This window comes from Mobula hypostoma, chromosome X1 (assembly GCF_963921235.1).
Source record: "Mobula hypostoma chromosome X1, sMobHyp1.1, whole genome shotgun sequence".
Classification (NCBI taxonomy): Eukaryota; Metazoa; Chordata; class Chondrichthyes; order Myliobatiformes; family Myliobatidae; genus Mobula; species Mobula hypostoma.
Genome location: NC_086128.1, coordinates 48,903,839 through 48,975,927, shown reverse-complemented (window position 1 = coordinate 48,975,927; position 72,089 = coordinate 48,903,839). Strand labels below are relative to the sequence as shown.

The 72,089-nt window shown below is 41.7% G+C and overlaps 1 protein-coding gene across 1 annotated transcript; it reads right to left on the bottom strand.

Moving 5' to 3' along the window:
* Positions 1–14,651: 14,651 nt before the first annotated feature.
* hrob (homologous recombination factor with OB-fold) lies at positions 14,652–41,346 on the bottom strand. The gene is made up of 8 exons (XM_063036956.1): positions 41,285–41,346; positions 39,117–39,200; positions 36,693–36,802; positions 34,684–34,792; positions 26,419–26,504; positions 25,955–26,077; positions 18,221–18,401; positions 14,652–15,039 (listed from the first exon to the last, which is right to left on the bottom strand). The coding sequence occupies exons 2-8, from the start codon at positions 39,124–39,126 to the stop codon at positions 14,984–14,986; spliced, it is 675 nt and encodes a 224-aa protein (XP_062893026.1). The 5' UTR covers positions 39,127–39,200; positions 41,285–41,346; the 3' UTR covers positions 14,652–14,983.
* Positions 41,347–72,089: the final 30,743 nt, after the last annotated feature.

The following is a 72,089-nucleotide window of genomic DNA, read 5'->3' as shown; positions in this document are numbered from 1 at the left end:
ATGTACAGATGTACCTAATAAAGTGGCCATCGAGTGCACATTGTTAAATGGCAAGCAATATTCACATCGCTTAAGTGCCAGGCAATAGCTAACTAACCAATAACATTTAATATTCAATGTCAGACTGGCAGCAAGTTTTTTTTGCTGTTTGCGTGATTTGTTCTTTTTTGCACGTTGGGTGTTTGATGTTTTCATTGAACAGGTTCCATGATGTTTCTTTGTTTCAGGGCTGTCAGTGGGAAGAAGAATTTCAGGGTTGTATACTTTTGATAATAAATGTATTAAAAGATTCAAAGTACATCACCAATACAGGCCCTTTTGCCCAACTCACCTACACTAACTAAGGTGCCTTCATGATCTAGTCCCATTTGGTTCATATCCTGCTGAACCACTCCATGAAATGGTCCAAATGTTATGTATTTTTTTAAACTTTGTAATTGTACCTGTGTCCACCTTTTTGCATAGCAGCTTGTTCCACATTCCCACCCTGTTTGAAAATCTGCCCCTCAAGCCCCTTCAAATCATTTCCCTCTCAATTTAAACTAATTTCCTCCTGCTTTAGACTCTGCTACCATGGGGAATTGTGACCATCCACCTTATCAATGCTGCTCATGATTTTATAACCCTCTAGAAAGGTCTCTGCTCAGCCTTCTTTGCTCTAGGGGCAAACAGTCCCAGCCTATCAAATTTCTCCTTTTCACTCAAATCCTCTCATCCTAGCTACATCCCTGTTAATCTTTTCTGCACATACTCTAACGTACTCACATCTTTGCAAGGATATGGACATCATTTGAATATGAACCAGAACTTCACACAGTATTGCAAGTGCTGTTTCACCAGCATCTGTACAGCTGTAACACGAAGTCCCGTCCCAACTCTTGTACTCAGTGTCATTATTTGTCACCTCATCTACTCATCTTTTTGAGGTGGTGGATGGAGATACATCTACCAAAAGAGATGGAAGGTGCTCCTTCTCTCTGCTAGCCTGCAGGTCACCCTTGGGCAAGGTGTAGCACCTGCTTAGTCCCCTGCTCATGGTCACATGAAGCCTGGGAGCAGGTATTGGTTGGTTGTACGAGCACCTGGTGATATGCTTATTTGCCCACTGATGGCAGGTAATCTCTGAAGAGTATTGATACTGGCTAGGGTCACCCATCTTGTAAAGACACTACCCAGAAGGTGGCAATAGCAAACCACTTCCGCAGAAAAATTTGCCAAGAACAATCATGGCCACCCATAACATATAACATGGCACATAAAGAACAAACAGACCCATATTACCACTTAGAAGGAACTATGTGCTTGTACTCCTAGGTCTCTTTGTTCCATATATTCAAGGTCCTCTCATTCACTGTGCATATCTTTCCCTGATTTAACTTCCTACTTGGCCATGACAGTAACATCACCAAGTAAACCACCATCAATACACATGGGGTTGGGGATAGAGGGGACTGGTCACTATTGGCAAATACAGCTGCATTAGCACCTGAAAACTATGGCTGCAAAAATCAGAGGCTGGCTTTTTTTTTGTAGCAAGTGACTCACCCCTTGACACTCTAGATCCTTACTACCATATACCAAGCAGAAATCGGCTGCACAAAGGAATATTTTCCACTTGCCTGGATGAATGCTCAACAAGCTTGAGACAATTGAGGACAAATTAACCCATATGATTGGCACCTCAACAACCACCCTAAATATCGATTCCCTTCACAATGGTGTGTGTGATGTACAAATGTACTGCAGTTATTTGCAAGCACTTCTTTGATTCCACTTCTCAAACCTTTGATGTCTATCACCAAGATGTAGGTACATTGTAACGTTACCACCCTGACATGGAAATATTTCATCAAATCTTTATCATTGTTATTCTAAATCCTGGTTCGCCTTGTCCAGCAGCATTGTGGGAGTACATGCATCAGCAGTGCAAGAAGATGGCTCACAACAACCTCACCACATAAGAGTCATAGATTTGTAGAGCACAAAAACAGGTTCTTCAGCTCACCATATCCATGTTGAATTTTCTGCCTATCCATACTAATCCTATTTTCTTGCATTAGGTCTGTACCCTTCTATGCCTTGCCCATTCAAGTGATAGTCTAAATGCTTCATAAACATTGTGATTGTATCTGATTCCACACACCTCCTCTGGCAGTGAGTTCCAGATATCAATCACTATCTGTGTAAAAAAAAGCTCCAAAACTCCTTCCTCTCACCTTAAACATATGCCCTCTTGCTTTTGATATCACTACCATGAATAAAAGATTCTGACCACTTAACCTATTTATGCCTCTCCTATTTATATACCTCTATCAGATCATTCCTCAGCCTTAGGCTCCAAGGAAAATAAATCCAGTCTATCCAACCTCTTTCCATAGCTAGTGTCTCCAATCCAATCTCCACTGCACTTATTTCAGTGCCACCACATCCTTCCTATAGTGTGGTGACCAGAACAGCACACAATACTCTAGCGGCAGTCTAACCACTGTTTTGTAAAGTTGCAACATAACTTTACTCTATGACCCCAAGGCGGCAAACATCTCTGATGCCTTCATCAAAATATCTACCTGTGCTGCCACTATCAGAGTAGCAAGGCTTTGAACCACAAGGTCCCTCCATTCATCAACATTCCTTAGCACCTTTCCATTTACTGTACATACCTACTCCTATTTTACTTGTTTAAATCATTACTTTGCATTTATAAGTACAACAAATGGCCTTGCCAAACTGGATTTAAAAAAATGATTAGAATGAATATCACATAGCATTGCCTTAACACTGGTATCGACATCTGTTTTCTCTAATTCATTGTAGTTGCAGTCTGTACTATCTATATGATATTACTACGACTTAAAACAAGGAATTTTGTTTCTAATTTCAAAATGAAGGAGGAATAACCAAGTCAGGGACTGAGTAAGTGAACCTGCACTGCAATCATTCATCATTGCCATTACTTTCTCTTGGACACCTTCATCAGATGGATACTTAAAAGAAAGCACTACCACCAGGTAAAATATAGATGGCAAGTAATGCTGGTGCTGGAATTACCACATTACTCAAGAATAGTGTCTTAAAGTGAAACAACAAAACTGCAGATGCTGGAAACAGAAAATGCTGGAACACTCAGCAGGTCATGCAGCATCTGCCAAAAGATAAACCAATAACCTTTTCAAGTGCAGGTCACATTGCTCGAACTAGGAAAGAGAGACAGACCAATTAATTTTCAATAAGAGAAAAGGTGAAGGAGCAATGGGTGGAACAAAAGGAATATCTCTGAGATGCAAGTGTAATATAACATATAGACGGTGCAGCACAACACAAGGCCTTTGGCTCACAAAGTTATGACCCTTTTAACGTACTTCAAGATCAATCCAATGCTTCCTTGCAGCATAGTTCTCCATTTTTCTTTCATCCAGGTGCCTCTCTAACAATCCCTTAAAAGTGTGAATGTGTCTGCTTCTATCACCACCCATGGCAGTGCCTACCAAGCACCCACTACTGTCAGAAAAACCTACCTGACACCACTCCTTCATAGCAATCACCTTAAAATTATGCCATTTCGGCCCTGGCTGTCCACTCTATCAGTGCCTCTTATCATCTTGTACACCTCTATCAAATCACCTATTATCCTCCTTCATTACTAAGAGAAATGCCCTAAAAAAGTGAAGCAAAGTATTCGTTAAGGACCTCCCCACTTCCTCCGACTTCCTCTTTTACCCCTGATGGAGCCAACTCATTCTAGTCATCCTCCTGTTCTTATGAGTTAATAGGACAGTTACAATCACACAAGTTTTTTGTCGGTCTAGTATGTTCTAAGTAGCAATGTTGTGAGGACAATGCCCACCAGACCTGCCTATATCAACAGAATAAAAAAAAATCTAAGCCAATGATGACAGGCAGAAATGTCCCTTTTTAAATAGGCAGAAAGAAAAAGTAAGTTACCCAAAAGTGGAGAATTCAACATTAGCCAGAAGGCTGCAACATGCACAGATGGAATATTGTTGTTCCTCAAGCTGGGATCAGGGTAGGGGGTCACAGGTACAAAGTTTAGAGTGGGACTGTGATCTTGAATTATGTGGCGGAGTTCAAGATCACACCTGCCAATACTGGTGCTTCCAACACTTGCAAAAAAAACTTGATTCTATAAAAAATTTCAGATTCTTAAAGACACTTCAAAACTCCTAAAACCAGTTTAAGTATTTTGAAAGTATCATCATATTGGTAAATTGAGAAATATGGTAGCCAATTTATGAACAAACAAACATTGAAACTGGTTATCAACTGGTTAAACAATACTGTTTTAGGACATAAATTACCCCAAACATCCGGAAAGCTCGAAGAATCATTTACATTCAGCTGTGGGGGTCGACACTCACTCAGTTTAATGTATCACCCCAATCCACAATATAGCTTAGATTAAGTGTTCATATCTCAGGGAGGAGCCTTGAAAGTACAACAGAAGGAAGCACTACCACTCAGCCACTTTAAGAAGTGTGGATGAAAAACAAAAATAGCATTTTGGACATGATAAGTAAACAAACTGATTTAAAACCCAATTAGATCACCTTTGAAGAGAGATACTGGAATTTATACCTACCCATCCTGCAGTCTTTGCAAACAATACATACATGTAGCAAGCTTTGGAAGTTGGAACATGGTACTTGAAGAGACATGACATCAGGGCTATCAGCTTCAAACAGGATGGTAGGATTAGAATGTGTACTTTGTTTTGGCTGACAAATATAATGGGCCAAAAATGGCCTCATTCTCTATTGGAAGTTTTCTCTGACAGTGATACTTCATATCATACTGTGTTCATAGAGGATTCCTCGGTGTACATTAAATGTAACGGTTTGACTTCAATATTTATTCTTAAGTTTTGTAGAAATTCCCCCCCCAGCTAGAATCTTATTTATGGTTCTTCACTTTTAACAGAATAGAACTGAAAGTTACATGTGAAAATAATGGAGTTGTTGGCTTGGAATAATGGAAGACATTTACTTAAGCTGTCAGTCCTCATTTGGAGAATCAGTATCAGATAACAATATTTATAGCTATTAAGGGAATCAAGAGACACAAAGTTAATGCAGAAACATGGCACTATGATAAAAGATTAGCATGACCTTAAGACCATAGGTCATATGGAGCAGAATTAGGCCATTTGGTCCATCAAATCTGCTCCACCATTCCATCATAGCTGACGTACATATTACCTCTTTCAATCCCATTCTCCTGCCTTCTCCCTGTAATCTTTGACACCCTGACTAATCAAGAACCTATCCATCTCTGCTTCAAATGACTTGGCCTCCACAGCCATCTGTAGCAATGAATTCCACAAATTCATCACCCTCTGGCTAATGAAATTCTTCATCTGTTCTGGACATCCCTCTATTCTGAAGCCTTGCCCTCTGGTCCTAGACAACCACTATGGGAATCATCTCCACATCCACTCCATAAGACATAGGAGCAGAATTAGGCCATTCAGCCCATCACGTCTGCTCTACTATACCATCATGGTTGATCCTGGATCCCACTCAACCTCATACACCTGTCTTCTCACCATAACTTTTGATGGCCTGACCAATCAGGAAACTATCAATGGCTGCTTTAAACATACCAACGGTCTTAGCATCCACAGCTGTCTGAGGCAGAGCATTCCAGAGATTTACTAACCTCTGGCTAAAAAAAAAATTGGTTCTTACCTCTTTTCTAAAGGGTTGCTCCTCAATTTTGAGGCTGTGTCCTCTAGTTATAGACAATAGGTGCAGGAGTAGGCCATTCAGCCCTTCGAGCCAGCACCACCATTCACTGTGATCATGGCTGATCATCCACAATCAGTACCCCATTCCTGCCTTCTCCCCATATCCCTTGACTCTGCTATCTTTAGTCATAGTCATAGTCATACTTTATTGATCCTGGGGGAAATTGGTTTTTGTTATAGTTGCACCATAAATAATTAAATAGTAATAAAACCATAAATAGTTAAATAGTAATATGTAAATTATGCCAGGAAATAAATCCAGGACCAGTCTATTGGCTCAGGGTGTCTGACCCTCCAAGGGAGGAGTTGTAAAGTTTGATAGCCACAGGCAGGAATGACTTCCTATGACGCTCTGTGTTGCATCTCGGTGGAATGAGTCTCTGGCTGAATGCACTCCTGTATCCAACCAGTACATTATGTAGTGGATGGGAGACATTGTCCACGATGGCTTGCAACTTGGACAGCATCCTCTTTTCAGACACCACCGTGAGAGAGTCCAGTTCCATCCTCACAACATCACTGGCCTTACAAATGAGTTTGTTGATTCTGTTGGTGTCTGCTACCCTCAGCCTGCTGCCCCAGCACACAACAGCAAACATGATCTCACTGGCCACCACAGACTTGTAGACCATCCTCAGCATTATCCGGCAGATGTTAAAGGACCTCAGTCTCCTCAGGAAATAGAGACAGCTCTGACCCTTCTTGTAGACAGCCTCAGTGTTCTTTGACCAGTCCAGTTTATTGTCAATTCGTATCCCCAGGTATTTGTAATCCTCCACCATGTCCACACTGACCCCCTGGATGGAAACAGGGGTCACCGGTACCTTAGCTCTCCTCAGGTCTACCACCAGCTCCTTGGTCTTTTTCACATTAAGCTGCAGATAATTCTGCTCACACCATGTGACCAAGTTTCCTATCGTAGCCCTGTACTCAGCCTCATCTCCCTTGCTGATGCATCCAACTATGGCAGAGTCATCCGAAAACTTCTGAAGATGACAAGACTCTGTGCAGTAGTTGAAGTCCGAGGTGTAAATGGTGAAGAGAAAGGGAGACAAGACAGTCCCCTGTGGAGCCCCAGTGCTGCTGATCACTCTGTTGGACACACAATGTTGCAAGCACATGTACTGTGGTCTGCCAGTCTATCTAATCCTTTCTTGAAAGCATCCAGCGAATTGGCCTCCACTGCCCTCTGAGGCAGAGCATTCCACAGATTCACAACAAAAAGTTTTTCCTCAACTCTGTTCTAAATGGCCTACCCCTTATTCTTAAACTGTGGCCTCTGGTTCTGGACTCCCCCAACATCGGGAACATGTTTCCTGCCTCTAGCGTGTCCAATCCCTTAATAATCTTATATGTTTCAATAAGATCCCCTCTCAGCCTTCTAAATTCCAGAGTATACAAGCCCAGTCACTCCAATCTTTCAACATATGACAGTCCCGCCATCGCGGGAATTGACCTCGTGAACCTATGCTGCACTCCCTCAATAGCAAGAATGTCCTTCCTCAAATTTGGAGTCCAAAACTGCTCACAATACTCCAGGTGTGGTCTCACCAGGGCCCTGTACAACTGCAGAAGGACCTCTTTGCTCCTATACTCAACTCCCCTCATTATGAAGGCCAACATGCCATTAGCTTTCTTCACTGCCTGCTGTACCTGCATGCTTACTTTCAGTGACTGATGAACAAGGACACCTAGATCTCGTTGCACTTCCCCTTTTCCTAACTTGACACCATTTAGATAGTAATCTGCCTTCCTGTTCCTGCCACCAAAGTGGATAACCTCATATTTATCCACATTAAACTGCATCTGCCATGCATCTGCCCACTCACCCAACCTGTCCAAGTCACCCTGCATTCTGATAACATCCTCTTCACATTTCACACTGCCACCAAACTTTGTGTCTGGACACCGCCCCCCCGCCCCCCAAATAGGAAACATCCTCACCACATCCACCCTATCTAGTCCTTTCAACATTCAGTAGGTTTCAATGAGATCCCCCCCCCCACCAGGGTCTTCTAAAGTCCAGTGAGTACAGGCCCAAAGCTGCCAAATGCTTCTCATATGTTAACCCATTCATTGCTGGAATCATCCTCGTGAACCTCCTCTGGGCTCTCTCCAATGACAACACATTATTTCTGAGATATGGGGCCCAGAACTGTTGACAATACTCCAAGTGCGGCCTGACTAGTGTCTTATAAAGCCTCAACATTACCTCCTTGTTTTTATATTCTATTCCCCTTGAAATGAATGCCTGCATTGCATTTGTCTTCTTTACCACAGACTCAACCTGTAAATTCACCTTCTGGGAGTCTTGCACAAGGACTCCCAAGTCTCTCTGTGCCTCTAATGTTTGAATTTTCTCCCCATTTCGATAATAGTCTACACTATTGTTCCTTTTACCAAAATGCATTATTAAATACCTCTCACTGTATTCTATTTGCAACTTTTTTACCCATTTTCCAATTTGTAGAAGTCTTTCTGCAATCACATTGCTTCCTCAGCACTACCTACCCCTCCACCTGTTTTAGTATCATCTGTAAACTTTGCCACAAAAACATCAATTCCATTATCCAAATCATTGACAATATGAAAAGTACTGTAGTGATCCCAATACTGACCCATGAGGAACACCACTAATCACTGACAGCCAACTAGAAAAGGCACCTTTTATTCCCACTCGCTGCCGCCTGCCTGTCAGCCATTCCTCGATCCATGCCAGTATCTTCCCTGTAATGCACGGGATTTTATCTTGTTCAGCAGCCTCATGTGTGGCACCTAATCAAATGCCTTCTGAAAATCCAAGTAAGTGACATCTACTGCCTCTCCCTTGTCCACCCTGCTTGTTACTTCCTAGAAGAACTCTACAGATTTGTCAGGCAAGATTTCCCTTGAAAGAAACCATGCTGACTTTGACTTAGTTTATCATTAGTCTCCAAGTACCCCAAAATCTTATCCTTAATAATAGACTCCAACAGTTTCCCCAACCACTGAGGTTAAGCTAACTGGCCGATAATTTCCTCTCTTTTGCCTTCCTTCTTTCTTAAAGAGTGGAGTGACATTTGCAATCTTCCAGTCATCTGGGACCATTCCAAATCAAGTGATTCTTGAAAGATCATAACCAAAGCATCAGTTATCTCTTCAGCAACCTCTTTCAGAACTCCGGGATATAGTCCATCTAGTTCAAGTGACTTATCCATCTTAAGACCTTTCAGTTTGCCTAGCATCTTCTCCTTTGTAATAGCAAGGGCAGTCACTCCTGCTCCCTGACACGAACAGACCTCTGGCACACAGCTAGTGTCTTCCACAGTGAAGACAGATGCCCATTAAGCTCATCCACCATTTCTTAGTCCCCCATTACTACCTCATCAGCATCATTGTACAGTGATCCAATATCAGCTCTCACCTCCCTTTTACTCTTTATATAACTGAGGTCTTTTAGTATCTTGCTTTATATTATCAGCTTATATTTAATCTTTTCCTTTCTTATAGTCTTTTTCATTGTCTTTTGTTGGATTTTAAAAACATTCCAATCATGCAAATTCCCACTCATTTGCTACATTATATGGCCCTTTCTTGGCTTTTATGCAATCCTTAATTTTCCTTGTCAACCACTGTTGTCTACCCCTGCCATTTGAGAACAACTTCTGTGGGACATATCTATCCTGTGTCTTGTGAAATCTTCCCAGAAACTTCAGCCACCTTTGCTCTGCTGTCATCCTCACCAGTATTCCCCTCCAATTCACCTGGGCAAGCTCCTCTCTCATGCCTCTGTAATTCCCTTTATTCCATTGTGATGCTGATACATCTGACTTGTGCTTCTCACGCTTAAACTGCAGTATGAATTCAATTATATTATGATCACTGCTTCCTAAGGGTTCCTTTACCCTAAGCTTCATAATAAAATCAGAATTACTACACAACACCCAATCTAAGATCGCCTTTCCCTGAGCAGGTTCAAAAGCCATCTTGCAGGCATTCAACAAACTTCCTCTCTTGTGACCCGGCACCAACCTGATTTTTCCCAATCCCTTTGCATATTGAGATCCCCCATTCCAATTGTGACATTACCTTTATTACATGCCTTTTCCAGCTCCACATGCAATCTCAACCCCACATCTTTGCTACTATTTGGAGGCCTATAAATGGATTTTTCACCCTTGCAATTTCTTAACTCCACCCACAAAGATTAGACATTTTCCGACCCTATGTCACCTTTTTATAAAGATGTAATTCCAATATCTTACCGGGCAGTGTGATTAATGTGGTTTATGTGGCTTTTGGCAAAAAGAGCCACCGCACCACCTCTGACTTCGTGCCTGTCCTTTTGATACAATGTATATCCTTCGATCTTAAGCTCCCAACTATGATGTCCTTTCAGCCACGACTTAGTGATGCCCACAACGTCATACCGACCATCTGTGGTACAACTTAACTCTTTGCTGTCTGTATTTGTACCCAATAATTGGTTTGCCCTGACATTCATATTTAACTTGCCCACAAGGATGTTGGTCCCCTTTAGATTTAAGTGCAACCTGTCGCTTTTATACAGGTCACACCCACCGCAGAAGAGGTCCCAATGATCCAGAAATCTGAATGCCTGTCCCCTGCTCCAATTCTCCACCTACATATTTATCTGCCACCTTATTTTATTCCTATCCTCACTATCATGTGGCACAGGCAGCAATGCCGAGATTACTACCCTTGAGGTCCTGCTTCTCGGCTTTCTTCCTAATTCCCCGTATTCTGTTTTCAGGACATTCTCCTTTTTTCTACCTATGTTGTAGAAATGTATTATGACTTCTGGCTGCTCACCCTCCCTTTTCAGGATATTGTGCAAGTGTTCAGAAACATCACCACCTGGGAGGCAAACTACCATCCATGTTTCTTTTTCATGGCCACAGAATCACCAATCTGCCCCCCCCCCCCCACTATAGTCCCCTATTACCGCTGCCATCCTCTTCAGTTCCCTACCCTTCTGAGCCATGGGGCCAGACTCAGTGCCCAAGGCATGGCAGCTGTTGCTTCCCCCACATTGGTCGTTCCCCCCCCCAACAGTACTCAAAATGGAGTACTTATTGTCGAGGGGGATGGCCACAGGGTCGCTCTTCACCATCTGACGTTCCCCCTTCCCTCTCCTGACAGTCATCCATTTATCTGTCTCCTGTCACCTTGGGGTGACTACGTCCCTGCAGCTGCTATCACCTCCTCACTTTCCATAACAAGCTGAAGGTTATCGAGCTGCAGCTCCAGTTTCCTAACATGGTCTGTAAAGAGCTGCATTTCGATGGACCTAGTGCAGACGAGGCCATTGGGGAGGCTGGAAGTGTCCTGGAATTCCCACATTTCACACCCAGAACAGAACACTGGCACTGCAGACATACCCCTTATTCTTTCAAGAGTTAATTAAGAAAAAGAAATAAACTTCCCTACTTACGTTACCTCCACCCATTCTTGCCGAAGCCTTACCACTCTAACTCAGACCACTCCACACGACGGTACCCCTCTTATGGAGACTGGGTTTTTCAAACTCTGCTCCGGACCTGCCTGGGAGCTCTCCTACTGTGTCTGTGCCACTATCCACTCTATCTAGGTCTTTCAATATTCAATAGGTTTCAATGTGATCCCCCCTCATTCTTCTAAACTTCAGCAAGTACAGGAACAGAGCCAAACACTCTTTATATGTTAACTCTTTGATTCCAAGAATCATTCTCATGAACCTCCTTTGAACACTCCAATACCAACACAACTTTTCTTAGATAAGGTACACAAAACTGCTGACAATACCCCCAGGTGCCCTTTGACCAATGCCTTATAAAGCCTTAGCATTACACTCTTGCTTTTATATTCTAGTGCTCTCAAAATGAATGCTAACATTGCATTTACCTTCCTTTCCACTGACTCACCTGCAAGATACTCTACACACTGCAAGAATATATACACTATATTCCACCTGCCACTTCTTTGCCCATCTATTTAAGTCCTTCTGCAGACTCCCTGCTTCCTCAACACTACTTGCCCCTTCACCCATCTTCCGCAAACTTGGCCAGAAAGCCATTAATTCTGTCATTCAAATCATTAAGATATGAGAAAAGAAGCGGTGCCAATACCTACCCCAGCAAACACCACTAGTTACTGGCAGTCAATCAGAAAAGGGTCCTATGATTCCCACTCTTTGCTTTTGCCAGTCAGCCAACCTTCTCTCCGTGCTAGTATCGTTCCTGTAATACAATGGGCTCTTATCTTGTTAAGCAGCCTCGTGTGCAACACCTTGTTAAAGGCCTTCTGAAAATCCAAGTAAACAACATACACCGACTCTCCTTTGTCTATCTTGCCTGTTATTTCCTCAAAGAACTCCAACAGATTTGGCAGGCGAGTTTTCCCTTTAAGGAAACTTTCCTAACTTTGGCCTATTTTATCATGTGCCTCCAAGTACCCTAAAACCTCATCCTGAATAATGGACTCCAAGATCTTGCCAACTACTGAACTCAGGCTAACTGGTCTATAATTTCCCTTCTTCTGTTTCCCCCCCTTCTTAAAGAGTGGAGTGACATTTGCAATTTTCTAGTCCTCAGGAACAATTTCTTCAGCTACCTCTTTCAGAACTCTTGAGTGTAGCCCATCTGGTCCGGGAGACTTACCTACCTTCAGAACTTCTCCTTAGGAATAGCAACTGCACTTGCTGCTGCCTCTTAACACTACTGAGTTTCTGACTACTGCTTGTGTCTTTCACAGTGAAGACTGACACAAAATACTTATTCAGTTTATCCGCCAGGTCTTTGTCCTCCATTACTACCTCTCCAGCGTCATTTTCCAGTGGTCCGATTTTCACTCTTGCCTCTCTTTTACTGTTTATATATCTGAAAAGCTTTTGGTAAGTTAGCTTACTTTCATATTTTTTCTTTTCTCTCCTTATAGCTTTTTAGTTGCCTATTGTTGGTTTTAAAATGCTTCCCAACCCCCTAAGTTCAGACTAGTTTTTGCTACATTGTATGCCTTCTCTTTTCCTTTTCTGTGTCTTTGACTGCCCTTGTCAGCCATGGTTGCATCTAGAATACTTCATCTTTGGGATGTATCCATCTGCACTTTCCAAATTGCTGCTCTGCCTTCATCCCATCTAGTGTCATCTTCAATCTTATTGAACCCTAGAGCGTTATGAGGAACCAAATGACCTACTCTTGCTTCCATTTTATTTAATGTTCAATTGGGTCTATGCACTGGTAAATTTTGCAATCCCAAGGACTCTGCACAATTCGAAGAAAAGGTCAATTACACTCAGCTCCCTAATTAATCTGAAGGTGACAATGGTGAAAATTTCCATCGTCATGGTGTAGCTCCTGAGAGTGTGGTGATATGTTGTTGCCCTTAGATAATTGACCTCTGCCATTTTCCAATCACTGGGATGAGTTACTGCAGCTGATATTCATAAAACCAAGTAAAAGAATCTGGAAATAGAAGAGACAGATCACTCCCAAAGCAACCCGTCTGCATTGATGCTCAATTAATATACTAATTTAGTAAAGCAAAATCACACTCTTTAAAGTTGATTCAAATCTGGAATTGTTTCATAGGTATTTGACAATTAGTAGAGAAGGAAATAAATACAGTAAATCATTGTTGAAAGAGCGATCCCACAATACAAATGAGGAATCAGCAATCAGAATTTCAGAAAAATATTATACAACGTTTTTGTTATGGGTAATAGTCCAAACTTTTAACAATGGCCTTGCTAACCATTTCCTGAAACATCCAAAGAAACTTGTAGCTTTAGTTTTCCTTCTCCCAATTATGTGGTTGAGAAAGGCAAAACACTTCTGCAGCCCAGAAACAAGCAGTATCGTTAAGCTATAGTGAATTGGGATTAAAGGAAGGTGAAATAAACTACAGCAGAAATATGAAAGCTATTTTGAAAATAATGTGGCAAGCATTCTGCACCAGTTTATCCGGGAGAGACAAGAGCCCAGTCCATAAGGTACTGTACAGAAAAAAAAATGTACGTTTGGATGGTGTTAAAGGTTGAAAACTACTTAAATGGTAGAGATTTTATGTACACTATAGAGGCCTTTATGTACACTTTATGGATACCAGTCTTTCCTTTTTTTGGCATCCACAAACTGCACATTCTCAAATGTTAAATTTACGAGCTAAAGTTTTAGAACTGTTTCCTATTTCAATTTAGTGCCTGGCTATGTTTGACACAACAAAAACAAACAGTGACACACATAAAATACTTAGTTTCTCCAGCATTAGGTCTGCTGCTCTGAATTTTCTGCATCGTAAGAACCTCTTGTGTTTAAAAAACAAGAATGACCCTGGGTTCAGCATTGATGTTGAAAGGCAAAAATGCTGGAAGCTGGAATAATGCACACTTTGACCACTAGCCAGTGCTGTTGCCTTTAAAATTGGTTTGTAAAGCATTATAAATACTTCTGCACTTGTGCAAAGCTCCTTAACACAAATTACCCAATGTGTTTTCATGATCTGGAAACAATTTGAATATCACAAGTAGATTGCAGAAACTAACGTAAATTAAAGTTTAAAGTTCTGATTATCGCTAGATGATCTTATATGCACAGAGCAACCTATGCACAGAGGAATGAAAATGTCTTCAATAGAAATTTGCAAAGAATGCTTCAATTAGAAAAGCTTCTGTCTGCCAAAGCAAAAGGGTCTCAAGGTGAATGAAAGCAAAATGAAATGAGTATATTGGAATATTCCTCATGGACACTGAACATTCTAGAAATGGGAGACTGCAGGGAGAGGTACTTAACTGTTTTGCAAGATCAATTTTCTTCTGTGATTCAGAACTTTCTCTTGATACAAGCTTATGAAGTCTCCATTCTTCGACAAGTTAACAATAATACAAAGTTCATATTTCAGTAATTTCCAAAAATCAGCAATATACAGCAAGATTTAATGAAAAACATCAAAACATTAACAATTACCAGTAAATTAACATTTCAGTTCATTTAAAATAGACCAAGAATATTTTTACAGTAACGTACAAAGACTGCTTTGGTACATCTGAAAATGGCTCTGTAGAGGCAGGTTCGCATTTAGGAGGGGGAATGCCTTAATAACCATAATTTCAAGTCCTGTCAGAAGCAAATCCTGATGATTTTATGATCATCCAAAACTCAGTCGATATTTTAACTCACAATTAACAGTTTAGTAAGAGATAAGTAAGCATCTTTCCAGGATTAAATCCGACACTTAACAGGAAGTTCAAAGGGCAGTGAAGTATTCCTCTGGCAGTTCAGCCATCAGGAAGTCAAGATCATCTGCAAAGAAAAAGCAAAAATTAAGTTGTAGGTAACTGGGCAAGTATGGTAATTTAGAGTTTAAATCTCCCACTCACAGGAAATATTGAAATTTATTATCCTTTAATTTCTGCAGTTGATTTACAAAGAACATTAGATTAATCAAAGGCATTTTTGACAAAGCAAACAACTATTTGGCACATTAATGCAAGTATTTAATGTCGCATGGCTTTTGTAAATTTCTCAATTAGTAACCTCTAAATTTAATTTTGTCTGAGTAATATTTATTCTTAATCAACATGAGGAAAAACTAGTTGAACACTGTCAATAGGATCCTGCTACTGAACCCATCTTTACCACTCCGCGCACCCCACCCCCGCCACAGGAATCACTCTCCGTGATTCCCTTGCCCAGTCAACCCTCCCCAACTAATCTCTCTCCTGGTACTTATTCCTGCAAGCAGAAGTGGCATACTGGACCACCCACCTTCTCCCTCATCTTCAAATAGCCCTTCCAGGTGAAGCAACACTTCACCTGCAAATCTGTTGGGGTTGTCTACTGTATATGGCGCTCCTGATGCAGCCTTCTCCACATGAGTGAGACTTGATATAGATTGGGGTAACGCTTTGTTGAGCACCTTCGCTCCATCTACAATAAGCAGGATTTCCTGGTGCCAACTGTTTTAATTCCAATCCCCACTCACATTCTGAGATGTTGGCCCATGTTCTCCTCTACTGCCACGATGAGGCCACTCTCAAGTTGAAGGAGCAACACCTCATGTTCTGTCTGTGTAGCCTCTAACCTGATGGCATGAACATTGATTTCTCCAACTTCTCTGGCTCCCCCTTACCTCTTCTCTTCACTTCACTTGCCTGTCACCTCCCCATGGTGTCCACCTTCCGTCCCTTTCTCAGATGGCCCACTTTCCTCTCCTATCAGATGCCTCCTGCTTCTGTTTTTCCACCTATTACTTCTCAGCTTTTCACTTCATTCCCCTCTCCTCCACCCACCTGGCCTCACCTATCCACCTTCTGGTTTGTACACCTTCCTCTTCCTCCACCTTCTTATTCTGGCATTTTCCCCTCTTCTTTTCCAGTCCTGAAGAAGAGTCTTGGCCTGAAACCTAGACAGTTTATTCCTTTCCACCGATGCTGCCTGACCTGCTGAGTTCCTCCAGCATTTTTTAACGTGTTTGTCAGAATTTCCAGCATCTGCAGAATCTTATGTTTTTGATTTGTTGATGTTTCTTTCTCCCATGGCATCCATAGTTTGAACCATTGATACAGATACAAATACACATAACAACACTCCAATCAAACAAGTCACAATCCTAATTGCAACTTTAGATGTCAACTCACATTTCTTTACCATTACTAAGGCAAAGCATCCTCAATGAGGCTTGGTAAAATCCTAGAAGCAATAACCAAAAGGTTGTTCTATGATGTGAATTTTGAGGTTTTAAAGAGGAATATGCAAATGCACGGATTTCTGGAGGCATGGCCACAAAGTAGTGAAGAATTGATGATGGACAATATGTAAAGTGGAGAGAACATACCAGGTAGAGAACTGACAGTATGGAAAATAAGACAGGAACTGTATTTACTCTCTAATTCTAGATTATTTGGCAATTTTGGGAGAGGAATATGAGATTGAGTAAAACTTAATGGTATTTTTTCAGGCCCAATAGATGATGATAAAACATGCGCTGGATCACATGCACTCAATTTTAAGTCCACTGAATTGCAGGGAAAAAGGACAGAAATTAAAATAAAAAAAAATTAGCTCACACGAGGATAAAAGATTTCATCAGGATGCGAAGATATTCAAAGGTGGAAAAACTTGGGAGTGATTGAGCTGTTATTTGCATACTTTATAATATTATAAAGACTAATCTGCACAGAACTTGATGGAGTTGCAAATTTCAAAGCTCCAATAAAAATTTTAGATTGCTAGATTGAGATCACAATACACAAGTGTACCATTTTATCCCTTAGACTTTTTCTTGAAACTAATCTTTTGCATGGATAAAGTTCAACGTATATTCCAATGGTATAGATAAGTTACCCAATAAACACATTCAATTGCTAACCTTATCAAAATTTTCTCTAATTTTAAAACTGAAGTAGATCTCTACTTTGTTTCTGTAAATTTAGATCCAATTTTACCTCTTCTTCAAAATGAAAACATTTTACTTCAGCATCATTCTAAAATATTCCACTGAAATGATTATTTCTTTCAGCTTCTTGCCTCCAGAATTCATCAATTTCTTGTAATGTTGCCTGATCAATACCCCACATACACAAATTTTCCCCTTTTATACAATGGCTACTAAACCCCAAATACCCAAAAGATATATTTATATTTGCACTTCAACAACTGATATACTTAAATATATTTGCATCTATAAATATCTCAAAACATACAAATATTCCCTATATTTTTCTCAATTACACTACTTCACATTTCTCTACTTTGAACTTCATCCACCCAACCACCATCTAACTTCCTTAGTTATTTTTCTTAAGTTTGCTATACTAGATGTCATTTCAAACAGAGAACCACACCAGATCTATTTGTTACTGACAGCAGGAAATGAGTTTCTCCATTAATTAAAACCCATAAAAGAAAGAGTAGGGATGTAATGCTTAGCACGTAACGTCTACAGGGGTTGCCATCCTAAACAATTAAAGAATGGTTTCAAATTTCCCTGAAGGCATTCAGAAGCTGAAAAAATAAAAATAAATTACATGGGATTTTAAAATTGATTAACCAGAAAATATGTTACATTGTATTTGTGCTTCCACCTCCCAAATCTGTTCCTCTTTGTGCAAATTAACTGGTTTGTTCTTAAGAAAAATAGGTTCAGGAATAGACATCAAATGTAATTCAGCAGTAAAGAACTTCAGATGTCTCCTCCCATGTTCCAGATGTTTACATTAGTAACTTTCCTTATTCAATTTATCTCAAAAGACTAACCAAATGTAAAATATTACAGAAAAGATCTTTCATAAATGCAAGTTATTAAGATATCAATTGGATTTTAGGATGCTCAGCATGGAGTTTCCACTTAGTTAAGATATATGTAGGACAATACACAGCTTAAAAATTCATCCTGAACTTACATTAAATTTTTGTTCCCCAAATGCAAATGACTTAAATATTGAATTAGCTTGAACAATTTTTTTTTGAATATCTGATCTACCTGCTTCCCATTCTTCATCACATTGTCCCTGTAACGGCGTGCTTTTCCATTCAGGTATCTCTGAGCCTTCATTTCTTGTACTGGAAGATATAGTGGCGGAGCAGGAAATTTTGTCTGTGGTGACAGAATCACTACATTTTGATTCTAATAAGTCAACAGTGGATTGAAGCCCAAAGTTGTTCTGGAAAAAAATAACTTGGATGAACACAAGAAAATAGCAGAACTAGGTCATTAGACCTTTCAAGCCTATTCGACCATTTAACAGATATCCCACCCTGCAAAAACTCATTTCAGGGAGGTAGCACCCACCCCCCCCACCGGTCGACCTCCAAGGGTGTATGTAATACTTTGTTTAGTGATTTTGTCTAATCTGTAAACCAAGTTGGGTATACGCAGAAAATGTAACATTAATATTATATCATATTATCATGTTTATTCTATTACAACTTTAAGCAAGTCTACAGGGAGTTAGGTCTCATCACGTGGACATCAATAGCGTAGCTCCTGGGCAGCTAGTCAGCTAGCTTAAATAATGTTAGCTATGCTAATAAACGAATGCCACCTGTTAAACTCACCTCAACATGTCTTTTACATTTTAACCCACCATGGGCAATAGAAAAGTCACTGTTGCAAACAGTGCAGCGAGCAACACTGTCATTATTTTTGAGGTTGACTGTAAAGCCTGCCCACAGAGAAAACTGATAGGTCTACTTAGCAGGTCTACTTTTTTGCACCGCGGACTGGCCGACTGTGGGGGGGGGGGCGCGGGTTAGGGGTGTTAATCACGACCAGAATATAGGTGATGAGTCAACTATAAGTCACTTATAAGTAGCTAATACACTCAACTTCATTTCTAAAAGGGATTATCTAACGAATTTAATATTAAACACACAGTGCATATTTTCCTCGCATGAATATAGTGATAAGTCAATTATAAATCAATAGCATAACATTTTAAGTAACGTTTGGATATTAAACACACAGCGCATATTTTCCTCGTATGAACATACAAAATCATTGCAACACACCAATATTGCTGAATCAGTGGGAGCCCTGGGCTTGTTTTCTTGCAACAAGACGGTGCCATCAAGGGGTGATGGGAGACAGCGATACTCGAAGGGGGTTCCTTATGTCCAATCTATTCCGCAATTTAGTTCTCGTTGCATTCATTGCAGAAAACCCTGCTTTGCAGAGATATCAAAGTTGCTGGTGAACGCAGCAGGCCAGGCAGCATCTCTAGGAAGAGGTACAGTCGATGTTTCAGGCCGAGACCCTTCGTCAGGACTAACTGAAGGAAGAGTTAGTAAGAGATTTGAGAGGGGGAGGGGGAGATCCAAAATGATAGGAGAAGACAGGAGGGGGAGGGATGGAGCCAAGAGCTGGACAGGTGATTGGCAAAAGGGATATGAGAGGATCATGGGACAGGAGGCCCAGGGAGAAAGACAAGGGGGTTGGGGGGGAAACCCAGAGGATGGGCAAGGGGTATAGTCAGAGGGACAGAGGGAGAAAAAGGAGAGTGAGAAAAAGAATGTGTGTATAAAAATAAGTAACAGATGGTGTACGAGGGGGAGGTGGGGCATTAGCGGAAGTTAGAAAAGTCAATGTTCATGCCATCGGGTTGGAGGCCCATCCTCTGGCCCCCCCCCTTGTCTTTCTCCCTGGGCACACATTCTTTCTCTCACTCTCCTTTTTCTCCCCCTGTCCCTCTGACTATACCCCTTGCCCATCCTCTGGGATTCCCCCCCACCCCCCTTGTCTTCCTCCCTGCGCACACATTCTGTCTCTCACTCTGCTTTTTCTCCCTCTGTCCCTCTGACTATACCCCTTGCCCATCCTCTGGGTTCCCCCCGCCTTGTCTTTCTCCCCGGACCTCTTGTCCCATGATCCTCTCATATCCCCTTTGTCAATCACCTGTCCAGCTTTTGGCTCCATCCCTCCCCCTCCTGTCTTCTCCTATCATTTTGGATCTCCCCCTTCCCCTCCCACTTTCAAATCTCTTACTAACTCTTCCTTCAGTTAGTCCTGACAAAGGGTCTCGGCCTGAAACGTTGACTGTACCTCTTCCTAGAGATGCTGCCTGGCCTGCTGCATTCACTTTGATGTGTGTTGCTTGAATTTCCAGCATCTGCAGAATTCCTGTTCTTTGCAGAGATATGTTGGAAATGGAAGCAATGTTTTCAGTGCTTCCGTGGCTATCTCAGGATATTCAGCCTTGACTTTGATCCAGAATGCCAGCAGAGATGTTATGTCAAACATACTTTTCAGCCCGCTGTCATTTGCAAGCTCGAGGAGTTGATCTTCTTCTCGCGCTGACATGGATAACGCATGGGTAATGACCTCGCGTGCATTCAAGTTCACCAGTGGGCATGACAGGGAATGAGGAAAGGTGCAGCTGACTCATATCGCCAAATCATATTGTTTCCTCGCGGCCTGGTGGTTGGGGACCACTCTTAGCACGAAGAGAGACCAATCAGGATGCTTGCTCTCCCTCTCCTTCTCAAAAAAAATCGATTTCTGGGATATTGTCTATAATTTCCGGACGTTAGGGAGCCACTATCAATATGCGGGAGACTCCCGGAACTTCTGGGAGAGGTGGGATGTCTGCATTTAATATCATGGCAAATCTAAGCTGGCCTCAGCTCCTTTTCTGTGCATTTCCTCCATAAGCCTCTATTCCTTGAGCTATCAAATATTTATCCAACTCCATGTTAAACACTTCTAATGATCCAGTTTCTATTATCCATTGGGGCAGAGACTTCCAGAGATTTGCCAGACTATGTGAGAATTAATTGCCAGATATCTTAATTTTAAATGATTGGCCCTTCGTCATTACGTCCCCTTGTTCGACTCTCCCACTAGTGAATACATCCCACCATCTACTCAACCAAGCCCCCTTGGAATTTTCTAAGCTTGAACAATATCACCCTCATTCTTCTAAACTGCAAGGAATACAAACCCAAAATTGTTAGCACCTCATGGTAGGATAACTCTCTTAATGAAAGAATTAGCTTGTGAATCTTCTTTGTACTTGAAAAGGATTTAGTGCTTTCCTGGCTTATATGACGAATAAACTCTTCTCGTGCCTCCAGCTGGATACAGGTATTGATTTTAACCGATGCTTCAGTGTTAAACTCTGCCATCTTCATCAGGCATGTCTATTCTGGTGGTATCTATACCCATCATCCATCTCTCCTGATTGGTTAGTCCTCATCTGCTCTCGCACCTTGTTTACAAATTCCAGTTCTTACTTAGAGTGAGACCTTTGTCTTTGTTAAAAGTTCTTTTCTTCTCGTTTCATTTTAATGGCCTCCTTCACCAGCCTGTCCCAAAAGCCACTGACGCTGCATTGTAGCTTTGTGCCGAAGTCAATCCTATGGCCACTGCGAATGCAATGTTCTGCTGCTGCCGACTTCTCCAGGTAACCCAAACGGATACTCCTTGACGCTGGTTATCACTGTGCGTCCCATCTGGCCAATAAACACTGCTCTGCGTTCACAGGGAATCCTGTAAACATCGACCATCTGAGTCCCAGGTCATCTTTGACCCGCACAAGTTGTGATTTGAGCTTCCTTACAGGTTAGTGAATGGTATTAAACTGGTTTTTCTCCAGGATCCTGGCGATCCTTCCATAAACCGTGGAAATATAGGGAAACCAGGCTGTAGTGAGGGGTTCCACCTCATTGTTAGGTTTCCTGGTTTTTTTGTTGGCCTTTTTAAGAGCTTGATTGATTTCCTTCACTTTGTAGCCATTCTGTAGGAACATCATGCGGAGTCGTCTTATTTTCTCATGGAGACTCTAAAATAGTTCTAAGTCTAAGTCTAAAATAGTTCTCATACAGTTAATCAAAGTTGAAAGAACTGCTCTACATTGAAGGGCATGATAGTGGCTGGTATTGTTGAGATGCAAGTCTGAGAGTGTTGGTTTCTGTTCTATTGGAATGTCCAGGAACAGGAAGCAACCATTCCTTTCCATCGCCATCGTAAATTGAATGTTTGAATGCATGCTATTCAGATGATTGTGGAACTGTTGGAGTGCCTGGAGTTTATGAGGCCACACTACGAAGGTGTCATCGACATTTGAAGCAGCACTTGGGACGCAAAGTCCATGAACCCCAAGGCCCTCTCAAGTCCTCCATGCAGATATTAGCAATAGCTGGCGACAAGGGCATCACCATGGCCACTTTGCCCATTTATTCATTGTAGTTATCAAACCATGACCAATGGAGGACCAAGCTATCCTTCATGAGAACTCTCGTGAACCGGGACACCACGTCAAAACTGACTATTATGTCCTCCAGGGTCAGCTGGATGACCGTGATCGTTTTTACAAAGTTGGTCGGCTTCATTATGTGATGCTCACAGCCCAAACGAAAGGGAGACAGCATGATTGTTAAATGCTTAGCGGGGTAGTAAGTTGGAGAATCTGTCCCACTGATGATAAACCTCTTTGTGTTTCAATGTGATGTTCCTGCTTACATGTTCCCATTAAAGATAGCTTAGTCCTCCTGCGAAAAAGGTTTGATAAGGTTACCATTAATCTTAAACACACCCTTGCATCAATGTACTTCCTCTAAGGGGAACAACTATGGACAAATGGACAGAGTGGCCATGGGATCGTCTTTGTCATTGGCTATTGCTAATTTCTACATGGAGCAACTTGACGGGAGGTTGCTGAGCTCATCGCATTATGCCCTAAATGCTTCTACAGATACACTGATGACACCTTTGTCATGGACTCCAGACACTCCAACAGTTCCACGACCATCTGAACAGCATACATCCAAACATTCAATTTACGACGGAGATGGAGAAGAATGGTTGCCTCCCATTCCTGGATATTCTAATACGATGGAAACCAGACAGTAGCCTCAGACGTGATGTCTCTTGGAAACCCACTCACACGGACTTAAACCTCATCAATAACAGCCGCTATCACGCCTCCCAACATAGAGCAGCTCTTTCTACTTTGATTAACTATGCAAAAACTATGTTGGACCTGGACAGTTTCCACAAGGAATTAAAACGATTACGCACGAAGTTTCCACAGAATGGCTACAAGGTGAAGGAAACAATGAGGAGGAACCCATCACTACTGCCTGTCTTCCCTATATTTCCACAGTTTCTGGAAGGATAGCCAGGATCCTGAAGAAATACCAGATTAATACCATCCACAAACCTGCAAGGAAGCTCCAAGTCATAGCCAATGCGGGTCAAAGACAACCAGGGAGTCAGGATGGCTGGCGCTTACAGGATTCCCTGTGAATGCGGAGCAGCGTATATCGGGCAGATGGGATGCACGGTGCAAACCTGCATCAAGGAGCACAGGTGTAGTATCCGTTTGGGTTACCAGAGAACTTGGCAGCAGCAGAACATTGCATTCACAATGGTCATAGGATTGACTTCGACAGCACAAAACTATGCTGCTCCAATGGCTTTTGGGACAGTCTGGTGATAGAAGCCAATGAAATAAAACTAAAGGAAAATAATTTTAACAAAGATGAAAGTCTCGCTCTAAGAACTGGAATTCGATTATAAACAAGGGGGGAGAACAAAAACCTGACCAGATGAGGACTAACCAACCGGGGGGATGGGCGACAGGGCATAAATACCACCAGTCTAGACATACCCAAGCATCATCTTTGATGTCATTGTTTGTCAGCAAAACGTTGGCTAAATTCATATCTGTACCCGGCTGGAAGTCCAAGAAGAGTTTATCCTTCTTTGTACTTCTTATGCCTTAAAACAAAAAGGACTAAAACTGCATTCAGTATTCCAGGCGAACCTCACCAACATTCTATACAATTGCAACAAAACCTCCCAATTTTAGGCTCCATCCCTTTGCGATGAAAGGCAAAATGCTGCTTGCTTCTCAAATAATTGCTGGACCCACCTTCTAGCTTTTTGTCATTCATGCAATAAATCTATCTTTGGAAAATTTTACAGATGGCAATGCCTCAGCTTTGCCCTCGAGCACCGCAATCAAAGATTTTCAAAGTTTCATACCTCCTAATAACCAGTAAAAAATTACATAAAACTTAACATTTTTAAGCTAATTGAAACATTAAAAAACAAATAATTTAAGATAATTTCAACTGTCTGATTCTTCCTTTTCTTACTTGTAGACTTTCAATCACACTTAAAAGGAATGGGATTATTGATCCTGTACCTCATCTAACAAGGCAACTAAGAGCAGATTTTCCAGAACGTTAGAAAATGTTGACAAGCTTCTGCTGCAGCTCATGGGGGAGTTTAGTAGCAAAGTGTAGCTAGAAAATCACTGCCAGAGCTCAATAGGCTTGGGACTACCTTGGCAAATTAGTTTATTCTTGTCACATGTACTGAGGTACAGTGAAAAAAATTGTCTTGTATACTGTTCATACAGATCAAATCATAATAACAGTGCACTAAGGTAGTACAAGATAAAACAATAATAGAATGCAGAATAAAGTGCAACTGCTACAGAGAAAGTGTGGTGCAGGTTGCAATAAGGTGCAAGGTCATAGTGAGGTAAAGTGCAAGGTCAAGAATCCATCTCAAAATGCGAACCATTCAATGATCTGAACAGTGGGATAGAAGCCATCCTTGAGCCTGGTGGAATGTGCTTTCAGGCTTCTGTATCTTCTGCCAAATTAGAGGGGGAAGAAAGGATAAGGTCAGGAGTGGGAGGTCTCTTTGATTAAGTTGGTTGCTTTGATTTAATAGCCCTATGGCACTTTCTAGAAGGGAGTTTTTGAAAAAGGCAGCTGAAAACTTGAAATGAAGGCCGAAATGAAGGCCAAGATGAAGTATTCAAAACTGAGTGAGAGAATAATTAATAGGTTATTTCTCTTGGTTGTTGAATTAGTAAATGTCACAGACTGATGATTAAAAGTAGAAAAATGAAAGAAAAGCTGGAGGAACTGCTTCACTGCAAAAGCTCATGAGGAAATGGATTTGCTTTGCCAGACATTTTAATTAGATATAATTGAAAAGAAAGGGTCGAAACATCATTAAAGTCAAGGAAGTTTGATAAAATGGCTTTGAAGAGGTAATAGCAGCACATGATCATAGACTGAATAGACTCATACTGTGATGAAACTTTTATAGTTCTGTTTATTGAAATGCACTCAATGGAAGTATAAAATAAATTCAGATGTTAGCCAAGATAAACAATCCCACTGTGCATGTACGTTACTCATTGGTTTCTAAAATACGCAGAGGTGATTCAAGAGAGCAAGTATGAAATGCTAAAGCAGGATAGTTTCAGATGTTTTAATTGATTTAAAAAGGCATTTAAAAAACTCTACTTCCATCAAATTTACTTTATTTCTAAAAAGATAATTGGTTCTGTCATTTTATAATGTGTTCATTTCAATATGTACACAAATAATTGTATGTAAATTTGTTTTAAATTGTCATCTTGGAAGCCTTTGCTGTTTGTATAATCACTAACTCGTAGAGTGAACAATTGCAGAGTTTGCCTCTACAGAGAACTTAACACAAATGGGAGCAGGCAAGACAATAGCGTACATTTCTGACTTATTGACTTCTTAATTGCTGGGTCAAAGTACTGGACATGACTAAAGCTGGACAGAAAAGGAAAGGAGAGCTTTTAGATGAAGGGAAGATACAAAGGGGAAGGAGTTTCCTAAGAGAAGTTTGAGAGATAAGAAAGAATTTGCCTACTTAGTACTCCTATCAATGCAGAACCAGTTTTAGGAGCAGTATGACACCTTTTACATATGCCATTCTTACCTGGGAACTCTGGGCGATTTGGCTATGTATGCATACAGTAGAACCTTGTGGATATACCTTAATCACATTACTTGGTGTTATATTCAAATAATGATTTCGAACTGATGGAGAAAATACACCAACCTACAGATAGAAATAAAATACTGTTGGAAAAGGGCAACTTCACGATTATTTTTGGATTACAGATTGAAAATAACCTAGCAAGACTTATAATCTTTTGATAGACATGTCATCAAATTCGCAAAATGCTTAAAAAAATCATAAAACATTTTAAGAATTACACCTGCCACAGATGTAACATTAAATATTACCGTTGACTGCCGAAAGCATACAAAAGTGAAAATTTTACTTGGGTGTGTACGCTATTACCCTCTACACAAAAGCCAACCACATTCAATTGACATTACATGAAGTAAAGTTAATAACCAAAAAAAACTCCAATGTTTAAGTATCAAGCTAACAACCTGCTTCAAGAGGAGCACTGTTCCAACTTTTAAATCATTTGGTTGATCAATCAGAAGTTGTCTGTGAATGGTACCTTGCATCTCACCTGTACAACAGTAATAAAGAATTAAGCTTCAAGCGAATCAAATTCCAGCACTAACATATTGCAAGTATACTATTAACAATGCTTCATTTGCACAGAAGCTTTCTAAATATTGCTTATTGTAGAAAGCAAGCATTCTTTTAAATAGCCCCATTAAAGACAGGGATGTCTATAGGGGGAAATACATTTATGAATGAAGGGTACAGAAGAAAAAGATAGCATCCCAAGCATCACTCAAGGAATTTCAAAGATAATTAATTTAATACAACTATAACAATCTAGCTTCTAAGAAATTGAATGGAGATCAAATTGGTTTCGAGTGTTGAGTGGTTATCCTAATGCTGAATTTTGAATACTGGCAAATTGTATATCCTATTTTGAAAAGGACATTATGATGCCGATGGCTTTTTAACAACAACAACCCCTCTGCAACACACGGGAGTACACTGTATTAGGATCAAAATGATAACCGCAGAGCTTTATAAAAATACAGGCTGTAATTATTAAACATTAGAAAACTTGACATTAATGCTTTTAATCAAGGAAAAATTGGCAAATTACATAATGTGAGCCTCTCAGATGAAACACCCCTTTTAATAAAACTTTAATTGGTTTCAAAGGGAGAGAAGTAACTTTTAAAAAAAATTAGAGTTTGTAGGCCTTCAGACAGTGACAAATGTCAGATACCAAGATCTTAACTTACTAAGCAAACAGAACAATGATAAATATTGGATCCATCTGAGTTGCCAAATGTTGCAATTAAGCAAACCACAAGTGCTTTTAGATAAGAGATTAGAAAGACTTAAGGTTACCAAAGAGACATTTTAAGCAGATAAAGATAACTAACTGATAGATAGAACCATGTTAATTGCAGTGATTGCAACCAATCTTACCTGTTCGATTTTATCTGTCAGACAAAACAGATTAACAATTCACATACGGTTTCACATACATTTTGGAAAGACTGAAGAACATACACAAGACATAAATATGCTCTGATCACAGGTGATAATTTTGACACCATGGCAGAGATACCATTTTCATGAGAATGCACAGATTACTGTCGTGAATGAAAAGTAGGAATTGCTGGAAAGATTCAGCAGGTTGGGCAGTATCTGAGTAAAGAGAAACAGTCAGTTGTGTGGAGTTGTAACTGTTTCTCTCTCCATTGAAGCTGCCCGATCTACTGGGTTTTTCCAACATTTTCTGTTTTCTAGTTTAGACTTCCAACATCTGAAGCTTTTTTTTGACATTTCATTTGGAGCCAGAGGATTTGATTGAGGCCATAAAGAAATATTTTTCATGTATATTCACCAAAAACATTGCAACTTGAGAATTCAAGGAGATTCTGGAACATGCATGCCTTGGTGGGTGAAAGGTTGATAAGTAAGCTGTAGCCCAGGCTGCTTTAGGAGACAAGTTAGGAGATTGCTCGGTCAATTAAAGTGATTTTTAATCCTCGGTCACAGGTGAAGACAGCAAATGGGGTACCTTTACCCAATGATAACAAAGGTAAGTCAGGCTGGGTAGGGAAGTAATCGGGGTCAGGGGTGGAGAAGAGGAGAAGCTGAAGCAAGACAGGTACTAATCAAAAATAGCCAGCATGGTTTCATCAAGGGAAAATCCCATCTGAGCAATTACACTAATTTTTTCCAGAGGTAACAAGTATACATACCACTTTGGAAACTGTTGGGAGTTGTAGCACAACCTATCAGGGGAAAGTTGCTGCGATCAGGTCTCTGCCACTGAGCCTGGCTCTGTGGCTCAGAAGGGAAGGGGAGTGGAGGAAGAGGAGGAGAGTGGTGGCGATATAGGATTCAATAGTTAGGGGAACACACAGTAGATGTGAAAGGGACTCCTGAATGGTATGTTGCCTCCTAGGTGTCAGGGTCAGGGGCATCACAGATTAAGCCCACAGGATTCTTAAAGAGATAGGAGAGCACAGAAGTTGTGTACGTATTGGTACGAACATCAGAGCTAGGAAAAGGGATAAGGTTCAGAAGAGCGAATATAGGGAGTTAGAATTGAAGCTAAAAAGCAGGACCTCAAGAGTAGTAATCTCATGATTGCTGCCTGTGCCCCACACCATTGAGGGTAAGAATAGTTTGATATGTCAGATGAAAGTGTGGCTGAAGAATTGGGGTAGGGGGGCAGTATTTCAGATTTGTGGATCATTGGGATCTGAGGAAGGTGTAACCTGTACAAAAGGGACATGTTATATTTGAATATAAGAGCGACCAATGTCCTTGTGGAGAGGTTTGCTAGAACTGTTGGGGAGGATTAAACCTAGGTTGGCAGGGGGATGGGAACCAGAGTGAAAGATCAGATGATGGGGCAGTTGGTGTAAAGGTAGATGCAATGTGTAGTGAGACTGTGAGGAAGGGTAAGCAGTGGATAGGGCATAAATGCAGTCAGTTGAATGTGCTGAAATGTGTTTACTTTTAATGCAAATAGTATCCGGAACAAGGGTGACGAACTTAGAGTTTGTATCAGAATACGTCTATTAAATACTTAAGTTAAAATAAATAATGCAAAAAAAAAACTAAAGTAATGAGGTAGTGTTCATGGGTTCAATGTCCAGTTAGGAATCAGATGACAGAGGGGAATCGCTGAGTGTGCCTCCTTCCTGACGGTAACAGTGTGAAGAGGGCAGGTCCTTGGTGATGGAGATCCTTAATGATGGATGCCACCTGTCTGAGGCATCGTTCCTTGAAGCATGTACATGGGACTACAGTGTTGTGGCCATTACAGAAGCTTAGCTGTCACAAAGGCATGAATGGCTACTGGAAGTTCCAGCATTTAGACATTTCAAAAGAGATAGGGAGAGAGGGAGGTAAAAGAGGTGGGAGAAGTGACATTGCTAATCAGGGATAGTATCACAGATGCAGAAAGGGAGGACGCTGTGGAGGGATCCTCCACGCACCCCCTCCCCTGCCAAAATCCCAACAGGAACATCAAGGAACAAATTAGTAGACAGATTTTGGAAAGGTGTCAAAATAATAGGGTTGTTGTCAAAGGTGACTTCAACTTCCCCTAATATCAATTGGTACCTTATTAGTGCAAGTTTAAATACAGCAGAATTTGTTAGGTGTGCCCAGAAAGGTTTCCTGGCACAATATCTGGACAAACCGACTAGAGTCAAGGCCATACTGGATATAGTATGAGGAAATTAACCTGGTCAGGTGATAGCTAACTCTGTGGGTGAGCATTTCAGAGACAGTGACCACAACTCTCTGATCTTTAGCATAGGTGTACAAGATAATGAGTGGCATTGATCGTGTGGATAGTCAGAGGCTTTTTCCCAGGGCTGAAATGGCTAGCACGAGAGGGCACAGTTTTAAGATGCTTGGAAGTAGGTACAGAGGAGATGTCAGGGCTAAGTTGTTGTTGTTTTTTTTTAAATGTAGAGAGTGTTGAGTGCATGGAATGGGCTGCCAGTGATGGTGGTGGAGGCGGATACGATAGGGTCTTTTAGGACACTCCTGGACAGGTATATGGAGCTCAGAAAAATAGGGTGCTATGGGTAACCCTAGATAATTTCTCAGGTAAGGACATGTTCGGCACAGCTTTGTGGGCTGAAGGGCCTGTATTGTGCTGTAGGTTTTCTATGTTTCTATAACATCGGACAAAGTTAGGAGCAGACAAAATGGGAAAGTATTTAATTGAGGGAGGGCCAATTATGCAGCTATTAGGTCAGAACTTAAACTGAGCTGTTATTAGGTCAGAAATGGGAGCTTAATTTGGGAACAGATGTTCCAAGGGAAGTGTACAACGGAAACATCGAGGTTGTTTAGGGAACAGTTGCATAGGGTTCCGGATAGGTTTGTCCCATTGAGGTAGGGTGACAGAACCATGGTTGACAATAGGTGGAGCATGTAGCCAAGAGGAAGAAGGAAGCATACATCAGACAGGTTTCGAGACTTATAAGGTAGCCATGAAGGAGCTTAAGAAGGGACTTAGGAGAGCTAGGAGGGGATTTGAGAAGGCCTTGGCAAGTAGTATTAGGGAAAACCTAAGGTGTACTACACACACATGAAAAATAGGAGGATAACTAGAGTGAGTGTAGGACCAATTGGGAATAAAAAAAGGAAACGTACCTGGAGTTGGAAGAGGTAGGGGAGGCCCTTAATGAATACTTTGCTTCATTATTCACCACTGAGAGGGACCTTGATGAATACAAGGTCAACAAAGAACAGGGCTGTGTCAAGATTATGAAAGAGGTAGTGTTGGAACTTTTGAAAAGCATTAGGATAGCTAAGTCCCCAGGGCCATTCAGGATATACTCCATATTACTACAGCAAGTGAAGGAAGAGACGGCTATGCCGTTGGCAATGATCTCTGTCTCCTCACAAGGAGTAGTACAAGCAGCTTGGAGAAAGGCAAATGTTATTCCTTTGTTCAAAGGTAATAGGGATAATCCTGGGTATTATAGACCAATGAGTCTTACATCAGTGGTGGGCAAACTACTGGAGAGGATTCTTAGAGAAAGAATTTATGCACAATTGGAGAAGCAAAATCTGATTAGTGATAGCACAGCTTTGTGAGGAGCATGTCACGCTCCAAGAGTCTGATTGACTTTTGAGGTAAATTGACGAAGGTAGAGCAGTGGATGCGGTGTATGTGGATTTTACTAAGGTGTTCAACAAGGTTCCCCATGGTAGGCTGATTCAGAAAGTCAGGAGGCATGAGATCCAGGGAAACTTGGCTCTGTGGATTTAGAATTAGCTTGCCCACAGAAGACATAGGGTGACTGTAGATGGAGCTTATTCTGCTTGGATGTACTTAACTAGCAAGTGTTCCACAGGGAAGTGTACTGGGACCACTGCTCTGTGATTAGATAATGACTTAGATAAGGAAATGCAGGGGTGGCAGTAAGTTTGCAGATGACAGAAAGGTTGGTGGTGTTGTGGGAGGTGTAGAAGGTTGTCGTAGGTTACAATGGTACATTGACAGGATGCAAAATTGGGCTGTGAAGTGGCAGATGGAGTCCAATCTCAAAAACTGAAATGATACATCTTGGAAGGTCAAACTTGAAGGCAGAATATAAGGTTAAGGACAGGAATCTTAGCAGTGTGGAGGAACAGAGGGATCTTGGGGTCTGCATCCACAGATTCCTCAAAGTTTCCATGCAGGGTGACAAGGTGGTTAAGGTGGTGTATGATGTGTTAGCCTTTATTAGTCAGGGGATTGAGTTCAAGAGCTGCGGGATAATGTTCCAGTTCTATAAAACTCTGGTCAGACCACACTTGGAGTATTGTGTTCAGTTCTGGTCACTTCATTAAAGGAAGGATGTGGAGGTTTAGAGAGGAGATAGTGTCTGGACTTGAGCACATGCCTTATGAAGAAAGGTTGAGCAAGCTAAGGCTTTTCTCTTTAGTGTGAAAGAGAATGAGAGTTGACTTGAATAAGGTGTACAAGATCATTATTTTCTCAGGGTGGCAATGGCAAACATGAGTGGATGACTAGAAGAAAGTATGGACATGTCGGAGGTAATTTTTAAAAAAAATATACAGAGAGTGGTGGGTGCATAGAACACACTACCAGAGGTGGTGGAAGAGACAGATATATTACGTATATTTAAGAGACTCTTAAACAGGTCCATGAATGAAAGGAAACTAGAGGGCTCTGTGGGACGGAAGGGTTAGATTAATCTTGGAGTAGGTTAAGAGGTCAGCACAACATCATAGGCGGTAGGGCCTGTACTATTCAATATTCTAGGTTCAAAATAGTGGATTCCAGTTAATTGGGACACTTTGGAACCAGTACAATTTGGCCCAATTAAGCTGCTGCCCCATTAGCTGAGGTTTCACGGAAATATTTAAAAAGATATTAAAAGGAAAACTACCATTTAACTGAGTAACAAATTATATATTTAAATTAAACACAGAACAAATGAAAACACTACCAACACTACTACAGTACTATGAAACTGTATTAGTTCCTAATAGTTATCGACAGAGGAATTCATTTAGTGTATTCATTGTTCTTTTGATTGACTGTAAATGAACAATCAGCACAGACACCTAGTGCAGAGGGCGGACTGCCTTCAAACAATGTTTTCAATGATTACATCTTCCAAATCTTCATTTTCATTGTAACATTCAGGATGATTGTCCATACCTTCAAACTCTTTGTAGTTCTTAACTTGGAAGTAGAGAAATAGTTTCATTTTCATTCCCAGCCATTTCTGGCATCTGAATGCTTGCAACCACAATGAGCAAAACAGTTCTGAGTTGTCTTACTGCTTATTTCTTGTGAACTATCCGTGACAAAAATCACTGCTTTTTGAACCCAAACACACGCAACTGACGCCATTTAAAAACTGTTCACTCTAAGTACAATGCAATGTCTAACGGTCATTCAAGTGAAAACGACTAACGCTAGATAGAAACTGTTCGGCAACTGTCTCCTGTCCCAATTAAGCAGCATTGTGTCCCAAATAAATGAAGAGAATCGCAGCTATTTTTTCGATTATTTTTTGTTCTTTAAGAGTTGACCCAAATAAATGGCTACCCCGATTAGCTGTCAGCCTAATTAACCAGAATCCACTGCATATTAATGAGGATCGTACAGTTGATGTAGTCCACTTGGACCAGTAAGGTCTTTGATGAGGTCCTACATTGCAAACAAGCTCCAAAGGTTAGAGTCCACAGAATCATTGGCAAGTGGGCAAATTGGACCCAAAATGGGCTTTTAATAGGAAACAGAGGGTAATGGTGAAAGTCCGTGACCAGTGGTATATCATAGGGTTCAGCCCTGGGATCCTTGCTGTTTGTTATGTACATTACTGATCTGAACATTCATACAGTAAGTATGATTAGCAGTTGAAATGAAATCTGATCGTGTTAGTGATAATGAGGAAATATGTAGGCTAGAAAAAATTATTAATCAATTGGTAAGATCCATAGAGCAATGGTAAATGGAATTTAATCTTGACAAGTGCAAGACAATCCAGATCGAGAGCTAGGTAGGCCTATACAATGAGAGGAGGGTCCGTAGTATTAAGAAACAGAGAGAGCTTGGTGTACAAATCCAAGATTCCTAAAGATGGCAACATAGGTAGATAAGAATAATCCCAAAGTTTTAGACAAGGAGCAACTGTCAGAATTAGATTGACCTGTTTTGTGATTTAGAAAGGATTATTTTCAAGTTCCCTGATGGCTCTGAGTTCATTAATAGCTACCCATTTAGTTTCAGAAAGTGCAAGTTTTGACTGTCTACATTACCCACAGAACAGTACCCATTTACTGTGGGAAAGGCAAGTATGTTACAACTGCTGTAAAGAATTGTAACAAGCAATTTTTACTCCATGCTTCCCACTGGAAATCGTATGTTTGTAGTACGAGTATGATGCTCACTACAGTTCCATAATGTGCATATCCTTCACAAATTATTTACTACTACTTTGGCAAGGCATAGTGAAGATGAGAAAAAGGTATATGCCTATGAGATCTTGTTTGTCAATATTTTCACCACGTTCAGCAAAGACAAAGAGTTTGAGAGAGTATGAAAAATAAAAGTAGCCAAAAACTAACACATTCCGATGAGACAGGAAATGGAAAAGGGAAACAAAGAGGGTGAGCAACATTTTGGGACAAACTGTCAAGTTTTTTTTCCCCTTAACAGGGAAAGACATTATTCAAATCTTGTTTACAGTGACCAATTCAAAAACGAATTAAACTGTTGCCCTTTTAAAAGATGGATCAGTAAGAATAATACCAGACTTCCCCAAGGTCACCCAATAATTCCTTGTTCTTTTTAGGCAACATTAAATTTAAAAGAAAGACTAGTCAGACTAAAGCAGTTAAAATAAGTAACAAATTCTGTGATAATAAATCTGATTTGGAGAGTCTGAACAAAAACCAAAGGAAGCTTTATCAACAAAATAATAATTATCAATTATCTTAACACACGGTGCCAACATGACAAGTATAGGAGTGAGTACTTAGCCTGTGTAGGATCACCTATACCAAGTGATCAAGAGGAAGTGGAATAACGGGGAGCAAAATCTATATAGGCTACAGTAATGCCATAACTTTCGGAATAAACATTTGCTTTTGGAAGACTTAGATTTTTTAAGGATCTGGACAGATCCCAAAGTGATACCTCTGTACCAAGTCAAGTTGTCTTCGCAGTTTCAATTATTTAAATCCAAAATGAAACATCAGAAGGATAACCCTACCTGATGGATCTTTAAAAACGGCACTGGCATCCGTGTTTGTTCGTGTCAATGACTTTACAAGCACAGCCATGTTAGGAACCTTGCCTTTAGGGAGCTGTTTTAAGGCCGCCTATAGAAACAGTTATGATTCACTTAAAACTATTTTAGAAATGCGTTAGATCATGTCGTTTGATTAAAACACACTCTGAACTACTTTACAGCAAATGAAGTACTTTTCAGTGTCAAAGCAGTATATAACGCAAGTACAGTACACAATATGCAAACAAAAAGACAAGTAACAGATAATCTGCTTTTTATTATGCAGCTTTAAGGCTAAACCTGCATAATAAAATCTTATCTGGAAGAAGATAGCACCAGTGAACAACTCAACATCCTCCAGATGGTTCACGAAATTACTTCTTTTACATTTTGTTTTGTTTTCAAATGTGGTTCTGCTACTATCGGAACCTGTGATTTACATTTTGATGGTGTGTTTTTGGACCAATTGAACGATCTGACGCTTTGCTGTCTCCGAGGGTGTTCGGTGAGGTTTTGAGCAAAATGTGCAGCCTAGAGGTTAAGAAGCCTGGAGACAGGGCGCAAGCTCAAGATCGACTCCATTTCTCACTGATTGAAGCATCTAGGAAGATTGAAATCATCGAGGTGAGCATGAAAGGTGAGCGGGTGTTCAGCGCCGTCTACTAGCCTCTCACTCACTGTTACTAGAGGAAGAAGTCTGCGTGTGATGGGTCTCCCTCTCTCTCACTGGTCCTGGAGGAAGGTCCCGGCGTTGAAATTGTCTCTCCCTCCCTCTCACTCGACGCTGCTGAAGGATTGTGCTGGGGTCCTGGGTCTTGGGCAAGGTTTAATTGACGAGCTTCTGAATTGGATTCTGTAGTTCACACTATAATGTGTTTCTGACTTCTGGCCTCTTTATTTTGTTGCTATTTTGGCTATTTTTGATTGAGGCAGCCTGCAGATAATGAACGACACAGCGCTAGATTGAACTGAAATGTATGACTGGACTCTTGATTTTGTATTTTATATTCTGTATTTTTTTTTGCTTTTTTTTTTGCTGTTTGCGCGATTTTTTTTGCGCACGAGTGTTTTATGTTTTTCATTGAACAGGTACAATGGTTTTCTTTGTTTCATGGCTTTCTGTGGGAAAATGAATCTCAGGATTGTATAATGCACACATGCTTTGATAATAAATGTACTTTGAACTTGAAATAATGTGCAAGTTGAGAAGGAATTCCCACGATAGAAATTTGGTTACCTATACTAAATGAATAACATGACAGCTTATATGAACTTTTATTTCTGATGCTGAAGCTCATTTTAACTAATCTGGCAAAGGCCCAGCTAGGTTTTTGGCTTTAATTTAGTCAGCTGTTTGATAGTTGTGGCTAGCTGGTTGATACATAAACCTAATGCTCCAGCTGGTGGTCATTGAGGGGCAGCAGCAGCTCAGACTGAATCTCCCCCCACACCTTTTGGGTGCAAAGCCCTGCTCAAAGATGCATGGCTGTTGGGATTAGGGGTGCTTTGTTTGTGATCTTCCCATTCCACCGTCCCTCTGACCTCATCTCTCTGATAGCCTTCAGCTACAAAGATTACATTAAAAGCACTGACTCATCTCTCATAGGTCAATGTAGCCATGATGTTTTGTCTATTTGCTTATAAACCATTTTTTAAAATTGCATCTTAAAAAGGAACGAACCATAATAATTACTAATTAAAGCAAGGTTATTCTAATGTTATCAGCTTTTCTTTTGGCAACTTTCAATTTTTCATTAGCATCACACTTCTCTCCAAATATAGATAAAGCATACTTCTATGCAATAATTTCAACCCCTAACTTTAGTTTTCCTGCAACTACAGCACAGTGTTTTCCCTCCTTTCCATCGACTCCCTTCCCTCTACTCTAAGATGTTGTGGTGAGCATTCTTTATCCTTGGGTTGCAATTAAACTGTACTTGTGTATTAGGATCAGTAAAGTACATCATTGTTACTACTACTGTAAAACCTACCTTTCGCAGAACCATGACAATGCTATAGTTTCGAAGGAAACAGTTAGTGTTTCCTTCATCCAATCTTAATTCTTCTTTCATGGCAGCCCATGGGCCTCTCCCAAAGTCATCTTCAATGGAATGTTGAGAACTTAGATCTTCCTTAAATGCCAATTGTAAAAAAAATTATACAACAGTAAACATCATTTTCTGTCTTCAGTGTTATTAATCTATATTCCAGAAGAATCACATTATTCCAATCCCTACTTGTGCTCTCTGTACTCCCTTGCTTAATCATCAATTTTTCACATTACAGGAAAAAAAATCATAGTTCCTGAGCCTGTAGGATATATACCTTAAGGGAAGGACGTAGTTAAGAAAAAGAGATGAAGGAAAATAAATCAATAATGAATACAGTCACTCAGTGAAACTGACACTTCCTTAAAAAAATACAATCAAATTATTGCCAGTAGAGCAGGCAACTCTTTCCTGTGAATAATTTTCAGCAAGAAAGAGAAAGGCAAACTTCCACATACTGCAGCTTTGAGTGCTCTCAGTTCATTGAATCTGTGTGAATCATGCTATGGTCAACAACTTTTAGTGCCAATGACATGAGATTCGCCCAAGCAATTTGCAGGTATTTGCTTGAACTAGCCAAGTACTGAAACTGCTTATTGCAGAACATTTAGCTGCAGCCATTTCTAGTTTGATTGGCCATTTGATGTTTTAAACTATTTGCCATTATAGCTTGCTTATACCAATGCAAGCTCTATAAGCAGAATGCTTCAAAAGTGACAGCCTAATATTGCCAAAAAAAAATATCAATATACAAAATCTACCAAGGTGTGCTCTGAGGTGATAAGACATTGATGGAACTTGATTTATATCACAGCGTGCACATGGTAACCAGCTTTCTTGATAGCTCAAGTTCATTTTGAAATCTCCTGAATATCAATTCACCTGTAATGTATCTGTTCAAGGGAAGGGAAAAGCAATAAAAGATTACAGGAATCACAAGATCAGAATACTGATTGTTACAGTTACAAAGAAAGTACAGTGCAGACAGACAATAAGGTGCAAGACCACAATGAGACAGATTGCAAGGTCAAGAGTCCATCTTATTGTATGAGGTCTGTGGGGATGGAAGCTGTTCTTGATCCTGGTAGTAATGTGCTTTCAGGCTTTAAGATCTTCTGCCTGATGGAAGTGGGGTGGGGGAAGAAGAGAAATTGAGTGTCCACATATTCCCTTTAGTATGTGCTCAAAGTGACTACATTTTAGAAATAATTCATTGTGCCTAAGACATTATGGGATGCCTTTCAGTTTTTCCCTTCTTATTGACAGATAAATCTTGACTCAACAGCCACTTCCTCATCACATCTTTCAAATTTTTCTCCAATTTTTTCATGACTTTCATTTATTATGTTAATTAGGAGTTCTTACATAACTTTTAATTTTATTTAGAGATTTTATCTGAGGACCAACTTCATATTTATGAATTTCTAATTTTGTGTCTGCCTACTATTGAGCTCTTCACTATAGTAGCTAAAATAGCAAAATAATTATAACACTCTTAATCTTTTATAGAATTTAAATAAGAATTTCAATAACAAGAATCTCTTGATCTTCACTTTTGCACCCCATTATATGTTCTACTGGAACATGTTTTTTGAAACTCAGTCACCATGACTATGATCAGTACTCCAAATAATATCAGAGTAACACCTTAATATAAACTTGCCTTGTTTTGTACATTAACTCTAGTAATGTTATGGACAATCTCTAAAGATACCTGTAGCACTGCTATACCTTTTCTTTTTGTTCCCTTTAGTTTACACTCCCCCTTTGTTAACCAACTATTTTTTAATTCTCCACAACAAACTAGGTTCAATCCTTCAAGAAATGTAAATAACAAATCTACTTGCTTACTACATTCCTTGTTCTACTTTGGGATGTTTTGCAAATCTGGGGATTTTGTTGTAATTTATGTCATTAATTGAAATGAAAATAGTGAAAATTTTAGTACTGACTTTTAAGAACATAAAAAGCAGGGCAAATTGCATAGTCCTTTGAGTGTTCACTGCCATTCATTAAGATCATGGACTCTGTCAGTTAGTCAACAGTCAATAATTTGTGATTTTTTTCCATCTAACAGCGATAGTATATTAACTTGATTGCGCAATTAGAAGGTAAACTTGCCTTTCATCAAGTAGAAGTCATTCAGGGGTTCCCAACCTGGAGTCCACTGAGCTCTGTGCTTAATGGTATTGGTCCATGGCATAAAAAAGGTTGGGAGCCCTTGCATCATAAAACTTTAACTTGTCCTAAGTGAAAGATTTGGATAATCCTATTCTAGTTTTCCACATTCCCAAAGAGCTCAAAATTCAGGACTAATTTGTACATGTTAAGATCCAACTTTTCTTTATAGAAAATCTGCTAATTTACCTGAGGGCATAGTTTAGGCACTGCACAATGTATTGGTGTCTGTGGGACTGAAATCAAGACTTCATCCAGGTTTTTACCATAATGCTGGAAGACAAGCAGGATTGGCAGTAAACATTTAGAGTTAGAACATCAATATGCAATTTACAAAACACAAGTACCATACAAGCTGCTGAGCTCTGCAAATGCTGGTTTAGCATGTTAAAGTTTACTCTTTGAATTCATGTCTATTTATTCCAACAAATTATGTTCACACATTTATCAGAGGAAATTTAAGACATTTCCTCACATTAGAAGATGTTGTACTCATTTTATAAGGTTAAGGTTCATCCATCGTCATCAATGAAGACCTCGACACCATTAGTACTTTTTATGAGGCCGAGTTGCTGGTTCGACACTCAACTGGGCACGGATGAAAAGTTCGACTGGATTCGAACTCAGGAACCTTGGTCGCTGCGCCACCAGCTGGCTATTCATTTTATAATAGGTGCACTTTAGCAGTCCTTGGGATATAGCTCTATGAATATTTAATTTTGTTCATTAATTGCTTTAGAAAATAAAGCAAACATCAATGACATTTCCAAATTGTTTTTCAAGTGCTGTCAAAATAAAGCCTTTACAAATCATGAAATTACAATCATTCTACCTCTCTAAAGCAATCTGCAAAGCATTACTTGAAATCTCGGCATGCACCATCAGGATTTTCCACATAGTAATAATCCTGATGGGAGGCTTTGCACTTTTTATTCTTGTTGCATCGCATTATGATGTCCAAGATATTGCAAAATTACTGTCAACATTCTCCTGCCCGTCCCTTTTGTTCAAATATACATCCATCTTATTTTAAAACTTCTTGCATTCATTTAAGCAGTCATCCGTTTTCTGTTATACCGCTCTCATGAAGATGCTGCCACTTTCCCCAATACCATATATGGCTTCTTGAACTTCATTTTAATATATTAATACAATCCATTATTTCCCCCAAATTTACAGTTACTATATGCATTTACTTGTTTTTAAGAAAATGAAATTTTAAACAAATCCAAACACCAAACCAACAAAATTCTGTCTTTTAATCACTCCTACCATTGATGCTGTTGACATGCTCTGTAAAAGATCTGCAGACAAGCAGAACTGAAAATTCATGGATAATAAATTGCTTTTGCAAATGAAACTATTATCATACAGTAGCACAATGGTTAAATTTATAGATTAACAGATTAGAGGATGATTAAATATTCAGACACGTTCAAATCCTTACAACTAGAGAATTTAAACTCACTGAAAGATGAAATGAACATTAATTTCAGTTCACCACAACACGTACAAAAGGCTGGAGGAAATCAGTCCAGGAAAAGTGTATTAGTCGATGTTTCGGGCAGGGACCCTTCATCAGGACTCAATAGCAACAGTGAATATACATTTACGGAATTGTAAAAAAAAACAAATTCACCAACTTCCTTCAGGAAATTTGCTGCTCTAACCTGATCTCATCTGTATGTGATTCGCAGTGCACTGAAATGGTCTGGCAAACCCCACAACTAAAGGGCTATATCATCCCTATTCTGTTAAAAAATAATAGAAGACAACATGTTATAGTTTTTAAGAAATTTACCCATCTTTTCTATCAGGGCATCCAGTCCACATTTGTCTTGTTTGAGCATTTATACTGCATGTTTAAGTGGCAATCTACTTTGGCATTCCTCCAGTTTATAAGAGCTTAATTGTGGTCAAGAGTTCTGATATGCCTTCTCCAACCTCCATCAGAATTCTTGAGAGCATGTCTTCAGGAAACTGGGACTTTTCTCACTTTGAAACTATTACTGTCTTTTGAAATATTCATCTTCTGTATTTATAACATTCTAATTTGAACCTTTTCTTTAATACACTGATCATTCAAAAAGAATTTGAAATATTACATTACTTCCACAACTAAACTTGAGACTGAATTTAGTACTGTACCAGCCTGAACCTGATTAAGCAACACAAGATCAAGAAATATTAGCTGGAGGAAAAAAGAAAAAACAGGCTTTCCTTAGAGGTTTTCTTGTTTTCATCTTATTCATGGAACAGAACAGTTCAGTTACAACAGAAGAGTTTCAATTCGCACTGACTAGCTATTAAAAATGAGAGAATTGAGAACCAACTTAAAATGGTGTCAGTCGTCGTACCTGTTGTGGAAGAATTCCTGCAGGTCCAGGGAAGCGTCGTTTTGCCCGAGGTCTGTCGACCTTTAGAATTTCTGGTGTCTGATTAGCAGCCGATACCAGTTGAATTAGGCGATTGGTTACAGGAGTTCCTACACAACTTGGATTTGTTGCTGGTGAACACGGAGCTCCTCCAGAAACTGAAGGGCTTTCTATAGTACACATCAGTGCTCGAGATTGACCTGTGGACATAATGGGTCTTCTGAGGCCTCCATCTGAAAATATGGGGGTTAAGCTATTAAGAGGAGTTCTTGGTCTAAATGGTGTTGAGTTTGGACAGTTTTTTAAATCAGTAGAGCCCATTTTATGGTGTTGTGCAAATTTCGAACTTGGGGAGACAGTTTTACATGGCCTAATAGTATTATCTATTATACGTTTTCCTAAAGAATTTTGTGGTACTGGTGTTAATAATTCTTCTGTTGCTGTGACTATGCTTGATGGAATAGGACTACATAACTTAGTCTCAGACACAGTCTTAGACATTTCATCTGTGCAACAGTTATCAGTAATGTGACCAGATGAATTCTTGGTTCCTCCCACTGTGACAGCATCAATCTGAACATTACTTAAATTAATTGGACACTGGTTGAATTTATGTGATGATCGATTAAGATGCTTGTAAGCTTTACTTGCATCCTCAAAATTATTCATTACAGACTTCACCTGACCATCCTTATAAATTCCACTCGTAACATTATCGGCTCTTGGCAAACATGGAAATTTGCCTGGTGGGAGATCACCTGTTGAATACATTTGAGAAGAAACATTTCCAGAGGTTGAAAGACTCTCTTCATAAGAAGCTGAAGTCCTGCCCTTTCCCATTGTGGAATTGAGTATATTTTCAGTCTTATTCAGCTTTTCAGAACCAGACCAGAACAGATCATCTTCTTTGTCGACATCCGTGATTGATTTTATAGTGATGTTCTGCCAAGCATTGCTAACAAACTTGTAGTTAGAGGTTAAATGCTGTTTGTTTGGCCACTGCTGTGATCTCAAAGAAACATCAGAAGATCCTGTCAACGTTTTCTTTGCAGGAGTTTCATCACCAGAATCAGGTTTTGATTGAAAATATTTCTGACCTGCAGAGCTGCATGCCAATTTTACAGGTTCGTAATATGAACTAACTGGTGTCCTAAGGGTTGAAGAAATAGGCCTTAGTTCAACACTGGGGGTCATTCCAGATGAGCTGATGGCTGCGCTTTCAGCATCCAATGCCGCCGATAATAAATCCTGCTCACAGCAGATAAGAAAATTAGTTGCACAACACTGGAAAATGAATAGTTGTGTTTTCAAAGTACGAGAAACTTTTTATACTTGTTAAAATTATATCTATTTTAAACATAAAATATGCCAAAATGTAACCATCTGTATAGACATATAATTTAAATTTAGTTATTAATGAGCATTCATATAAAAAATTCATTATCAAAATATTTATTTAAAACAAAAGTTTAAGATTCAAAAACCAATCCGAACTATTTAGGATACACAGAGAATCAATCCAAACTGGCAAGGTATACCAGGCTGAAACAAAAAATGAGAAACCTATCAGGTTCAGGGATGCCCTTACTCAATTCTTTTTTGAGTTAGAATAGTTTGATGGACTTTTCAACCAAAAAGAGGGAAATAATGCAAAGAAGGTGTCAATCACATTTTATCTTTTTTCAAAAATTAACTTACTGAACAATAAGAATACAGACTTTTCACCGTCAAGGTATTATTACCATCTGTAATATCATACCTTTAAGTATTAACAAGATATTACATATTGATGTTACTAAACATTTTATATTTCATGTTGTCAACATCTAAATTCTAAGACCAAATCAAAAATATTTTGTCTATGGGTCCTGTTTGAAGCTCTTTCATAACCTCGAAGGCTTTAAGAGCTTCAACGTGTCCAGCCCAAGTATGGCTTCGTACAAATTTAACACATCTCAGCCTTTCAGTTCTTTCCTTCCAAAATACAACTCTTTGTTCAGCTTTTTTAAGTGATTGTATTAATATGTCAATACTTGGAATGACTTATGTAGTTGCAGCCCCAGATCCTTTACTTCCCATGAAGTTCAATCTCATTTCCTATGAGGTGCACAATAATTACTGAAGCAGATCTTACGTTGTTCTGAGAACCCAGTTAGTTCCAATACAGTCCTGGTGCAATCTTTGGAACTGAACACAAGGGATAGCTACAGCAGACAGCCTGCTGCACTCATATTTTATTTTATTTTACATTTAATATACTAACATAAAAACCAATGGCAATAATGCAAATAAATAATAAGCTCTAATTAACTTTCTCCCAGTAGTCAATGGTTCCCATCTATTCAGTGGGTCTGCTGTGCTTGCACCAAATTTAACCTGAAACAGCAAGCAGTAAGATGGCACAATAGAAGATGGCAGGTTAAATAAAAATTTCTAATCTTCCACAGGAGCTGCACTGTCAAAATGAATTTGAAGCTGCATATTGTATAAAACATCACTTACATCATCATCGTCGTCATCAAACTCTTCTCCAACAGTAAACAGCTTCTGGAAACTACAAGCCTTCAAGGAGAGTAAGGAAGGAAATTCAGGCAAGTCCATGAACGTGAAACGCCATGATTATAATGCAGTCTAGATTCTGTACAATCCTTTATTACTACTAGTGCAAAAATAATAATTTTGCACATTCACAATAATTTTAAACAGATTACATGCTTCATATATAAAATATTTTTCATTTAAATAATGCATGACTTAATATGAAGACTTTAGAGGTGTTTATTGACAGAAAAACATTAGTAACATGCACAAAATAATCTAAATAATGTTACAATTAAGGCAGAGATGCATTTTTTATGGTAACTACGCTTGTGAAATTAGAGGTTTCTACAGAATGCTTTTCACTATATTTTCCATCCAAGATAGTTTTTATTAATTTTATTACCAAAAGTATTAGCAGGATGACAACCAACAACCTCTGATAATGATTAACGTATATATTTCCCCAGATGAAGTCTGCTGGGGGGGAATAAAACAGAACTACAGATGTTGAGAATCTGTAATAAGAAAAGGATGCTGGAAATTCTCATGCCAGGCAAGACCCATGGAGAGACAAACAGATTATCAATTATAAATGATAAATCTTTCGTCAGAATTGATGAATAGAGTGATCATCAACCTGAAACACCTCAAATTCTCTCTTCAAATTATGTCTGACCTGTTGAATATTTTCAGCATTCCTCCATGGCTGAGGCCTAGATGCTTGATGTTTATCACAGTGGTGGAGAGCTCTTTCTAGTCATTATTTTCTAAGCTAGGTTGTAATGGGATCAACACCAGAAGAGCATCAAAAAAAGTTCAAATTAAAATATCCTGCACCATGAAAACAGGCAGCAATAGCTATGTCAAGCCAGTAAGTGCTAAAAACAAGGTTGAAGAATTTGCAACCTCATACGTAATAGTACCAAAAAAAAATTTATCTCTACTTTCTCCTGAGACTTCATCACAGATCTTCAACCAATTCAATTTATTGCATGTGATACAAAGAAATGGCTGCAAGCAAAGGCTATGAGCCTTGACAATATACTTATGACCACAGTTCCAGAATTAGCTGTGCTTCTAGTTAAGCTCTAGTAGTTACTGTACAATACAGGCATCAATCTGACAACGTGGAAAACTACCCAGGTTTGCCAAGTTCAAAAGACACTATGCCTACTGAGCACTAAGTGTACCCTTAAGCATTGCAGCAAAGGTACAGGAAGGTATCATTAACAGTGACACCAAGCAACATCCCTGAATAACAACTTGCTCAGAGATACAAATACAGAAAACATAGGAAAGATTTAGTAGTTGATGGGTTGCTGGCTTGAAACTGTGTTAAATGTTTCTTTTCCACAGATATTAGATTTAGATTAGATTCAACTTTATTGTCATTGCGCCGAGTACAGATACAAAGCCAATGAAATGCAGTTAGCATCTAACCAGAAATGCAAAAAATAATGTTATTTACAAAATAACTGAATAAAAAGTCAGTGCTACAGCACACAAATATAAAAGTACTGAGACAGCATAATATGGGTGCAATACTGCTTAGCGCTGTGATGTGAGGTTCAGCAGGGTCACAGCCTCAGGGAAGAAGCTCTTCCTGTGCCTGCTAGTGCGGGAGTGGAGGCTCCTGTAGTGCCTACTGGATGGGAGGAGAGTAAAAAGTCCATGGTTAGGGTGAGATGCATCCCTGATAATGCTTTTCACTCTGCACAGGTAGCGTTTATGGTAGATGTTCTCATAGTCATACTTTATTGATCCCGGGGGAAAGTGGTTTTCATTACAGTTGCACCATAAATAATTAAATAGTAATAAAACCATAAATAGTTAAAGAGTAATATGTAAATTATGCCAGGAAATAAGCCCAGGACCAGCCTATTGGCTCAGGGTGTCTGACCCTCCAAGGGAGGAGTTGTAAAGTTTGATGGCCACAGGCAGGAATGACTTCCTATGACGCTCTGTGCTGCATCTCGGTGGAATGAGTCTCTGGCTGAATGTACTCCTGTGCCCACCCAGTACATTATGTAGTGGATGGGAGACATCGAGCAAGATGGCATGCAACTTAGACAGCATCCTCTTTTCAGACACCACCGTGAGAGAGTCCAGTTCCATCCCCACAACATCACTGGTCTTACGGATGAGTTTGTTGATTCTGTTGGTGTCTGCTACCCTCAGCCTGCTGTCCCAGCACACAACAACAAACATGATAGCACTGGCCACCACAGACTCGTAGAACATCCTCAGCATCGTCTAGCAGATGTTAAAGGACCTCAGTCTCCTCAGGAAATAGAGACAGCTCTGACCCTTCTTGTAGACAGCCTCAGTGTTCTTTGACCAGTCTAGTTTATTGTCAATTCGTATCCCCAGGTATTTGTAATCCTCCACCATGTCCACACTGACCCCCTGGATGGAAACAGGGGTCACCGGTACCTTAGCTCTCCTCAGGTCTACCACCAGCTCCTTCGTCCTTTTCACATTAAGCTGCAGATAATTCTGCTCACACCATGTGACAAAGTTTCCTACCGTAGCCCTGTACTCAGCCTCATCTCCCTTGCTGATGCATCCAACTATGGCAGAGTCATCCGAAAACTTCTGAAGATGACAAGACTCTGTGCAGTAGTTGAAGTCCAAGGTGTAAACGGTGAAGAAAAAGGGAGACAAGACAGTGCCCTGTGGAGCCCCAGTGCTGCTGATCTCTCTGTCGGACACACAGTGTTGCAAGCACACGTACTGTGGTCTGCCAGTCAGGTAATCAAGATTCCATGATACCAGGAAAGCATCCACCTGCATCGCTGTCAGCTTCTCCCCCAGCAGAACAGGGCGGATGGTGTTGAACGCACTGGAGAAGTCAAAAAACATGACCCTCACAGTGTTCGCTGGCTTGTCCAGGTGGGTGTAGACACGGTTCAGCAGGTAGGCGATGGCATCCTCAACTCCTAGTCGGGGCTGGTAGGTGAACTGGAGGGGATCTAAGTGTGGCCTGACCATAGGCCGGAGCAGCTCCAGAACAAGTCTCTCCAGGGTCTTCATGATGTGGAAGGTCAACGCCACCGGTCTGTAGTCATTGAGGCCGCTGGGGCGCGGTGTCTTCGGCACAGGGACGAGGCAGGATGTCTTCCACAATACAGGAACCCTCCGGAGCCTCAGGCTCAGGTTGAATACATGGCGAAGTACTCCACATAGCTGAGGAGCACAGGCTTTGAGCACCCTGGTACTGACACCATCCGGTCCTGCAGCCTTGCTTGGGTTGAGACGTTTCAGCTGTCTTTTCACCTGTTCAGCTGTGAAGCCCACCGTGGTGGTTTCGTGTGGGGAAGGGGTATAGTCATGAGAGCAGGGTGGGGGACTGTGAGGAGGGGTAGGAGGGGAGAGTGGAATACGTGTTGGTTGGGGGCCGACAACAGATGGCTCATGTGGGGGATGGGCAGGGGCCACAATGTCAAATCTGTTAAAGAACAGGTTAAGTTCATTGGCCCTGTCCACACTGCCTTCCGCTCCTCTGTTGCTAGTTTGCCGGAACCCAGTGATGGTCCTCATCCCATTCCAGACCTCTCTTATATTGTTATGCTGGAGTTTCCAATCAAGCTTCCTCCTGTACCTGTCTTTAGCCTCCCTGATCCTGGCTTTCAGGTCCCTCTGTATTGCCCTCAGCTCCTCCCTATTTCCATCTCTAAACGCCCTCTTTTGAGCGTTCAGGATGTCCTTAATGTCCTTTGTTAGCCATGGCTTGTTATTTGAATAACAAAGGACAGTTCTTGTCAGAACATTGCAGTCCACACAGAAGTTGATGTAATCAGTGATGCACTCTGTGAGCCCATCAATATCCTCTCCATGTGGCTCACAGAGTGCCTGCCAGTCTGTCACCTCAAAACAACCCTGGAGCGCCTCGTAAGCCTCCTCTGACCATTTCCTCACTGTCCTCGAGGTTGCAGGTTTACTCTTCACCAGAGGCACGTAGCAGGGTTTTAGATGCACCAGGTTGTGATCTGACCTTCCCAATGGGGGGAGGGGAGAGGAGCTGTCTGCATCCCTAACGTTAGCGTACATCAAATCCAGAGTCCTCTCCCCTCTGGTTATACAGCTCACATACTGCGTGAAGTTGGGCGGTGTTCCAGCCATGGTAACCTGGTTGAAGTCACCCGAGATGGTAATGAGGGCACTCGGGTGCTGGGTTTGTAATCTGGCTATGACAGTGTAAATGATGTTACATGCTGACGTCGGGTTGGCAGAGGGAGGGATGTACACAACAACCACAATTGCATGCGAGATTAACTAAAGTCAATGAACAACTACCTGATGTAAGAGTTGGGGCTGTCCGGGTGGGTCAGGGCAGAGCGAAGTGCCGTGGAGATGGCCTCCTCTGTTAACCTGTTGGTGCGATAGGCAAATTGATGGAGGCCCAGGATAGTGGGCAGACAGGATGTCAGATGTGATAAAACCAGTCTCTCAAAGCACTTTGCAATGATGGGGGTGAGTGCAACTGGACGGAAGTCATTCAGGCCCATGGCAGTGGAATGCTTCGGCACTGACATGATGGTGGCGATCTTGAAGCTTGTGGGGACAACTGCCCGGCCAGGGACATATAAAAAATGTCCGTGAAGACCCCGGCCAACTGCCCTGCACAGACTCTGAGCACACAGCCAGGTGTTCCATCCGGACCAGCTGCCTTCCATACATTCACCCTGCTCAGGGTGGCGCACACATCGGAGGTGGAAAGTGAGAGAGAGAGTTCACCAGGTGGGAGATCCGCTTTGAGGATGACCTCCTTGTTCTCTCAGTCAAAGCGAGTGTATAAGTAATTGAGCTCATCAGGGAGGGAAGCAAAGCTGGAAGGGGGCACAGTACTAGGTGGTTTGAAGTCTGTAATGACCTGTATGCCATACCACATGTGCCGGGGGTCTGAGGAGTTGAAATGCTCCTTGATTCTCTGTTTGTATATGTGTTTAGCCTAAGAGATTCCCCTCCTCAGGTTGGCCCTGGCTGAGCTGTTAGCCTCCCGGTCTCTAGACCTGAAGGCTGAATCTCTGGTTTTGAGCAGGAGGCGAACTTCTCTTCATCCATGGTTTCTTATTGAGGAAAATTTTTATTTATTTTTGTGATGTCACTCTATCTACACACTTGTTGATGTGCTCAAGGACAGAGTTGGTGTATAAATCAATGTTAATCTGAGAATGTTAATGTCATCTGACCAGCTGAGCATTCCCAATTTTTACTTCAGATTTCAAGCATCTACATTGTTTTTAATTTTCACCTACTCATACTCAATTTGGATTTTGATGGGGCAAGTTTACCAGTAACTCATGGCCAATTTTTCATCAGTGCCAGGTTTAAGTCTGAAACTCCCTACTTAATAAGATAATGGAGATACTTTCATCAAGCCAGTTGCTCATCACTACCTTCTCACTGACAGTTCAAAATGGGCTATAAATGTGGGCACATCCGAAAATAATGGAGTAAAAATTAATCACAGTTTAACAATGACATTAATTGTAGATCATAATCAAATAATCTACAATACAAGAGACCTTAGAGGTCACTGTGGTGTGCAATTGAACATTAGAAATCAAGCCATAGATATAATTTAGCAATGTTTCTCATGATGATTTTAGTATTGAGACATCTCATTTAATAATAACATTAATTGAATACTGTACTATGGAGATTTTGTATTATGGAGGTGGCTATGATCAAAACTATCCTACTAGTATACTGTAACTAGAACAGAGATATAATAAATTGATACTTATGATTAACCTGCTCCAGAATATTATGGAGCACAGATGTAGGTCATCTGGCCCATGTGGCTGTAATGTTTGCAAAGGAGCAACCCATCCTAATCTCATCTTCTAGTAATTGGCCTGTATTCTGCACGTCACTGCTCTTCACGTATACATCCATGGATCTTTTCAATGTGATAAGAGATTCTTTTTTTTTTAAATCATTTTCAACAAGTTCCAGACCACTTATACTAACTGGAGCAAAACTCTGCCTTTGTATCTACTCTATTCCTTTTGTCAATTACTTCAAATCTATACAATTCATTTATTGGCCGCTCTGAGAAACATTTCCTTCTTACTTTATTAATGTACCTTATTCTCATACATCTTAACTTGCATGCCTCCGATTTCAGTTTTAATGTTTTGGCAGCTCCAATAGCCATTCACAGTAAAATCCTGAGCAGTACATTTGCATCTTTCCTGTGATGTGGTACAGAACTATACACTTTTCTCAAGCTGTGGCCTTAAGTAGTGTGTTTAATATAAGCCACAGCTAAACAAAAAAAAATGAAAGCACCCTCTTTCACCATCTTACTGAACTCTCTGGTTGCTTTTAAGCATCTGTGAACATGTACTCCAAGCCTTTGCCACTTAATTTCCTCCAATTTGTTGTGTAATGAAGTTAGGTGAGTGGAGCTTAGTAACAGACCAAGGTCATGCACAAATGTTTTTGCTGTTCACATTTCAGATCATAAGATAAAGTAGCAGAATTAGGTTCCACCACTTCATCATGGCTGAGCGCTTGATGGTGCTGGGCCTGTATTCACTGAAGTTTAGAAGAATGGGGGGGTGACCTAATTGAAACCTATCGAATGGTGAAAGGCCTTGATAGAGTGGATGTGGAGAGGATGTTTCTAATGATGGAAGACTCTAAGACCAGAGGACAGCCTCAGAATAGAGGGCTGTCCTTTTAGAACTGAGATGGGAAGGAATTTCTTTAGCAAGAGAGTGGTGAATCTGTGGCATTCTTTGCCACAGGTAGTTGTAGAGGCCAAGTCTTTATGTATATTTAAAGCAGATGTTGACAGATTCACAATTGGTCAGGGCTTGAAGAGATATGGGGAGAAGGCAGGAGACAGGGGCTGAGGGGAAAAATATGATCAGATGGTAGAGAAGACTCGATGGGCCGATTTACCTAATTCTACTCCTATATCTTATGATCTTATGTCTAAGTTATCCTTATGGTCTTCTGTCTAAGTTACTCTGCAACCTCTCTGCTTCCTCAACGCTACCTGCCCCTCCACCTATCTTTCTATCATCCGCAAACTTGGCCACAAAGCCTTCAATTCCATCATCCAAATCATTGAGATATAACGTATAAAGAAGCAGCCACAACACAGGCCCCTATGGAACACTGGTCACCAGCAACCAACCAGAAAAGGCTCCCAATCAGCTAGTGCTTTATCCATGCTAGTATCTTTCCTTAATACCATGGGCTCTTATCTTGTTAAGCAGCCTCATGTGCGGCACCTTGTCAAAGGCCTTCTGAAAATCCAAGAATACAACATCCATTGATTTGTCTATCCTGCTTGGTATTTCTTCGAAGGATCCCAGCAGATTTGTCAGGCAAGATTTTCCCTGAAGGAAACCATGCTGAGTTTGGTCTATTTTGTCATGCGCCTCCAAGTACCCAAAACCACATCCTTAATGATCGACTCCAACATCTTCCCAACCTCTGAGGTCAGACTAACTGGCCTATAATTCCCTTTCTTCTGCCTCTCTCCCTTCTTGAAGAGTGGAGTGACATTTGCAATTTTCCAGTCCTCCTGAATCATGCCAGAATGCATTGATTCTTGAAAGATCATTACTAATGCCTCCATAATCTCTTCAGTCACCTCTTTCAGAACCCTGGGGTGTAGTCCATCTGGTCCAGGTGACTTATCTATCTTCAAACATTTCAGTTTCCCAAACACCTTCTCCCAAGTAATAAGGTTTTACCAAGCTTATTAACTCTGGGGATCTCCCATCCACTGCCACTAACTTCATAGTTCCCTCACCTCCTGTTTCGACCTCCTAAACAATATCCGCAAACTCGCTTGTCCAGGTAGACCCATTGTTTCAGCTTGAACTCACATCTGCATACCTTGACTCTTGTTTTATGCCCCCTAGTTCAGTCCCTTCCTCCCTACATCCGTGACACTCCACACACTCTGGATCTTTTCAATGATTTCAGGTTCCTGGCCCCCATCACCTTATTTTCACTATGGATGTCCAGTCTCGATACACCTCCATCCCCCACCAGAAAGGCCTCAAAGTTCTCCGTTTTTTTTCTGGACACCAGACCTAATCAGTTCCCCTCCACCACCAATCTCCACCTAGCAGAACTTGTCCTCACTCTCAATAATTTCTCCTTTGGGTCCTCCCACTTCCTTCAAACAAAAGGGGTAGCCATGGGTACTCGCATGGGTCCCAGTTATGCCTGCCTGTTTGTTGGCTACGTGGAACAGTCTGTGTTCCAAACCTACACTGGTGACCGTTCCATTTTTCTTACGCTTTTTCAAAGAAAGGGGCTTCTCTTCCTCCACCATCAACATTGCCCTCAACCACATTTCTTCAATTTCATGCATGCCTGCTCTTACCCCATCCTCCTGCTACTCTACCAGGGATAGGGTTCCTCTTGTCCTCACATACCACCCCACCAGCCTCCGTGTCCAGCACATAATCCTCCAAAACTTCCACCATCTTCACCAGAATCCCATCACAAAGCACATCTTTCCCTGCCCCCCCTTTCTGCTTTCCACAGTGATCGCTCCCTATGCAACTCCCTTGTCCATTCGTCCCTCCCCACTGATCTCTCTCCTGGCACTTATCCTCGCAAGCAGAACAAGTGCTACACCTGCACCTACACCCTGTCCCTCACTACCATTCAGGGCCCTAAACAGCATCTACGCTCCATCCACAAGAAAAAGTGGGATCACCCAGTGGTCACCCAATTTAATTCCACTTCCCATTCCTATTCCAATTCCGATATGTCCATCCATGGCCTCCTCCACTGTCGTGATGAGGCCACACTTAAGTTGGAGAAACAACACCTTATATTCCGTCTGGCTAGCCTCCAACCCGATGGTATGAACATTGACTTCTTGCACTTTCACCCCTCTCCTTCACCATTTCCCATCCCCTTTTCCCTCTCTCTCCATGCCCACACATAGCCTCCCTCTGGTGCTCCACCCCCCTTTTCTTCCTCCATGGCCTTTTGTCTTTTACACCAATTTACATCCCAGCTCTTTACTTCATCCCCTCCCCCTTCAGGTTTCACCTATCACCTGGTGTTTCTCTCTCCTCCTCCCCCCACCTTTTAAATCTACTCCTCAGCTTTTTTCCCTCCAGTCCTGCCGAATGGTTTCGACCTGAAATGTTGACTGTACTCTTTTCCTAGATGCTGCCTGGCCTGCTGAATTCCTCCAGCATTTTGTGTGTGTTGCCTGGATTTCCAGCATCTACAGATTTTCTCCTTTGTGATTGAATTCTCCCAAGTAATGGCAACTTCACTCATTTCTGCTGCCTGACACTTTTGAACTTCTGGCATACTGTTAGTGTCTTCCACAGTGAAGATTAATGCAAAATATTTAATCAGTTTGCCCACCAGTTCCTTGTCCCCCATTACTACTTCTCCAGCATCACTTTACAGCAGTCCGATATCTACTCTCACCTCTCTTTTACACTTCATTTATCAGAAGAAACTTTTAGTATTTAATATTATTGGCTAGCTTACCTTCGTATTCCATCTTTTCCTTCTTTATATTTTTAGTTGCCTTCTGTTGTTTTTTTAAAAAAGATTCCCAATCCTCTCAACTTCACACTGATTCGTGCTCTATTACATGCCCTCTCTTTGGTTTTTATGCAACACACATCAAAGTTGCTGGTGAACGCAACAGGCCAGGCAGAATCTCTAGGAAGAGGTACAGTCAACATTTCGGGCCGAGATCCTTTGTCAGGACTAACTGAAGGAAGAGTGAGTAAGAGTCTTGAAAGTGGGAGGGGGAGGGGGAGGTCCAAAATGATAGGAGAAGACAGGAGGGGCAGGGATGGAGCCAGGAGCTGGACAGGTGATTGGCAAAGGGGATATGAGAGGATCATGGGACAGGAGGCCTAGGGAGAAAGAAAAGGGGGCGGGAGGGAAAAAAAATTGGATGGGCAAGGGGTATAGTCAGAGGGACAGAAGGAGAAAAAGGAGAGAGAGAGAGAAAGAAAGTGTGTATATAAATAAATAACGGATGGGGTACGAGGGGGAGGTGGGGCATTAGCAGAAGTTAGAGAAGTCAATGTTCATGCCATCAGGTTGGAGGCTACCCAGATGTAATACAAGGAGTCGTTCCTCCAACCTGAGTGTGGCTTCATCTTTACAGTAGAGGAGGCCATGGATAGACATGTCAGAATGGGAATGGGTTGTGGAATTAAAATGTGTGGCCACTGGGAGATCCTGCTTTCTCTGGAGGACAGAGCGTAGGTGTTCAGCGAAACAATCTCCCAGTCTGCGTCGGGTCTCGCCAATATATAGAAGGCTGCATCGGGAGCACCTGACGCAGTACATCACCCCAGCCGACTCACAGGTGAAGTGTCACCTCACCTGGAAGGACTGTCTGGGGCCCTGAATGGTGATAAGGGAGGAAGTGTAAGGGCATGTGTAGCACTTGTTCTGCTTACAAAGATAAGTGCTAGGAGGGAGATCAGTGGGGAGGGATGGGGGGGACGAATGGACAAGGGAGTCGTGTAGGGAGTGATCCCTGCGGAAGGCAGAGAGAGAGGGGGAGGGAAAGATGTGCTTAGTGGTGGGATCCCATTGGAGGTGGCGGAAGTTACAGAGAATAATATGTTGGACCCGGAGGCTGGTGGGGTGGTAGGTGAGGACAAGGGGAACCCTATTCCTAGTGGGGTGGCGGGAGGATGGAGTGAGAGCAGATGTGCGTGAAATGGGGTAGATGCGTTTGAGAGCAGAGTTGATGGTGGAGGAAGGGAAGCCCCTTTCTTTAAAAAAGGAGGACATCTCCCTCGTCCTGGAATAGGACTAAGGGGCTTTGGACACATAACTTGATTTTAATTGACATGTGGCTGTTGTGTTTTACTATTTATTGTTATGTTTATTATTTAGTGTTGCATTTGTTATGTTATGATTGCACTGCTCCTGAGAAACGCTGTCTCATTCTGCCCTACAGAGCTGATGTACGGTTAGAATGACAATAAAGTTTTTTGAATCTTGAATCTTGACGAAGGGTCTTGGCCCAAAATGTCGACTGTGCCTCTTCCTAGAGATGCTGCCTGGCCTGCTGCGTTCACCAGCAACTTTGACGTGTGTTACTTGATCAGAAAGATTAATGTCTTTTAAGACTCTCAACAGAACTTCCAGAGATAAAAACACATTTCAATAACCTCACTGAACTGAGTAAGTTCTTAGACTGCAATATAAAGGTAGCTCAGTTGTAAATCTTAACTTTCAAGTTTCTTTTGACAAAATGTCATATAGTATAGAAAGGAATTGGTGGGCAGGTTCATCTTAGATCAATGTAATTTGCCATATTGCACATAAAATTATTAACTACAACCATTCTATAGAGTTTCACAAAGACCTGTGACCCCATTAAGTCACAGGTGTTATCTACACGTGCAGTGAGTAATAAAGCCTTCAACCAAAAGCAGATTTCAGTTCAGTCAAGTCAAGTCACTTTTTATTGTCATTTCGACTTACCCAGGACTGCATAAGGTGCACAAAACAGTGTAGGCATTACAATAAATAATAAACAAGACAATCGGCACAGTAGAGGGCAGTAGGTGGATGTTAGACTGTCAATGAACCCAAGGATCAAATCTTAATTATATGGTTCCATTGGCCACTTGCAGCCTTTTCAATTACACAACTAAAATTAGATGACTGGCAAGTTTGTGCTCAACAACCAACAGACACCACCCAATGAACTGACGCACAGTTTCTCATAAAATGCCAACAAATCCTTACTCTCCTACAGATGCTACGTGATCCAGCAGACTTTGTTGCTCCGGATTCCATCATCTGCAGTCTTTATTTTGTCTCCTGATGTGCTTCTTATTCTACAGAACTTTGAGACTAGTTGTTTCCTTACCACTACTACAGCCCCTCTACACAGAAATAAAGTCGAACATTTTTTCAAAACTCTTCCCTTAGTTCCTGAAATACTACTTTCCTTTACTGGAGGTTATTTATTAATAACACAGCCCAGGGGCACGAACTGCTGAGAAACCACTGTTTCGCAGTACATGTGTCAATAATAAACAAATTCCAATTCCTTTTACCTCTCTCGCCGGAACACCCGATTTGAGATTTGCGGGACCGAGTGCAAAAACCCCACGTCTACATTCCTAACGCCGCCCCATCCTACGCGAGACAGACTATTTCTTACCATGTTTGTCTCTGGCTCTTCACGACGCACAAAAGCAACTACAAGAAGAGTAACACGAATTCTCAGGCCCAGGCCTAGGCCATCCGCCAAACAACCGCTTCCGACAACCTTACCGTTGAAAGTTGCCGCCGCGGTGACGTCATCAAAACCCATAATCCCACCGCGATTGGAGCTCTTCATAGCAACCAGGCTCGCCTATCCTAACAACCATGATGCAGCAGGATGGGTGAAGGTTCCCTTCCTTTCTGCAAGTTGTAACAAACGAGGAAAAGAATCAAGTTCATAGTAAATGGGGATAATGAAAGACTTTTCTACTCATTCATTCAAAACGGCAGCTTAGTAGCACAGAAGTGCATCTTAAGTCCTTTGAGATATTTTATTTGCTCTTTCCACCTTTCACTGCATATTATCTGTTGGTTATTTAAATTAAACTTCTCTCAGAAGTTATAGGAACTAAATTGGAGGCTACTGGAAAAGATAACCTGGTATTTGTGACCATATTTATCTTATGTACTTGAGCTGCATAATAAAGAAGCAATATAGATCTTGTTGATGTGTATTTGCCCTGTGGTATGTTTTAAAGACTTAAGCATGGTTAGTACAAGACACTGGCACAGAATATCACGATCTGGCACTATTAAGTGTACTAAGCAATGGCCATCATAAGACCATAAACTATAGTTTGCATTCTCAGTGTGGTATCCCTTTTGATTATAGAGCATTTTGGAATTTATGTGCTGCTCAAGATGTACTGTCATTAGGAACCCGAAGCTACAGGGATGCCAGTATTTCTCTTGGTGCCTCCTGATCTCTGCCAAAAGAGATTTAGATTATTTCAACACCTCTCAGTTTGCAGGGCTCTGTTTTCTACTGCAGATGAGAATCTGTAGTAAAAAAAAACAGGCCCACAAACTGGGAGGTGTTGAAAAAATCTACAGAAGTTTAAAATTTCATAGCCACTGGCAAAATGTATGCAATTGTTGCTTTGTGGTTGAGGCTTTTAGAATGTTGCAGTGAAGACATTATCTTTATGGAAGTAGAATCACTTCACTTCTTGATACTTATTCAGGTGAGCATAGTACAAATGCCTCTGTAAAGCTCTGGGTAGATAGAATTTGCTGGTAAGTATTTTCTCTCCATCTTCTCTCTTAGCAGGTTGCTCATGCTCTTCACTTTTTTGTATGCAGTTCTTCTGAGAGAAATGTTAACAGCATTTGTGCTGTTACTCTATGCTTTAGAATGAAGATAAAATTATTTTATGTCGCATATTATTGACTTCACAAATAGCAACAAGGTCTGAAAATACCAGCATTTGGTACAAATTCAATAAGCAATTAACATGCAGATAATTGTTCTACCAATAGAACAAGTAATATTATCTAAATGCTGGATCATCTGAATTCAGTATGATAACACAGCTGTTGAGTTCTACTTTTATAACACTGGTATCAAATAAGGTTTGCACCATAATCTCAATACTCTCCTTATGCGTACCATGTAAGGACATTGTAGCGCTTGCTAGCATGCTTCACAATGTGCTAGCAGGTGTAATTGTAATGGCAAGTGCACATTAAATTGCACACTGAACCAATATGTGTTATGCAGATAGATTTGGTAGTTATTATCGCATTTAGTCTGGCTTAGAGTGAGCTTTGCCAAACTGGTGTTCCAGTTCTATTCAGTGAATCTGCTCTCTTATATTAGAGGGTCATCCACAAGGGGTGGTTCCAAACTTTCTTGGGCTTTATATCTTTAAATTTTCCTTTGCAGAATTATTCCTCATTATTATTTTTGTAGCTCCTTTAAAACATAACTGTAGTTAGAAAAGTTAATAAGAATACAGTTGTTGATCTACGTCAGATCTTATCAAGTCTTTTTGGGATTTTTTATGATAAAACATCTTAACAATAGTTGCATTTATTTTTGTGCCTCCAACACAGTTAAATGTGTAAAAGTATATATATTATACACAACCTTGAGATTCATCTCCTTACAGGCAGTCACAAAAACAAAGAATCCCAAAGAGCCCATTAAAAAGAGCATCAAACACCCAATGTGCAGAAAAAAAATCAAATTGTGCAAACAATAAAAGTAAGCAAATAACATTCAGAACTAAGTTCATGAAAGTGAGTCCACAGCCACAAAGCCAGTCATCACTGTAGCTGATCCAGTGCCCATTAGTTGCAGGTTATAGCTTCAGTTCAGTGCACAGACAAGTAAGTCTCATGGAGCAGTGAGTTGAACACCAAACCATTCCTTGTCTCTGATCTCGATAGATCTGACCTTTTCAATCTGGCCTGACACTTAAATCGGCCAAATAGTGGGTTGATCCTTGCTCTCAGACCCAGGCCCTACCGCTTCAATACGTTCTTGGGCCTGGGACTCACCGCCTTGATCCAACCCTTACCCGACCTTTCCAATTCAGCCCGGCGCTTAAATCGGTAAAATCTCCACTCATTCCGGGCTCACGGTCCCAGGCCCTGCTGCTTTGACTGTGCCTTGCCTAGGTTCTGCTGCTTTGAATTGCCTCTAAGTCCAGTCCAGCAGCCCAACACTGACTTGTTCCCTGCTCTTGGGCCGGGGCCCGAGACCGGGCCCCGGCACCTTGATTTGCCCTGTATACAAAATGCCGCAACCATTCTGCACCTTTGAGATTTCATTTCACACCGCAAAAGTGCCAGGCCGTTCAGATAGTTCAAAAGCTCTACCCTGAAAGGGAAATTAAATAAGCAATAAGACAATTCAGAATTGTTTTCTTCACTGCGGTTTCAAGCATTTAAGGCCTGGAGATGCTAGAAGTGGCTGGGAGTGAGAATGAAATGATTTCACTACTTCTATAAGTTAGGAAGTATGAAGGATTTGAAGGTATTGACAATCATCTTGAATGTTACAATGAAAATGAAGATTTGGAGGATGCGATCATCAAAAACATAGTATGAAGGCAGTCCATTACCTGCACGGGGTGTCTGCGCTATTTTGTTCATTTACAGTCAATCAAAAGAACAGGGCAGCATGTTGGTTGTGCGTTGTATCCAACGATGACAATGAAACCTATGGAGGAAAGTTTTTAAAGTGAAAAAGCTGTTGCACTGGGACAGTTCCACTTTCTTGACCTTGTAAGTCTGGGTCCAGTAGTACAAGTCGTTGTCACAAACTGAGGTCTTCCTTGGATTCTGTGGATAACCATGACATCTTCTGTGACTTATCATGTCCATCATTCTGCACGAAGCATTGCAGAACTGCCTTCTTGATCGATGGCGAGTCCATCGGCAATTAAATCTCACTGTTGATCTCATCTGACCAGTCCGCTGGAGCTGACTTCACATACTAGGACAGGCATGTCCCTATTTTACCGGGGTACGAGGCTGCCAGCTCTCCTCACCTGGTTTAGCCCACCTGTTGAAATGGTGTAGCAGGGTGCGACCACTGTTGTGTGTAAACAGCTACTTGGAAGCGCAGGTCAAAGCTATGCATCTGGTGGGGTCCAAAGGTGAGTGGGCTTCCCCAGAATGGACACGACAGGCATTTTCATCAGAGATGCTACCCCTGCCTGGGCACCAGTTTGTTTGTCGATAACTATCAGAAACTAATACACAGTACTACAGTGGAATTGATAGTTCTAATTTGTTCTGTTATTTCATTTGAATACATAATTTGTTACTCAGTTAAATGGTAATTTGTCTTTTTTTATTCTTTTTAAACAACCTCCATGAAACTCCGGCTAATTGGAGTAGTCACTTAATTGGACCAATATGATGTGGCCCAATTAACTGGAATCCACTGTACACAGTATCCATTCTGCTGAAGGATGATAGATCATGTGGCTTACGTTTTCAGAGTCTTTATGTAGAGAGTAATGAGAATGTTGAACTAACTCATAAATAAAGCAAAATTGCCACCTCTAGGAGGTATTATCACATGTCCATCAGTTTCGAAACATCTCACCCTATTCTTGGGTCATATGGCAGAACCACTTCAAGATTCAAGATTCAAATTTATTTATCATGTGTACATCAAGACATAGTGAAATACATCATTTGTGTTAATAACTTCCACACCCTACGGTTGGTTCTGTCCGTTCCTGTCCCTTGCCTCCGTTGGGTAAGCCAGGCCGCCTTGCCATTACTTGCAGTTGGTTCTGTCCCTTGCCTCCGTCGGGTAAGTCAGGCCGTCTTGCCGTTACCTACGGTTGGTTGTGTCCCTTCCTGTCCCTTGCCTCCGTCGGGTGGAGTACTGTGCCCTGCCCAGGTGATCCACGCCCTGCCCAGGAGGAGCTTCAAGACCCCAAGCCTCAAGCCTCGCCTCAAGTTTCTAGTCTCAAGCCTCGTCCTGCTTGCCAGCCAAGTCACGTCCTTGTCTAGTTCTGGGGTCCAAGCCAGAGGCAAGACCCAGGTTCTGGGTCCTTGTCCAGTCTCTGGCTCGGAGTCCAAGCCCGGGCTCCTAGCTCTCTTGTCCAGTCCTGTTCCGGGTTCCTGGTTTTCGTGTCCATGTCCTAGCCCTCACTCTGTATCCTAGTCCTGTCCCTAGTATTTCAGTGTCTGTGTCTTGCACTTGGGTCCGTTCCCAGCCACCTCCTTATGACAGCAATCAATTAGCGAATTGATTGGCTTAGTGAATGAGCAGGAGCAGATGCAATATAATGTGGATTTATTTATTTTGCTGCACTCTTCATTTGCAAAATAGGAAATTATTTTTTCACTGGTGGAAAAATATATACTGTTGATGCCAAAGGGACTTGGGCATCCTTGTACACAAGTCACGGAAAACCAGCTTGCAGTTGCAGCAATAGAAAGGGAAATGGCTTTTTGGAAGAATTTAACTACAAGCATAAAGATCTATTTCTGCAATTATGTAGGGCCTTGGTGAGATCACATCTGAAGGACTGTGTATAGTTTTGGTTAACTTGTATGAAGAAAAAATGTACTTGCCAGCGAAGCAACACAGCAAAGATTCACTTGACTGGTTCCAAGGATGTTTGATTGCCATCAGGAATAAATGGAGTGGACCAGGCTGATATTCTGTCAAATTTAGAATGATGAGAGATATCACTAGAATTAATAGGCTGGATACAGAGATGATACTCTCCCTGATTCATCACCCTTTCCATGAGGAAATTCCTCATAAATAGCTTACCCCATATTTTGAAACTGTGACTCCCTGTTCTAGAATCTTTAGAATTCTCTACACTGGAAGACAGTGGAGGTTCAGTCATTGAGTTCATTATACAGGTCTACAGCAGATGCAATCTCACTGACTCTCTGCTTAGCCTTGGATCGTCTGGATAACAGCAATATCTATGTCAGGCTGCTGTTTATTGACTGCAGCTCAATGTTCAACACCATCATTCCTGCAGTAATAATCAACAAGCTTCAAAACCTGGGCCTCTGCATCTCCCTCTGCAACTGGATCCTTGACTTCCTTATCAGTAAACCACAGTCAGTATGGATCGGAAATAACATCTCGTCCTCACTGATTCACTGACAATCAACACTGGCGCACCTCAAGAATGCGTGCTTAGCTCACTGCTCTACTCTCTCCATGTTTATAACTATATAGATAGGCAGAGCTCAGATGTCACCTACAAATTTGCTGATGAAACAGCTATTGTTGGCAGTATCTCAGATGGTGTCAGGGAGGCGTACAGGAGTGAGATACACTCAGCGACCACTGTACAACTGCCCATTCATACAAATAACTAATCAGCCAATCATGTGACAGCAACTCAATGCATAAAAGCATGTAAATATGGTCGAGGTTCAGTTGTTGTTCAGAACAAACATCAGAATGGGGAAGAAATGTGATCTAAGTGACTTTGACCATGAAATGGTTGTTGGTGCCAGACTCATGTTTGAGTATCCCAAAAATTGCTGATCTGGGATTCAATGCACAACAGTCTAGAGTTTACAGAGAATGGTGAGAAAAACAAAACACACCCAGTGAGTAACAGTTCTGTGGGTGAAAATGCCTTGCAAATGAGAGGGGTCAGAGGAGAATGGCCAGACCGTTTCAAGCTAACAGGAAGATGGCAGTAACTCAAATAACCATGCATTACAACAGTTGTGTGCAGAAGAGCATCTCTGAATGCACAACATGTTGAACGTTAAACTGGATGGGCTACATTAGCAGACGACTATGAATATATACTCAGTGGCCACTGAGTGTAGATCAGTTGGTTGAGTCATGTTGCAATAACAACTTTGCACTGAACATCAGTAAGACCAATTGATTGATTGTGGACTTCAGGAAGGGGAAGTCAGTAGTGGAAGGGGTGAGCAGCTTCAGGAAGGGGATATATTGTCATTGTATTTAAAGGCAGCCTATGCTATTGGGGAACCAGTACTTCTCTTGTTATTTCCTGATCTCCACCAAAAGAAATTTAGATTAAACCTTATCATTTGCAGTAGAAAACAGTCCTGAAAACTGGGAGGTTTTGAAAAAATCTACAGAAGCTTATAATTTCATAGCCACTAGCAAAACTTATACTATTGTTTCTTTGGGGTTGAGACTGTTGGAATGTTTCAGTGAAGATATTATCTTTACTGAAGTAGAATCACTTTATTTCTTGATTCTTGTTGAGGTGAGCAAAGAGAAATGTTTCTGTAAAACCTTTGGTGGATAGAATTTGCTGATTAGTGTTTTCTGTCCATCATCTTTCTTCACTTTCTTTTTAGTCTGTGGTAACCCTGGGAGAAACGTAGTTGTGAAAAGTGTGTGCAAGTTCAAGAAGGGAAAGTCAGTAGTTTCAAGCTCCTGGGCATGAACATCTCAGAGGATTTATTCTGGGCGCAACATATTGATGCAATCCTGCCAGAGGCTCTATTTCATTAGCAGTTTGAGGAGAATTGGTATGTCATCAAAGACTCTAGCAGATGTTCACACATTCTGTTTGTTTGCATCACTGCCTGGTATGGAGGCTCCAATGCACAGGATCGGAAGAGGCTGCAGAGGATTGCAGAGCCAGCTCTATCATGGGTACTAGCCTCCCCACCATTGAGGAAATCTTCAAAAGGCGATGTCTCAAGAAGGCAGTATCCATTATTGGGAACCCTCACCATTGAGGACAGGCCCTCTTCTAATTACTTCCATCAGGGACAAGGTACAAGAGCCTGAATGTGCACACTCAGCATTTTAGGACCAGCTTCTTCCCCTCTGCCATTAGGTTTCTGAATGGTCTATGAACCCATTAACGCCATCTCACTATTTTGCTCTCTTTTTGCACTTCATTTATTTTCTATATATCTCATTGTAACTTGCAGTAATTTTAATGTATTAACACCAGAAGACATAGAAGCAGAATTAGGCTATTTGGCCCATCAAGTCTGCTCTGCCATTCAATCAAGGCTGATCCTTTTCACCTCCTCAGTCCCTGGCCTTCTCCCCGTAACCTTTAAAGTCGTGTCCAATCAAGAACTTATCAAGCTCTGCCTTAAAGACACCCAACAACCTGGCCTCCACAGCTGCCTGTGGCAATAAATTCCATAAGTTCACCACTTCTGGCTAAAGAAATTTCTCTACATCTCTGTTTTAAATGGACACCCTTTTATCCTGAGGCTGTTCCCCCTTGTCCTGGACTCCCCCACCATGGAAACATCCTTTCCATATTACTCTGTCTAGGCCTTTCAACACCCGAAAGGTTTAAATGAGATCCCCCCTCATCGTTCTAAATTCCAGTGAGTACAGACCCAGAGCCATCAAATGCCCTCGTATGATAACCCTTTCATTCCTGGAATCATCCTTGTGAACCTCTTCTGAACCCTCTCCAATGCCAGCACATCTTTTCTTAGATGAGGAGCCCAAAACTGTTCGCAATATTTAAGGTGAGGACTCACCAGTGCCTTATAAGGCCTCAGTATCACATCCCTGTTCTTGCATTCTAGACATCTTGAAATGAATGCTAACATGGCATTATTCTTCATCACCTCCGACTCAACCTTTAGGGTGTTCTGCACAAGGACTCCCAAGTTCCTTTGCATCTCAGATTTTTGTAACTTCTCCCCATTTAGAAAATAGTCCGCACATTTATATCTACTACCAATGTGCACGACCATCCATTTTTCAACATTATATTTCATTTGCCACTTTCTTGCCCATTCTCCTAATCTGTCGAAGTCCTTCTGCAGCCTACCTGTTTCCTTAACACTCCTTGCCCCTCCACCAATCTTCATATCATCTGCAAACTTGGCAACAAAGCCATCTATTCCATCATCTAAATCATTGATATACAGAATAAAAAGAAGTGGTCCCAACACTGACCCCTGTGGAACACCACTAGTCACTGGCAGCCAACCTGAAAAGGATCATTTGATTCCCACTTGCTGCCTCCTACCAATCAGTCAATGCTCTAACCATGCCAATAATTTCCTATAATACCATGGGCTCTTAACTTGGTCAGCAGCCTCATGTATGATGGCACCTTGTCAAAGGCCTTCTGAAAGTCCAAATACACAACATCCACTGCATCCCCTTTATCTATCCTACTTGTACTCTACTCAAAGAATTCCAACAGGTTTCTCAGGCAAAATTTGCCCTGAAGGAAACCATGCTGACTTTGTCCTATCTTGACCTGTGTCACTGAGTCCTCCATAACCTCATCCTTAACCTGAAGAGTTAAAATTGGCATGTCGCAAGGGTAATGCTCCAGTTATTGTGGGGGACTTCAACATGCAGGTAGACTGGAGGAATCAGGTTGGTACTGGACCCCAAGAAAGGGAGTTTGTGGAGTCCCTCCAAGATGGATTCTTAGAACAGCTTGTACTGGAGCCTACCAGAGAGAACGCAATTCTAGATCTAGTGTTGTGCAATGAACCGGATTTGATCAGGAACCTCGAGGTAAAGGAGCCATTAGGAGATAGTGACCATAATATGATAAGTTTTAATCTACAATTTGAGAGGGAGAAGGGAAACTCAGAAGTGTCAGTATTACAGTTGAACAAAGGGAACTATGGTGCTATGAGGGAGGAGCTGGCCAAAGTTCAATGGAACAATACCCTAGCAGGGATGACAGTGGAAAAGCAATGGCAAGTGTTTCTGGGAATAATGCGGAAGGTGCAGGATCAGTTCATTCCAAAGAGGAAGAAAGGTCCTAGGGGAAGTAAGGGGAGGCCGTGGCTGACAAGGGAAGTAATGGACAGTATAAAAATAAAAGAGAAGAAGTATAACATAGCAAAGATGAGTGGGAAGCCAGAGGATTGGGAAACTTTTAAAGAGCAACAGAAGGTATCTAAAAAGGCGATACATGGAGAAAAAATGAGGTACGAAGGTAAACTAGCTAAGAATATAAAGGAGGATAGTAAAAGCTTCTTTAGGTATGTGAAAAGGAAAAAAATAGTTCAGACAAAAATTGGGCCCTTGAAGACAGAAGCGGGTGAATTTATTATGGGGAACAAGGAAATGGCAGACGAGTTGAACAGGTACTTTGGATCTGTCTTCACTAGGGAAGACACAAACAATCTCCCAAATATAATAGTGGCCAAAGGACCTAGGGCAATGGATGAAATGAATGAAATTTATATTAGGCAGGAAATGGTGTTGGATAGGCTGTTGGGTCTGAAGGCTGATACGTCCCCGGGACCTGATGGTCTGCATCCCAGGGTACTTAAGGAGGTGGCTTTAGAAATCGTGGATGCATTGGTAATCATTTTCCGATGTTCTATAGATTCAGGATCAGTTCCTGTGGATTGGAGGGCGGCTAATGTTGTCCCTCTCTTCAAGAAGGGAGGAAGAGAAAAAACAGGGAATTATAGACCGGTTAGCCTGACATTGGTGGTGGGAAAGATGCTGGAGTCAATTATAAAAGATGAAATTACGACACATCTGGATAGTAGAAAACAGGATCAGTCCGAGTCAGCATGGATTTACGAAGGGAAAATCGTGCTTGATTAATCTTCTGGAATTTTTTGAGGATGTGACTATAAAAATGGACAAGGGAGAGCCAGTGGATGTAGTGTACCTGGACTTCCAGAAAGCCTTTGATAAAGTCCCACATAGGAGGTTAGTGGGCAAAATTAGGGCACATGGTATTGGGGGAAGAGTACTGACATGGATTGAAAATTGGCTGGCTGACAGAAAACAAAGAGTAGCGATTAACGGGTGCCTTTCGGAATGGCAGGCGGTGACCAGTGGGGTACCGCAGGGTTCAGTGCTGGGACTGCAGCTGTTTACAATATATATTAATGATTTAGATGAGGGAATTAAAAGTGACATTAGCAAATTTGCCGATGACACAAAGCTGGGTGGCAGTGTGAAATGTGGGGAGGATGTTATGAGAATGCAGGGTGACTTGGACAGGCTGGGTGAGTGGGCAGATGCATGGCAGATGCAGTTTAATGTGGATAAATGTGAGGTTATCCACTTTGGTAGTAAGAACGGGAAGGCAGATTATTATCTAAATGGAGTCAAGTTAGGAAAAGGGGAAGCACAACGAGATCTAGGTGCTCTTGTACATCAGTCACTGAAAGCAAGCATGCAAGTACAGCAGGCAGTGAAGAAAGCTAATGGCATGCTGGCCTTCATAACAAGAGGAATTGAGTATAAGAGCAAAGAGGTCCTTCTGCAGCTGTACAGGGCCCTGGTGAGACCACACCCGGAGTACTGTGTGCAGTTTTGGTCTCCAAATTTGAGGAAGGACATTCTTGCCATTGAGGGAGTGCAGCATAGGTTCACAAGGTTAATTCCCGGGATGGCGGGACTGTCATATGTCGAAAGATTGGAGCGACTGGGCTTGTATACTCTGGAATTTAGAAGGCTGAAAGGGGATCTCATTGAAACATATAAGATTATTAAGGGATTGGACACGCTGCAGGCAGGAAGCATGTTCCCGCTGATGGGTGAGTCCAGAACCAGAGGCCACAGTTTAAGAATAAGGGGTAGGCCATTTAGAATGGAGTTGAGGAAAAACTTTTTCACACAGAGAGTGGTGGATATATGGAATGCTTTGCCCCAGAAGGCTGCGGAGGCCAAGTCTCTGGATGCTTTCAAGAAAGAGATGGATAGAGCTCTTAAAGATAGCAGAATCAAAGGTTATGGGGATAAGGCAGGAACTGGATACGGATTGTGGATGATCAGCCATGATCACAGTGAATGGCGGTGCTGGCTCGAAGGGCCAAATGGCCTACTCCTGCACCTATTGTCTATTGTCTATTGAGTGAATCCAACATCTTCCCAACCACTGAGGTCAAGCTAACTGGTCTGTAATTTCCTTTCTGCTGCCTTCCTCCTTTCTTAACGAGTGGAGTGACCTTTGCAATTTTCCAGTCCTCTGGTACCATGCCAGAGACGAATGAGTTTTTGAAAGATCATCAATAATGCCTCCACAGTCTCTACCACTACCTCTTTCACAACCCTCAGGTGCAGTTCATCTGGTTTAGTGACTTAGGTACCCTTAGGTCTGTTCGCTTTTTGAGCACCTTCTCCCTTGTAATAATAACTACAGTCACTTCTCTTCCCTCACTCCCTTCAACATCTGACGCACTGCTAGTGTCTTCCACAGTGAAGAATGATGCAAAGTACTCATTTAGTTCATCTGCCATCTCCTTATCCCTCATCATTATTTCTCTGGCCTCATTTTCTAGTGGTCCTATATCCACTACCATCTCTCTATTTTTTGACATACTTGAAAAAGCTTTTATTATAATCTTTGGTATTGTTTGTTAGCTTGCTTTCATATTTCATCTTTTCACTTTTAATGACTCTATTAGTTGCCCTCTGTCGGTTTCTTAAAGCTTCCCAATCCTCTATCTTCCCACTAAATTTGCTTTGTTGTATGCCCTCTCTTTTGCTTTTATGTTAGCTTTGTCAGCCACGATTGTACTATTTTGCCATTTGAGTATTTCTTCGCTTTTGGAATACATCTATCCTGTACCTTCCTCATTTTTCCCAGAAACTCACGCCATTGCTGCTCTGCTGTCATCCCTGCCAGCAGCTCCTTCCAAAATACTTTGGTCAATTCCCCTCTCATAGCACTGTAATTTCCTTTACTCCACTGAAATACTGCTATGTCAGACGTTACTTTCTCCCTATCAAATTTCAAGTTGAACTCAGTCATATTGTGATCACTGCCTCCGAAGGGGTCTTTTACCTTAATATCCCTAATCACCTCCAATTCATAACACCCAATCCAGTATAGCTGATCCCCTAGCAGGCTCAACGACAAACTGCTCTAAAAAGCCATCTCGTAGGCATTCAACAAATGCACTCTCTTGAGATTCCTTTCCAACCTGACTTTCCCAGTCGAGCTGCATGTTGAAATCTCCCACGACGATCATACTACCCTTTTTGCACTGTACTGCTGCGGCAAAACAACAAATTTCACAACATACTGCATGTCAGTGATAATAAAAAAAAAGAAAGGAAGAAAGATGGCGCCAGTAACTGGGAACTTTGCGCGAGCTCTCCCGAGCAAACTGCCCTCTCCACTATCCTATACTGGAGAAACCCTTCTAAACCTCCAATCTAGCAAGATCAAGATCAACAACACCCTGGCAAAGCTACTGACCCAGCTGGAGACCACCATGTCAGAATTGCTTCTTAAACTCCGGACCGCATCTGGACACGACCAACGAGGTGCACGACGTTCCCAGAGACCCGCGGTCTGCTACCGTGCCGGAGCGCTTGGAGACACAGCCCATTCCGACCAGCACCTCTCCGGAGCAGACAACGACACAGAAGTGATGGCAGAGACTTCAAGGTGCCCCAGACGCTCCCCTGGAGTGACCACTGTAAAGCCCCGTTGGTGGCCATCCACAGCTGCCGGAAGTGAGGCCTCCGCCGCTGACCTCGGAAATTGAGCCCGAGGCTTGACTGGAGTGGAGGCCTCCGCAACCGTGACTCAGCTTAAGGACTTGTTTCAGCCAGGTGCCCGGCCATCCGGGATTAAGTGTCGGCTTCGGGGCCTGATCCAATCGACAGCCTGGGCCCCCGGCAATTGGAAGTGGCAGCGGCTCCTGCCCCGTTACTCGGCCCGACCTGGAGCATCCGACAACGTGAACCACCGATTGATCCCCGCGGGACGCGTCCACCAACCTCAAAGAGCTGACAACAACACACTGCATCAATGGAAACCTGGAAAGATGAACTATTTACCAAGGAAGTGTGGGAAAAGAGCTGGGCTGCTGGTCAGATTGAAGCTGAGGGGCTTCAGGGTCCCTATGCCCACCATCCTACTAGCTAATGTGCAAGCCATAGAGAACAAGGTGGATGATCTTAAAGGGAGACTCACCTACTGCAGGGAGATGCAGAACTGCTGTGTATTCTGTTTCACCGAGACCTGGCTCCCCCCTGCCACCCCTGACTGTGCCATCCAACCGGAGGGATTTTCGATCCATCGGATGGACGGTACGGCATCTTCGGGCAAGACGAGGGGAGGTGGTGTCTGCCTACTGATCAACACTGTGTGGTGCTCGGACACAGTGGCACTGACAAGCTCCTGCAGCCTAGACCTGGAACACCTGTCGGTGAAGTGTCGTCCCTACTATCTGCCATGGGAATTCACCTCGGTCATACTGACAGCGGTCTACATTCCCCCCCAGGCGGACGTGGAGTGTGCTCTGAACATACTGTATGCCAACATCAGTGAACTTGAGACCAGGTATCCGGAGGCTTTGCTCATTACAGCCAGGGACTTTAACCAGGCCAACCTCAGAAAGGCGCTGCCAAAGTTATACCAACATGACTCCTGCCCCACTAGAGGCCCGAATATACTTGACCACTGCTACAAAACAGTCAAGGATGTCTACCATTCCGTCCCACGACCTCACTTCGGAAAATCGGACCATCAGGCTGTACTCCTCCTCCCGGCTTACAAACAGAAACTGAAGCGGGAGGTCACGGTGTCAAAAGTAGTGTCGCATTGGACGGAGGAAACAGATGAGGTCCTCCGTGACTGCTTTGAATCGGTGGACTGGTTAGTATTAAAGGGCTCGGCAGCTAACCTCGACGAGTATGCCTCAGCTGTCACGGATTTTATTTGGAAATGCACAGAGGACTGTGTGTCTTGCAAGACAATCCGGGGTATTCCCTAACCGGAAACCTTGGATGAATTATGAGGTCAAGTCCCTTTTAAAGGCTAGAGCAGTGGCTTTTAGGTCCGGGGATACCAGTCGCTACACGAAATCCAGGCGTGAACTCCGGAAAGCCATTAAGGGCGCCAAGAGGCAATATTGAGCCAAGTTGGAAGCCCAGGCTAACTAGAGGGATGCCAGTAGACTATGGCAGGGTCTAAATGAGATCACTGAGCGCAAAGAAAAGGCTGGGAATATCAATAACTGTGGCGCTTCTCTTCCTGACGAACTTAACGTATTCTACGCAAGATTTGAACAGAAGAGGAGCGTCCTGCTCCCTCCTGATGAACCGGACCTGGTGGCATCAAGATTCATTGTCAACGAGGAGGACGTTAGAAGGGCCTTCCTGAAGATAAATCCAAGGAAGGTGACGGGCCCAAATGGCGGCCCAGGACAGGTTCTCTGGGCCTGTGCAAGCAAGCTGGCTGGAGTGTTTGCTGACATCTTCAACTGCTCCTTGCTTCAGTCTAAGATCCTCTCGTGTTTTAAGAAGGCAACGATAATCCCAGTGCCGAAGAAGAGCAAGGTGGCATGCCTGAATGACTATTGACCTGTGACAATAGGTTATTGTCTTCGCACCATGCCACCAGGTTCTTAATTTCCTCTCTGTACTCAAACTCATCATTACCCAAGATACGGCCTACAATTGTTGTGTCATCAGCAAACTTATATATTGAGTTTGATGGAAACTTGGCGACACATCATGGGTGTACAGTGAGTACAGCAGGGGACTGAGTACACAGCCTTGTGGGGCACCGGTGCTCAGAGTGATTGTAGAGGAGAGCTTGTCCCCTATTTTTACAGCCTGGGTCCTGTCTGTGAGGAAGTTGAAGATCCAGCTGCAGATCTGAGTGCTAAGGCCCAGGTTCCGGAGCTTAGAAATCAGTTTATTTGGAATGATGGTATTAAAGGCAGAGCTGTAGTCAATGAAAAGGAGCCTTATGTATGCGTCTTTATTCTCCAGGTGTTCTAAGGAGGAATGTAGGGCCAGAGAGATGGCATCTGCCGTTGACCTGTTGCCTTGGTAGGCGAATTGCAAAGCGTCGAGTTGACCGGTAGGCTGTGGTTGATGTGTGCCATAACCAATCTCTCGAAGCACTTCATAGCAATTGATGTCAGAGCCACAGGTCGATAGTCATTCAGGCATGCCACCTTGCTCTTCTTCGGCACTGGGAGTATCGTTGCCTTCTTAAAACACGAGGGGATCTTAGACTGAAGCAAGGAGCAGTTGAAGATGTCAGCAAACACTCCAGTTAGCTCGCTTGCACAGGCCTGGAGAACCTGTCCCGGGACGCCATCTGGGCCCGTCGCCTTCCTTGGATTTATCTTCAGGAAGGTCCTTCTAATGTCCTCCTCGGTGACGATGAATCTCGATGCCACCAGGTCTGGTTCATCTGATGTTATCTGGGGGGTGATGTGCAGTATTAGATTTACGTCACACAAACCACTTAGTGTTGAGGCCAAAATGTTCCACTTTAGGTTTCATCTGACCACAAGACCTTCTTCTACATCTTTATAGTATCCTTTAAGTGATGCTTTGCAAAGTCTTTACAGGCAAGGATATGCTTTTTTGTAGCCAGGGCTTCTTTCTTGCCACTTTTCTATAAATACCCTTTTTCTGCAAGGCCTTAGAGACTGTGGAGCTACTGACTTCTGCAGCTCACTCAGAGTGACTGTTGGGATCTCAGTAGCCTCTCTTACAAGTGCAATTCTTCTCTGGTGACTAAGTTTAGAAGGGTGGCCTGACCTTGGCAGTGTGGCACTAAACTCTGAGGTATGTTCGGCACCTTGGAGGTGGTCTTGTATCTTTCCTCACATTTGTGCTTCTCTATTATCATTTCCCTGATTTGCCTTGAATGTTCTTTTGTATTTATTTCAGTTTGGTCTGTTGAAAATCTACCATATCTTTGGAACTTACTGAGAGCAGGGGGTGGGGGGGTTATTTATTCTTATGAATTCATTAACAACAGGTGATCCTCCAATTTTCTACATTAACAAATTGGGTGAGTTGGTAAGGTAATGTACAGCATTGAAC

What these genes read in the sequence shown, in the direction of transcription:
- hrob (XM_063036956.1), bottom strand. An exon ending in CGTTTTTAAAGATCCATCAG is followed by an intron (nt 26,505 to 34,683) that starts GTAGGGTTATCC and finishes ACTGTTGTACAG; the next exon opens with GTGAGATGCAAGGTACCATT. An exon ending in TGATGAAGAATGGGAAGCAG is followed by an intron (nt 15,040 to 18,220) that starts GTAGATCAGATA and finishes TTTTCTTTGCAG; the next exon opens with ATGATCTTGACTTCCTGATG.